Raw genomic sequence first — 60,948 nt, forward strand, 5'->3', positions numbered from 1 at the left:
ATAAGTTCAAGCCCCCGATGGTTGTGGCCCAGTCAAGAAGGGAGGCCTGCGCATTACCTCGGTCCCTGGGAAGAACCAATGAAGAATGGGGGCGCATTCAGGATGAAGACGAAGGGCTGAGACAGATGAAATGGTGGGTAACGCAAAAGCGGAAGCCTGTCAAACAAGAGAGAGATAATCTGGACTCTGAAACGAGGAGTGTGTTGCACCAGTGGGATAGACTGGAGGTGCGAGAGTCAGTACTATATCGTAAGAAGCAACAGCCAAAAGACATGGAAGTAAGGTGGCAAGTGGTCATCCCAGGAAGAATGGCTCAAGAAATAGCTAAAGAAGCCCATGAATTCAGAGCGCACTTTAGCTCCACAAAGACCTACCAATGGTTGCAGCGGCATGTCTATTGTCCTCGGTTGGAGCTTGTGGTGGAAGAGGTTTGCCGGCAGTGTCGAGTATGTGACCTCATTAAGAGTACTGAACAGAGGGCACCCATCCAGACCATACAAACTAAGGAGCCATTGGAAGTCTTGATGATCGACTATCTCCTCGTGGGACACTCGGCCCGGGGGCTGCAATATTGTTTGGTGATGACCGATCATTTTTCTAAGTTCGCAGTAGTAACTCCGACTAGAGACCAGACTGCGGAATCGGCGGCGCGAGCCATCTGCCAAGACTTCATCCGGGTGTATGGGTGCCCAAAGCGCATTCACTCCGACCAAGGTGCGTGTTTCCAAGGCAAGGTGATGGAAGAATTGTATCGCATGTATGGCATCGAGCGGTCCCGGACCACCCCTTATCATCCTCAAGGCAATGGAGCTTGCAAACGCTTTAACAGAACCTTGCTTCAGATGCTGAGAACATTGGAGGAGGATAAGAAGGTGTGTTGGCCAGACTATCTGCCGGAATTGGTCTGGACCTACAACAATCGGGTCCACTCCACCACGGGTTATACCCCCTATCTACTGTTGTTTGGAAGAGCTGGACGAGAGATCATTGAGCTGAATCTGGAACAGCCAGAGGAGCTGATGGAGCGAAATGTCACCTCATGGGTGAAAGAGCATCGGCAAACGATACGGCGGTTGGCGGGTCAGCAACTGCAAGGAAAAGAACATACGGCCCGCAAACCGACTCAAGAGTTACCGCTTCAACCTGGAGACCGGGTATTGGTCAGAGAGAGACGCCCTAAGGGAAAACTAAGTGAGAGATGGGAAGTACAGCCGTACAAGGTTATCGAGCGAGTGTATGCTAACGGCCCTGTCTACGAGGTACAGATTGAAGACCCCTAGAGTACTTCACAGAAATATGCTGTGGCCTTGCCGGTCTGAGGTCTGTTCTGTGCCATTGTTGCCTGGAGGTGCCACTCCACTTCCTGAATCTGTCATGCCTGATGTCCAAATCGATGATGAGTGGTGGACCGTCCTTGACACAGTAGGGAGTCCTCAGCCGCCCCGAGGCGGTAATCTCATGGATGTACCAGTGCCGCCATGTGAGGATGAGACCAGACAAGAGCGCACAATGTCCCCTGCAACAAGTGTTACTCTGGAAGATAGTCAAGCCTTGCCTGACAGCCAAGAGCTTCGGAGATCCCAGAGGTCTAATGCAGGGGTTCCACCAGTCCGATATGTAGAACAGTGTGCTCTGTCTGTTTATCTACCTTTGTTGCCTCCTCCATTACACTTTTACCCTGAAGCTGTGATGGCCGAGGACGACCATCATTAAGAAGGGAGGCATGTAAGAGGGTGGTGCTGGTATGGATAATAAGAAACACGCTGTCACTTTAAGAGGCTGCATCCCCTTGTCTGATGTGATGGTATGTTCTACTGTTCTCCCCTACTCTTGTTTTTGCTATGAACTGGTCGGTGCTGTGGGGAGTGGGTGGAGCTGAGCAGCGAGAGGAAGAAGAAGTGTTTTGAGAGGGAACTGAGAGAACTGTGAGCTGTTCTGCCTGCAAGGAAGAATCGTTGGCTGCAAGAAAGACTACACAGCTTGAGACGAACTGCGATTGTTAAATAGACTTTCCCGGTTACAGCGAAGGGTGGCTGTTCTGCACTGGTTGGTGTAGCCACGAAGATACTGAAAAGGGGACTTACGGTTTCCAGGAGCAAAGAAAGACCACGCTTTACAGAGCCGACAGGAATCCGTGTGCACCACCGTTTAGGACTTCGGGGGCCCCCTGGGACTGGACCTGTGTCCCCAACATCACTGTGAGTCTGTTCCTGTCTGGTGCACCAGTTAGGGCCTAGTACAGGCTTCAGTAGTTAGAGCACGGTAGCCCTGCGGCCTGCGTAGTAAAGGCCAGGGAGATTATATGCAGAGTAGCAACGATATATGTTTTATTGTGTAAAGTTGCTTGGGAGATAGATTCTGAGTTTGCAATTGCTTAAGCACTGTGCTAGTTACAGACAAATTGACTCATGTGCATTATCTTTTGTTATTGTAAACCCCTGTTTGCACCTTCCTTGTCCTTTCCATTTCCTGTTTCCCAATAAATCTGTCCTTTGTTGTTTGCACCTCATCTTGTGCACAGTAGTCTTCCTGCACCGTGGTGGTCCCCCGGCCATCGCTTCACATACTCACATTCCGGTGTCCGTCAGGTCCCTAGCCGTCTGCTTCCCGCACTGACTGAGTGCCGGCCGTAAAGTGAAAGCAGAGCACAGTGGTGACGTCACCGCTGTGCTCTGCTTTTACTTTCCGGCCGGCAGTCAGTCAGTGCGGGAAGCAGACAGCTAGGGACCTGACGGACACCGGAATGTGAGTATGTACGGTTTGTTTTTTTTTACATTTACGATGGTAACCAGGGTAAACATCGGGTTACTAAGCGCGGCCCTGCGCTTAGTAACCCGATGTTTACCCTGGTTCCAAGCGAATGCATCGCTGGATCGGTGTCACACACACCGATCCAGCGATGACAGCGGGAGATCCAGCGACGAAATAAAGTTCCAAACGATCTGCTACGACGTACGATTCTCAGCGGGGTCCCTGATCGCTGCTGCGTGTCAGACACAGTGATATCGTATGGATATCGCTGGAATATCACGGATCGTACCGTCGTAGCGACAAAAGTGCCACTGTGAGACGGTACCCTTAGGCTTTGGAGACTGAAGATTGTGCTGGAGTCAAAGGATGGGCCAGAAAATGATAGAGAGACTTGGGAGGAGGCAGTGAATGGAGCTGTAGTCAGGAAATAGGACAGGGTTCACTGGGTAGTGCTGGGGTCATGGTTAGTCGCATCCCTGAACCGCTGAACCTAACCCATCTTCTAACACTAAATGCATCCTGCATCCACCAAACCCTTAAAAAGAAGTTACTAATGGCACCACTGAATATACATGGAATCATCCAAACACATGCCATAAGCTAGACAATTGTAGAGAATAAAGTAGTATGCATGGACAGTTTGGGATCACCTAATAATGAAACGACAAAGGAACGCTTAGACAGAATTATTATTTAAAAAGCCAAAAGGCTGCATACACTCTAATAAAGGCATTCAAAAGTATAGAAATTGCCTAGCCCCATCTGCCCCTCAAGAAATACCAACAAGACTGCAAGCAACATTAATGAGTCATGTAATATTATTAGTTTGTCATTGCAAATGTAATGTGCCATTAATACCATTTCTCATAACCACATTTTAGAAAAAACATTCCACATCCACCAACCCCATCCGACATCCACCAACCTATCCCACATGTGTACTGCCCAGATTCCCCCTTGAAAAACAAGTGTAATGTCATGTGATATAATGTGAACTGTGATGTATGATGTGAATTTTCATATGTGTTAAAGCAGTGATTTTCAACCAGTGTTCCGACACATGGTCGGGTGTGCCGCGGGGAAAGTTCCCCAAACTATGGTGCCCCTCCTTTCTGCCCCGATCTCCTGTCCGCTCCCCTCCTCCCTCCTGTCCGCTCCCCCGGTCCTCCTGTCCGCTCCCCCGGTCCTCCGATTACCCCCCCGTGTTCCGATCCCACCCCCCCATACTTACCTAGCTCCGATGTCCCTCCCGGTGTCCGGCCGTCTTCTCCATGGGCGCCGCCATCTTGGAAAATGGCGGGCGCATGCGCAGTGCGCCCGCCGAATCTGCCGGCCGGCAGATTCGTTCCTACACATTTTGGTCGCTGTGATAAGTTCTATCACCGCGATCAAAATAAAAAAAATTGTAAATAAACCCCCCCTTTATCACCCCCATAGGTAGGGACAATAATAAAATACAGAAAATATAATTATTTTTGTTTTTCCATTAGGGTTAGGGGTAGGGTTAGGGGTAGGGTTAGGGTTAGGGTTGCACTTAGGGTTAGCGTTGCACTTAGGGTTGCACTTAGGGTTAGGGTTGCACTTAGGGCTAGGGTTGCACTTAGGGTTGCACTTAGGGCTAGGGTTGCACTTAGGGCTAGGGTTGCACTTAGGGTTGCACTTAGGGCTAGGGTTGCACTTAGGGCTAGGGTTGCACTTAGGGCTAGGGTTGCACTTAGGGCTAGGGTTGCACTTAGGGTTGCACTTAGGGCTAGGGTTGCACTTAGGGCTAGGGTTAGAATTAGGGTTAGGGTTAGAATTAGGGTTAGAATTAGGGTTGCAATTAGGGTTAGGGTTGGAATTAGGGTTAGAATTAGGCTATGTGCACACGGTGCGGATTTGGCTGCGGATCAGCAGCGGATTGTTCGCTGCGGATTCGTATCAGTTTTCCATCACGTTTACAGTACCACGTAAATCTATGGAAAACCAAATCCGCTGTGAACATGGTGTGGAAAATACAGCGCGGAAACGCTGTATATTCACACTGAGTGAGTATAAATACATTTAGAATCTATATTATTAACTATACGTAGAATATGTACTGTTTTAGTGTAATTTTGTGCCATTTTGGTTGGTGGTGTGCCCCGGGATTTTTTAAGTATAAAAAGTGTGCCGCGGCTCAAAAAAGGTTGAAAATCACTGTGTTAAAGGAAAGATATATATCTTGGTACCGTGTTAGACAGTAGATGGAAAAATATTTAGAATTGAGAGTCCTCAGTGGTTGATACCTTTTAATGGCTAACTGAAAAGATGGTGACAAATTGCAAGCTTTCGAGACTACTCAGGTCTCTTCATCAGGCATAGACTAAAAGAAAACTGATGATGACCTTTGACAGTCTTAGTGCAGGAATGTATGTGTCGCTTGGATTTATGTCTTTTTACATCAACTAAGTGTAAGAATCATGTCGGTCTGGTAGTCGGGGGCAGGTATATCTCGCCCAGGTATTTGTCCTATGTGAATTAGGCCGCTCAGTATCTTCAGGATAATGATGGGTTAATGAGTGCGGGAATAAAGGATGACCAGCTGAGGGTTTCCGGTGTCAGCCTGGGGCACACAGATTGCCTGTCTGTGTGAGACAAACGTGAGTGAGAGCTGTGCTCAAGCACTGTGTGTTGTTAGCTGGGTGGGAGAAGCCCCCCTGTCATGATTTCCCAATGGCAAGGAAATAAAAAATAACAAAACGGACTAGCTCTCGGGTGATGGAAACTAAAGTTGACCGTGACCTGAACCTCACACAACACTTGAAGCAGCCGGGGAGTGTTCCTACGATGCCCTAGACACCACGCGCCAGCCGGAGATCTAACTACCCCTATCAGAGGAATATACAGGCCTGTCTTACCTCCAGAGATGTACCCCAAAAGGAGATAGCAGCCCCCCACAGATATTGACGGTGAGTTCAGAGGAAATGACATACGTAGGATGAACAGCAGGTTTAGCATAGAGAGGTCCGCTTTCTAGATAGCAGAAGGACAGGAAAGTGTTACTTCACGGTCAACTTAAAACACTACTCAAAAACACCATCCAGAAATTACTTTAAACTCTAGTGACAACTCATGCCACTTGGAGTGGCAATTTCTGTCCACAAGAGCTTCCAGCTGCAGCGAGTCACATTACTGCAATCTGGACAAGAAGTTAGCATAAACTCAAAACAAAATTCAACTTAGCTGAACAGGAACTTGAGGCAGGAGAATGCAACAGAATACTACTGATACATTGTTGGCCGGCATAGGACTAACAGCCAAGCAGCCTTAAATAGGAAACTCCCCTAATGGGTGGCAACAGGTGAGCAGAGATAGCAGAAAGCACACAAGTGGCACTACCATCAAACACCACCGGGGGAGCCCACAAACAGAATTCACAACAGTACCCCCCCTTAAGGAGGGGGCACCGAACCCTCACCAGAACCACCAGGGCGATCTGGATGAGCACTATGAAATGCACGAACCAAATCAGGAGCATGAACATCGGATGCTGTCACTCAGGAATTATCCTCCTGACCATAGCCCTTCCACTTAACCAGATACTGAAGTTTCCGTCTGGAAACACGGGAGTCCAAGATCTTTTCCACCACATACTCCAATTCACCCTCGACCAGCACAGGAGCAGGAGGATCAGCAGAAGGAACAACCGGCACCTCATACCTCCGCAACAATGACCGATGAAAAACATTATGAATAGTAAAAGATGCTGGGAGGTCCAAACGAAAGGACACAGGATTAAGCACTTCCAGAATCTTATAAGGGCCGATAAACCGAGGCTTAAACTTAGGAGACGAGACCTTCATAGGAATAAATCGAGAAGACAGCCACACCAGGTCCCCAACACAAAGACGAGAACCAGCACGCCGATGACGATTAGTGAACTGTTGAGTCTTCTCCTGGGACAACTTCAGATTGTCCACAACCTGTCCCCAAATCCGATGCATCCTATTCACCACGGCATCCACTCCAGGACAATCCGAAGACTCCAATTGACCGGACGAAAAACGAGGGTGAAACCCCGAATTACAAAAAAAAGGAGAAACCAAAGTGGCAGAACTGGCCCGATTGTTAAGGGCAAACTCTGCCAACGGCAAAAAATCAATCCAATCATCCTGATCAGCGGACACAAAACACCTCAAGTAAGTCTCCAAAGTCTGATTAGTACGCTCAGTCTGGCCATTAGTCTGAGGATGGAATGCAGACGAAAAAGACAAATCGATGCCCATCCTGGCACAGAACGCCCGCCAAAATCTAGACACAAACTGAGTACCCCTATCAGACACTATATTCTCAGGAATACCATGCAAACGCACCACATTCTGAAAAAACAGAGGAACCAGCTCAGAGGAGGAGGGCAACTTGGGCAAGGGTACCAAATGAACCATCTTGGAAAAACGGTCACACACCACCCAGATGACAGACATCCTACGAGAAACAGGAAGGTCAGAAATAAAGTCCATAGAGATGTGCGTCCAAGGCCTCTTAGGAATAGGCAAGGGCAACAACAACCCACTAGCCCGAGAACAGCAAGGCTTGGCCCGAGCACAAACATCACAAGACTGCACAAACATACGCACATCTCGAGACAAGGAAGGCCACCAAAAGGACCTAGACACCAAATCCCTGGTGCCAAAAATTCCAGGATGACCTGCCAACGCGGAAGAATGAACCTCCGAGATAACTCTACTGGTCCAGTCATCAGGGACAAACAGTCTACCAGGCGGACAGCGATCAGGCCTATCCACCTGAAACTCCTGCAATGAGCGTCGCAGGTCTGGGGAGACAGCTGACAATATCACCCCATCCTTCAGGATGCCAGTAGGTTCGGAATCACCAGGCGAGTCAGGCTCAAAACTCCTAGAGAGGGCATCCGCCCTCACATTTTTAGAACCAGGCAGATATGAAACCACAAAGTTAAATCGGGAGAAAAATAACGACCAGCGCGCCTGTCTAGGATTCAGACGCCTGGCTGACTCAAGATAAATCAGATTCTTGTGATCAGTCAAGACCACCACCTGGTGTCTAGCACCCTCAAGCCAATGACGCCACTCCTCAAATGCCCACTTCATGGCCAAGAGCTCCCGATTTCCAACATCATAATTTCGCTCAGCGGGTGAAAACTTTCGAGAAAAAAACGCACATGGTCTCATTACTGAGCAGTCAGGACCTTTCTGTGACAAAACTGCCCCTGCTCCGATCTCGGAAGCATCCACTTCAACCTGGAAAGGGAGCGACACATCAGGCTGGCGCAACACAGGAGCAGAAGAAAAGCGGCGCTTAAGCTCCCGAAAGGCCTCCACAGCCGCAGAGGACCAATTAGCAACATCAGCACCCTTTCTAGTCAAATCAGTCAAAGGTTTAGCAATGGCAGAAAAACCAGCTATGAATCGGCGATAGAAATTAGCAAATCCCAAGAATTTCTGAAGACTCTTCAGAGAAGTAGGTTGTATCCAGTCACAAATAGCCTGAACCTTAGCAGGGTCCATTTCCATAGATGAAGGGGAAAAAATATATCCCAAAAAGGAAATTCTCTGAACCCCAAAAATACACTTTGAGCCCTTCACAAAAAGAGAATTAGCCCGCAAAACCTGAAAAACTCTCCTGACCTGTTGAACATGAGATTCCCAGTCCTCCGAAAAAATCAGAATATCATCCAGATACACAATCATAAATTTATCCAGATATTCACGGAAAATATCGTGCATAAAGGACTGAAAAACGGAAGGGGCATTCGCGAGACCGAAAGGCATTACCAAATACTCAAAATGGCCTTCAGGCGTATTAAATGCGGTCTTCCACTCATCCCCCTGCTTAATCCGCACCAAATTATACGCACCACGAAGATCGATCTTAGTGAACCACTTAGCCCCCTTTATGCGAGCAAACAGATCAGTCAGTAAAGGCAAAGGGTACTGGTATTTAACTGTAATCTTATTCAGAAGTCGATAGTCGATACAAGGTCTCAATGAACCATCCTTCTTACCCACAAAGAAAAAACCTGCCCCCAGTGGAGACAAAGAGGGGCGAATATGACCCTTTTCCAAAGATTCTCTGATATACTCCCGCATAGCAGCATGTTCAGGTACAGACAAATTAAACAGACGACCTTTAGGAAATTTACTACCGGGAATCAACTCAATTGCGCAGTCACACTCTCTGTGAGGAGGGAGAGAATCAATTTTAGGCTCCTGGAAGACATCATGAAAATCTGACAGAAATGCTGGGATCTCAGAGGGAGTAGATGAAGAAATGGGAACCAAAGGAGCATTCCCATGAATCCCCCGACATCCCCAGCTCAACACAGACATTGATCTCCAGTCCAAGACTGGATTATGAATTTGTAACCATGGTAATCCAAGCACTAAAACATCATGTAAATTGTATAACACAAGGAAACGAATAATCTCTTGGTGGTCTGGGGTAAGATGCATAGTCACTTGTGTCCAGTATTGTGGTTTATTGCTAGCCAAAGGTGTAGAATCAATCCCCTTTAGGGGTATAGGAACTTCCAGAGGCTCTAAATCAAACCCACAACACTTGGCAAAGGACCAATCCATGAGACTCAGAGCGGCGCCAGAATCCACATAAGCATCCACGGTAACAGATGATAATGTACAAATCAATGTCACGGACAAAATAAATTTAGACTGCAAGGTACCCATAGAAAAAGATTTATCAACCTTTTTATCAACCTTTTTTATGCGTTTAGAGCATGCTGATATAACATGAGCTGGATCCCCACAGTAGAAGCACAACCCATTTTTACGCCTGTAATTCTGTCGTTCGCCTCTAGACAGAACACTATCACATTGCATATGCTCTGGTGCCTTTTCAGAGGTCACCGCCAAATGGTGCACAGGTTTTTGCTCAGAAGATACCGCCAAATGGTGCATAGGTTTTTGCTCAGAAGATACCGCCAAATGGTGCACAGGTTTGCGTTCCCGCAAACGCCGATCAATCTGGATAGCCAATTTCATGGCATCATTCAGACCTGTAGGCACAGGGAACCCCACCATGACATCCTTCACGGCATCAGAGAGACCCTCTCGGAAATTCGCTGCTAGAGCGCACTCATTCCATTTAGTAAGCACCGACCATTTACGAAATTTTTGGCAGTATATCTCAGCTTCGTCTTGCCCTTGGGAAAGGGCTATTAAAGCCTTCTCAGCCAAAATCTCTAAATTAGGTTCTTCATAAAGCAACCCCAAAGCCAGAAAAAACGCATCCACACTTAGCAACGCAGGATCCCCTGGCGACAATGCAAATGCCCAATTTTGTGGGTCACCCCGCAGCAGAGAAATAACAATTTTAACCAGTTGTGCAGGATCACCAGCGGAGTGAGATCTCAGAGACAAAAACAATTTACAATTCTCTTTGAAATTCAAAAAACGGGATCTGTCTCCGGTAAAATATTCAGGCATAGGGATCTTAGGTTCAGACATTGGAGCACGTAAAACAAAATCTTGTAAGTTCTGAACCTTTGTAGCAAGGTTATTCAAACCTGCAACCAGACTCTGTGGATCCATGATTCAAACAGGTGTAACCAAAGCCATTCAGAGATTAAGAGGAGAGGAAAAAAAAAAAAAAGGCTGAAGACTGCAGTTTAAGCAAGAAGTACAAATGAGCAAACTAAGGAGCAGTTTCAAACACAATAGAGGAAAAAACTTTTTTTTATCCTTTCCTGCTTTAGTGCATGGTTTTAACACATCTGGCCGGCCAAACTGTCATGATTTCCCAATGGCAAGGAAATAAAAAATAACAAAACGGACTAGCTCTCGGGTGATGGAAACTAAAGTTGACCGTGACCTGAACCTCACACAACACTTGAAGCAGCCGGGGAGTGTTCCTACGATGCCCTAGACACCACGCGCCAGCCGGAGATCTAACTACCCCTATCAGAGGAATATACAGGCCTGTCTTACCTCCAGAGATGTACCCCAAAAGGAGATAGCAGCCCCCCACAGATATTGACGGTGAGTTCAGAGGAAATGACATACGTAGGATGAACAGCAGGTTTAGCATAGAGAGGTCCGCTTTCTAGATAGCAGAAGGACAGGAAAGTGTTACTTCACAGTCAACTTAAAACACTACTCAAAAACACCATCCAGAAATTACTTTAAACTCTAGTGACAACTCATGCCACTTGGAGTGGCAATTTCTGTCCACAAGAGCTTCCAGCTGCAGCGAGTCACATTACTGCAATCTGGACAAGAAGTTAGCATAAACTCAAAACAAAATTCAACTTAGCTGAACAGGAACTTGAGGCAGGAGAATGCAACAGAATACTACTGATACATTGTTGGCCGGCATAGGACTAACAGCCAAGCAGCCTTAAATAGGAAACTCCCCTAATGGGTGGCAACAGGTGAGCAGAGATAGCAGAAAGCACACAAGTGGCACTACCATCAAACACCACCGGGGGAGCCCACAAACAGAATTCACAACACCCCCCCAGTTGTTAGATAGCAGCGTATTTGTTTAGTTAGTGCCGGACAGGCTAGGATTTATTTTTATGCTTTGTTTTATCTATGTTGCTTTCACCTTAATAAATCTGACCTGAAGTCAGTCTGCTAAGAAACTTACTGTACGCCTCAGATTCAATGCACAAACCACGTGACCTTTGACCCCAGCAAAGGCGATCCCGAAGTGTTTTGTCACATAAGGAACTAAGGAATTTGCCCCGCAGACCATGTGAGGTAATCACAACAGAACTAGCCCCCAATCAGAGGACAATAAAACATTCCTTATCTAAGCACTGGTCCAATATTTATGGACATAACCGTTTATCACTCATGGTAATTCTGCTTCATGTCACCTGTCTTATCCATGTTTTGTTTTTTTTCTGTGATGTGTTGTGTATAAATATATGATTCTCCAGAATTTCTTTTAGTCTATGCCTGATTAAGAGACCTGAGTAGTCTCGAAAGCTTGCAATGTGTTACCATCTTTTCAGTTAGCCATTAAAAAGTATCAACCACTGAGGACTCTCAATTCTAAATATTTTTCATATGTGTTAAAGGCATTAGTAATATTGATAATGTATGTAGTCTGACAATAGGAACATATAGAATTAATGTTTGGGATTAGCCCAGAGTAAGAGGGACTAAGTTGAAGGGAAAGCAACAATTTCCTGGTAGTAAGTCAGAAAGAGCCCAATGTGCATATAGAAAGGACCTAAGGTCCAAAGTGTGCAATGCCGAATACTTGGGTGTCCCTAAGTGAGAGGAGACTGAATGAAAAGGAATAGTGTGATCCAGAACAGAAGTGACTGAGAGACGGAATGATTTTCCAGAGCTGGGTACTGGCTGAGGACATCTAGCTGGTAAGTGGTAGGTTAGTGAGTGGCTGCTTTTATCAGTAGTTTGCTCCTGTGCTGCCACTGCCTTTATAATAGGGGTCTGCTGCATCCTGTCTGTGCATTTGAGATCTGACTGGTTTTGGTAAGGCTGTTTCCTTCTGGTATATTTTTCTGAATTTTTCTATGTTGCTGTGTTTGTGTCACCTAGCCGCAAGGCCCATAGTTTACAATTATAGGAGGTAACGTGCCTACACAGGACTGAGTATGTGAGACAAGTGAAGTGTCCCAGGCAAGTGTTCCAGGGTGTCAGCATTAGAGAAGACTAGCACCCTTAGGGGTAAAGAAACTCTGGACACTGGGAAGAGTATATGACTCTTGCTAAGCAGGACTGTAGTGTCAAGCTGGATTGTGGTGAAGTAGTGAGGAACAACGAATACAGACAACCAATATAGAGAGTATAGAGGAAAATTGAAGACCGTGAACAATGGAGAAGGAAATAAACTGTGTGGAAAATGCTTCAAGTTGTAAAGGAAACGTTTATAAAGGCCCCGTCTCACATAGCGATTTACCAACGATCACGACCAGCGATATGACCTGGCCGTGATCGTTGGTAAGTCGTTGTGTGGTCGCTGGGGAGCTGTCACACAGACAGCTCTCTCCAGCGATCAACGATCAGGGGAACGACTTCGGCATCGTTGAAACTGTCTTCAACGATGCCGAAGTCCCCCTGCAGCACCCGGTAACCAGGGTAAACATCGGGTTACTAAGCGCAGGGCCGCGCTTAGTAACCCGATGTTTACCCTGGTTACCAAAAAAAACAAACAGTACATACTCGCCTTTCGGTGTCCAGGTCCCTTGCCGTCTGCTTCCTGCTCTCTGACTGAGCCGCCGTACAGCGAGAGCAGAGCGCAAGCGGTGACGTCACTGCTGTGCTCTCACTTCTCACTGTACGGCCGGGAGTCAGTGAGAGCAGGAAGCAGACGGCAAGGGACCTGACGGACATCAGAAGGCGAGTATGTACTGTTTGTTTTTTTTTACATTTACGCTGGTAACCATGGTAAACATCGGGTTACTAAGCGCGGCCCTACGCTTAGTAACCCGATGTTTACCCTGGTTACCAGTGAAGACATCGCTGGATCGGTGTCACACACACCGATTCAGCGATGTCAGCGGGGCCTCAACGACCAAAAAAAGGTCCAGGCCATTCCGACACGACCAGCGATCTCGCAGCAGGGGCCTGATCGCTGGTACGTGTCACACATAGCGAGATCGCTATGGAGGTCGCTGTTGCGTCACAAAACTAGTGACTCAGCAGCGATCTCGCTAGCGATCTCGCTATGTGAGACGGGGGCTTAAGACTGTGTACCCGCTATCTCTTCTATATATTCCCTACCAAGTTCCCATTCAGTGAAAAGTTTATTTTTAAGTGGTGATCTTCATTGAACTGTAAAACATCTGGACTTGGCAAATCAGTGTCATCGGTTACATGTTGCCTGCACGGGCGCAGCGCCCTCACAGCAGAAGTACACACCCAGCCAGGACTTCCACCTTCATGTAACGTGCCAAGCATAAGAGATGAGTACCTCTCCCAAAACTGCTGCCCCACATCATGTTACACATCCACCAACACTAAACCCATCCGACATTCATCAATGCCAAACCCATCCAACATCCACCAACTCAAACCTATCCTACTTCCACCAAACCCATCCCACATACACCAAACCCATTCCACATCCACCAATGCTAAACCCTTCCCGAATCTACCGACGGTAAAACCATACACCAACCAAACCCATCCCACATCCACAAACGCTAAACCCATCACACATCCACCAAAGCCATCCCACATCCACCAAACTCATCCCACATTCACCAACCCCAAAAATATCCCACTTCCACCAACCACAAACCCATTCCACATCCACAAACGCTAAACCCATCCCACATCCACCTAACACATCCCACTTCCAAAAAAAACATCCGACATCCTCCAACTCCTAACCCATACTATAGCCAGCAAACCCATCCCACATCCACCAAACTCATCGCACATCCACTAATTCCTAACCCATCCTACATCCACCAAACCCTTCCCACTTCCACCAAACCCATACCACGTTCACCAACCCTAAACCCATCCTACATCCACCAACAGCATCCAACTCCTAACCCATACGCCAGCCCTGAAATTTTCCTACATCCCCAATGTATCCTGACCCTAAGAATTCTGCAAGGTCCCATGGGGCACCATGGTGGCTCAGTGGTTAGCACCTGCAGCCTTGCAGTGCTGGAGTCCTTTGTTCAAATCCCACCAAGCACAACATCTGCAAGGAGTTTGTATGTTCTGCCCATGTTTGCATGGGTTTCCTCCGGGTACCCAGGTTTTTTTCCACATTCCAAAGACATACTGATAGCGAATTTTAATTGTGAGCGATGATAATGTGTGCCAAAATTGTAAATCGCTGCGGAATATGTTGGTTGTATATAAATGAAGAGATTATTATTATGATGGACGGGTCACACATCATCTGTTTTGTGATTTGTATTAACCCTCTGTAATGACACAGATTTTTTATCTTAATTATCCAGATGTCTAATTTCAGTAAGCCAGGAGGCATAGACTGTTATCTATATGTTGAGTTTTGAATTTGTGTTTCTTTCTTTGATTGGTCAAGAGAGTGTAATGTTGACTATTCTTGTAGGTTAAACTGATATTTGTAAATTGTTGAATGGTTGTTATTTATATCTTCTATCAGCTCCTAGTTTGTCGGCTATCTTTGCAAGGCAGTGATGCAGAGTCATTGAAAAATGGATGTTTTCTTAATATGTGACCATTGTGTGGATCCTCTGGCTTGTTGATTTGCAAAACAGAGGAGTAAAAACTATGCAAACTGATTGACCCGCATTGTTTGACAATTCAATCTCATCACATCTTCCTCTTGACATCTAGATGCTGGCTTGAAGGACACAAATTGTGAGCTATATAAAGGCAATATGCCTCTTACAATTTTTCCAAGATATGCAAAGATACAGAGAACCAGAGACTCTTTACAAAATGACAGCCAGGAACACTCTACAGGATACCTGCCAGATCATGGCTCCATCACGAGTGACACAGATTTGACATTCTACAGGATGCCAGCTTAGGGGATCACGTCCCCGGCTGAAAGAATACTGATCTGCTACATTGACCACTACTGAAACCATGGATACGTTTGGGGTAGCAGAATTTGGACAACCCTGTCGGTAACCTGACTCCATGGGAGATGTTAGGAGAAGCCAGATTGTGACCCTCCGGTTACCTGGACTTGTACCTCACTGGACTGTCATCTTCCTAAGCTTGTCATTGCCTCCTCTCTGTGTGTGCCACAGGTGGGATAGTCGGCCATTGAAGCTCTGAAGTAACACCTGCTGTTATCCCGGTGATTCAGCGAAAGGGTGAGACTCCACCATCTTGGGTATTTTGGTTGGACTATTCTATGTATTATTTGCCTGTTTTGTAGTTCAATAACATACTTCCACACTGTTTTACCCTCACCTTTGTTGTCTGAGTAATATTACGCCCATGGTAAAAGGAGAGTTGGCGTTCAGTGGGATGACCCATAATGATGGTTATGGCTATTGGACTAGAGCACCCGCTGACCCCCATGTCTCCACACCCTCCATGTCATCTTACTATTTCTAAATTGAGCTCTTGCTAACCTTCCTGTATATAAGTGCCCCCCTCTGTTTGATTTGCTACCATCCACAAGCTTGCATTGAGTGTCAGCTCTAAGGTCACAACTTCTGTACTTTGCAGTTTATTCCTTAAGTTTGAGGGTGAAGTAATGAGGGGATTACTGCTAAGTCTGTGGGTATTATGTGTACTTGTGATACGGTGGCCTGCTGCCTCACTGTGCCCTCCGACCGTGATGTCTACAGGGCGGCTCTGCATTGTGGTGGATGCCAGGAACTTGCTATTGACACCATTTTAAAGGGTTTTCTCCAGATGGAAGTTTATCACCTGTCCATAGGAACAAATTGTCTAATCACTGGGGGCTCATCTGGAGCGCCCCCACGTGTAGGGCAATGGGGTACTCGGTACCGGGTCTATCTCTCTCGGTTCTGGGGATGTCACGGTGGCCCAACCCAGTCCGTGGCCCTTCTGAGGGGCATCCAATTAAAGGGGTAGTTTGTACGGTGTTCGTGACGCCACCTGTGGTATTCGGTCAGGGTGACCGACGCTGCTAGGGGTCCACTGGGGGAGATGTTATGGCAGCTAGATGGTATACCTTCCCACAGGTGAAGTATATCTCCAGGGCTTCCCAGATGTATAGGTGGTGATGGTGGACGTTGTAAGGCGCAATGAATAACGAGGACACAAAGGTTGCAGTCTCTTTACCTTTTACTGAAGACTTCAGGGTCCACAGTCCAGAGTACCGTCCACAGGGCAGGCAGAGTCCGGCCGGTCCGAAGGCACATCCAGAGTTCCCTTATGCAGGTGGAAATCAGTAGCCTTCCTACTAGCGCCTGTGTGTTGTAGTATCTCCCTGCTGAGCACCACAGGATAGTCCTCACAACTTTCGTGGATGTTTCTGATGTTCTCCCTCTCTGTCCCCCAGATGATATGGATAGGACAACCCGTATGACGGGGTAGGCCTGGAGCTTATTTATAGGGACCCTAGAGACGCCCCTCTCCCACAATTTGCTTCCGTGTCTTCATAGGTATTTAGGTCGGGCAACCAACTTGGAATTGACTGTCCTGCCGGTCTCTGAAGTAATGCGTAGAGCCTATTACTCCCTCGGTGTTCCGGCCACCAGCTACGCGCCTCAGAAGGAGGCTGCCGATCTTGGGGCAGAACTCCTACCGGTATTATCTCCTTGTGCTGTGACTTCGTTTCTCACTCTCCACAATACAATTCTCTTCGTGTCCTTTCTTAGGATGCTGCCGCAATGGGTGCAGGCGCAGCTCCGTAACGTTCTATCTCGTGCTTGTCCTCTGTCAGGATCCCACCCCTGACAGGGACCCTCTGTCTGCAGCTCAGATGTTCCTCCTTTCCCCCTGTCTGCCTGACAGGTCCTCTCTGGGTCAAACCCAGGTAGCTTCTGACTAACTTCCTATCCAACCCACCAGTTTTACCCGTGTGTGAGGAGTGCCCTAATAGATAGAAGCAAGGCTCCCCCTGGTGGACTGGAGTGTGAAGTGTAGTGTGTGACTTGTGATACCTGGCAAGGTGAACTCCTTTAGTATAATCAGACGTAATATCACTCCCCCTGGTGGAAGAGCGACTTTACTGCAACGACCAGGACTCTGGGGCGCTGCACATCCACTGGCCACAAGTCACTTTACTGTGTTTTTGAAAATGTATGGTTGAGATCTGCTCAACCGTAGACCCATATACAGCTAGACCCCAGTGTTTATTGCTCTTCAAGGGCCTGCAGTGAGTGGTGGGCTTACAGACCTTGTACTGGGCCCCTCTTTAGTGTCAGTGGTCAGCAGCTTGTGCCCCTGTGATCCACGAAGAGCTCAGAGATGTTCCGCCATGTGCGGGATCATCCCAAAGTCCATTTGGGCTCTGAGTGACTTGGGTGCACATTTGGGGGCTTTATTGCTGTTTAGTCTGATCATAGAGGGAGTGGTAGAAGCTGAAGGACAAGAGTAAAGGGAACATGTAGGTATGAGTGCTTCTGGGGAAGAAAGAGGGTCTGGGGTATTGAGAGTAAGACCCCATGTCCTCCCCCTGATTATGGTGTCCCCGGGTCCCCTCCCCGCGATGGTGGCATCCCCAGTCTGATCCTCCATTGGGGCAAGCCGTGAAGAGTTGGAGGAGAAAGGTAACGATGCAATGAAGACATTTGCTTTTACAGTAAGTTTGTAACCTGGCTTGGCACAGACCGATGTGGGGGGAGTCAGCTATTACTTATGTCAGGGCCAAAACTCGGAGATGTGGAGATTACTGGTCCAGATGTTTGGTGTAAATTATAATAATAGCGGACTATATCCTCCAGCATTGTGACTGGCAGCCTGTAGTATGTTGCAGGGAGCTACACTCTTTTCCTGAAACACTCAGTTCTGCAAGAGCGGATCCTCCTTCAGGACAATATGAGGATTGGGCAGGGGCATTGTGAATTAGACCCCAATCATGAGCCCAGATCACCTCCACCACATTCTGGGCAAAATATCCTCCAGAGACAGACTGTTTATATGACACCTTGTATGAACCCCACCCCCGAGTCATATACACTGCCCCCCATTGTCCAGAGATGTGGGGAGCACAGGAGACAATGACCGCTGTTTACAGACAATTGTTCTGCTGGAAAACCTCCATCACTTTGTCCACTAAACTGCCATTCTCAGGACAAGGTGTGGTACGCTGAGCTGTGCATCTAATCCTGTCATGTGTGATACTCCCTGTGTATCTGATCATATCATATGTGATAAGGGCTCACAAGCCTGCGAGGGGGGCACGACACAGGCTCTGCCCTCCTGTGGGTGCGCAGCACAGACCTAGCCCCTCGAGGGGTGTGCGACATGGGCTCTGCCCCCTTGTGGGTGCACAACAAAGACCTGTCCCCTTGAGGGGTGAGCGACATGGGCTTTGCCCCCCTGTGGATGCACAACACAGACTTGGCCCCTCTAGGGGTGCACAACATGGACCCTGCCCTCTTGTGGGTGCGCAGCACAGACCTGGCCCCTCAAGGGGTGTGCGGGACCTGGGCTGTGCCCCCCTGTGGGTGTGTAACACAGACTTGATCCCTCAAGGGGTGCGCGACATGGGCTCTGCGACCTGTGAGTGCGCAGCACAGACCTGGCCCCTCAAAGGATGCACAACATGGGCTCTTCCCCCCTCCCCTGTGAGTGCGCAGAACATACCTGGCCCCTCGAGGGGTGTGTGACATGGGCTCCGCACCCCTGTGGGTGCGCAGCACAGACCTAGCCCCTCGAGGGGTGCGTGAAACAGTCTCTGTCCCCCTGTGAATGCGCAACACAGACTTGGCAACTTGAGGGGTGCGCACAAGGGCTCTGCTCCCCTGTGCGTGTGCAGCACAGATCTGGCCCCTCCAAGGGCATGCAACAATGGGCTCTGCCCCCTGTGGGTGTGCAGCACAGACTTGGCCCCTTGAGGTGTGTGTGACATGGGCTCTGCCCCCCTGTGAGTGCGCAGCACAGTCCTGGCCCCTCAAAGGATGTGCGACATGAGATTTTCCCCCCTGTGGGTGCGCAGCACAGCCCTGGCCCCTCGAGGAATGCATGACATGGGCTCTGCTCCTATGTGGGTGCGCAGCACAGACCTGGCCCCTCAAGGGGTGCGTGAAACAGGCTCTGCCCCCTGTTAGTGCACAACACAGACTTTGCCCCTGGAGGGGTGCGCGACATGGGCTCTGCCCTCCTGTGGATGTGCAGCACAGACAAGTCCCCTTGAGGGGTGCGTGACACGGGCTCTGCCCCCCTGTGAGTGCGCAGCACAGACCTGGCCCCTCAAAGGATGCGCGACATGAGCTTTTCCCCCCTGTGGGTGCGCAGCACAGACCTGGCCCCTCGAGGAATGCATGACATGGGCTCTGCTCCTATGTGGGTGCGCAGCATAGACCTGGCCCCTTGAGGAGTGCGTGACACGGGCTCTGTCCAACTGTGAGTGTGCAGCACAGACCTGGCCCCTCAAAGGATGCGCGACATGAGCTCTTCCCCCTGTGGGTGCGCAGCACAGACCTGGCCCCTCGAGGAGTGCATGATATGGGCTCTGCTCCCATGTGGGTGCACAGCACAGACTTGGCCCCTTGAGGGGTGCGCGACATGGGCTCTGCCCCCTGTGGGTGTGCAGCACAGACCAGGCCCCTTGAGGGGTGTGTGACACTGGCTCTGTCCCCCTGTGGATGTGCAGCACAGACCAGGCCCCTCGAGGGGTGCGTAACACGGGCTCTGCCCCCTGTGGGTGTGCAGCACAGACCTGGCCCCTCGAAGGGTGCATGACATGGGCTCTGCCCCCCACAGGTGAGTGACTAGAGGAAGCTCTGGATTAGCAAACAGTTAGAAAGTAAACATTTGCAGAGTTTCTGGATTTGCCCAGATACAGGAAGACCTTTTCAGTTTTGGGCCACGGTCACTCTTTCCGGAGCCCTGGTCCTGGCTCTTCAGTAGGTGTGGTGGCCGCGTGGTTTGGAAGGAGTGAATTGGTGACAGGTATTGAGCTAAGAATAGATCTGGACAAATTTGCTTTGTTACGTCACAGTTGCAATGAGTGACACAGGACGCAGCCTATCATTCCTGGCCTGGGGTGGGGGTGGGGGACATGCACCTGCCTACAGGTGGCTCCAGCATGACAGCCCAAAGCTACAGGCAGCAGCGGCTCAGACTGTTAGCTCCAGCTGAATCACACAGGACCTCAGGATGGCTCCCACTATGATTGCTACTACTCTCCTCATCATCCTCTCCTGTTCTCATCTTCTCCGTAAGTCAAGCTCTATATGTAATGTATCTATGTCAGGCAGCTGCACGGAAAATCCTAGGCTATGTAAGAACTAGGGGAAACTGCAGGAACATATGGATGTGTATGACAGAGAAACTGCAGATGTAGCAGAGCTGAGTGCTCAGTCTTAACTCTACTGTGACTGAATACCAGGTAACATACTGAGCTCTGCGACAGATCCCATCGACCTCCATGAGAGCCCCAGACAGTAAAATGAGCCATTATTAGTCATTGTTGGTATATATCTGGACATGATGATGTAGCAGAGGTGCATACACAGTCTTGAGCAAGATATGATGTCCCCATGTATGAGCAAATAGAACGTATGAGGAGGCATGGTACAGCTGCTAGAGTTACAGAGAGAATACCTCCTTCTTGATTCTACTACTACCATTACTGATCCAAACACCGACCCTTCTAATATCAGAGGCAGAAATGGCGTGCTGTGGGTATAATAGTGAAGGGTTGAACCCTGCTGAATATGTATAGAGTAGATGGATGGATGTGATGATTGCATGGTTGATATAAAGGGCACAGCGATGGGGTGCACATGTAACCCCAACGCAGAGATTATCCCTCTGATGTAATGATCACATTATGGGATTTTAGAAGATCAGTTCTTCCTTATCTAGAAAACCATGTTTACAGTATTATAACATGTGAATCCAGAATGTGATGCGAACTCTAAATTCTCATTAATTCAACAGACTCAAAATGTTCTATCATGTTTTGCAAGGTCAATGATGACCAGGATACATCATAATGAAACTAAGCTAATGATATGCTGTCCAGTAATTGCCTTTTCCAATGAAGAGTATGGAGATAAGTGATCCAGAAAACACACAGTAACAGGATGGACAGGGCGTGGACCCAGCTCAGAATGGCTGGTGTCTTTAAACCTTCAGAATTCTCTATTTCCTTCTCCACACTCCTCTTTCCTATCCAAGCTCCTCTTTCCCCTAAAGACCTGCCTGTCCTGTCAAAACTCCTTGCATATAATTTTACCCTGTAGACTTTTCTGTCTCCATCCAGACTCCTCTATCCCCCTACGGACACTTTTCTCCCCTCCAGGCTTCACTGTTCTTTCTGGACTCACTCCGGACTCCCCTGTGTTTCTCCAGTCTCCCCTCCAAACACCACCTTTTCCCTTCAGATTCCTCTAGATGCCTGTCTATAGAGTCCTTTCCAGACCACTTTGTACTAGCCAAAGTTTTCCAGACATTGGCACCTCCAGACTTCTCACTTCTCTTAACATTTCTTTCTACCTGTCCAGACCTCTCTGTTCTCTCTTACCCCCTTTGCTCTATATGAACACAATGATGTACCAGAAAACAAGCTCTGTGGTATTAGATATGTCTCCTTGAGTTCTGTACATACATGAGCACACAAAACATGAGAAACCATGGTATAGCCACTCACGATGTAAAGAGAAGATATTCTTGTGGAGTGACCCATGGAATATTAGAAACAGATATAGCATGTGGGAGTATCACAAAGCTGGTTGGAGGGATGAATCCTTCTAAATATATATGGAGTTTATGGTAGGATGGGTTCGATGATTATATGGCTGAAAAAATGGCTCCTCAATGGGGTCTACCTGTGCCCCCAACACTGAAATGATTTTACTTGTGTGAAATCTTCATGAATTGGGTACTGCCAACATCGATCTAAATAACAGACCCATCAGTTTTCAGATGCAGGAATGCAATTTAGAGGCTGTGGATACAAAGGTCAACTCTGATGGATACTTGAGCATATGTCTAAATTGAGGTGATTACATGATTGATATAAATGGCACTGCTAAGGGGTCTCCCAGTGGTCTGCCCAAGATCCAGCTGCATTCTTTTCATGACATATAGTGTCATATAATAGGAATGGTGATAAAGATATGTTACAATGGCACAACTAATGATCACTTCTTATTTTCCCTTTTTGTAAGAGGAAGTATAGAGGCAGGTGATCCAGCTAACACTTGTAATGGCCGGGTGGACAGGGTGTGGACATGGTACAGAGCTGCCAACAAATAAGATACTGCTTTGTGGTGAAGACCAAAGAAAGGCTAATAATTATTTTAGAATGAAAATAAACCACTGTTCTCTCCATCTCTCCTGTCCTCTTCAGGCCCCTTTCCCCTCCAAACTCCTCTGTCCTCATTCAGATGCCTTTGTCACCTTCATATTCCTTTTAATCCTCCAGACTTCGCTATTCCTTCCAGACTAAACGGTCCCTGTATAGACTATTTTGTCCCTTCCAAAAACCTCCGTCCTCTCTCACTCTTCCACTTATCTCCAAGCCATTTTGTCGACTCCTCTGACCTCTCAAAATTCTGACTCCCCTAGACTTTGCTGTTTCTTGCGGATTTCTTGCAGAAAATTTCCGGTTTTCTTCAGGAAATTTTTACAAGAAATCCGGACGTGTGCACATACCCTAAAACTGGAAAAAAAACAGGCGCTTCAATAAATAAACACATGTATAGTGTAAACACGACGCATTTCAACTTATTTTTCAGATGAAAAGACAAAGTATACGGATCACGGTGAGTGACAAGATTTAAATGGAACAAAATGGGAGCTGAAAGCCCATAGTAGGCGGCGGAAAATAAAATCTACATATAGTTTAATATAGGATAGGGTGAACACCTCGAAATATGTTATGGATAAAACATTTTTATCAATTACAGAAGACCTCATGACTGGCTTTCCTTTCAGGGTCACCACGTGTACCCCCAAACGTGCTAGATCTACTGAAAGCACGTATAGCTGCATTATGTTATGGATAAAACATTTTTATCAATTACAGAAGACCTCATGACTGGCTTTCCTTTCAGGGTCACCACGTGTACCCCCAAACGTGCTAGATCTACTGAAAGCACGTATAGCTGCATTAAGGCCCCGTCTCACATAGCGAGATCGCTAGCGAGATCGCTGCTGAGTCACAAGTTTTGTGACGCAACAGCGACCTCCATAGCGATCTCGCTATGTGTGACACGTACCAGCGATCAGGCCCCTGCTGCGAGATCGCTGGTCGTGTCAGAATGGCCTGGACCTTTTTTTGGTCGTTGAGGCCCCGCTGACATCGCTGAATCGGTGTGTGTGACACCGATCCAGCGATGTCTTCACTGGTAACCAGGGTAAACATCGGGTTACTAAGCGCAGGGCCGCGCTTAGTAATCCGATGTTTACCCTGGTTACCAAAAAAAACAAACAGTACATACTCGCCTTTCGGTGTCCCTTGCCGTCTGCTTCCTGCTCTCACTGACTGCCGGCCGTACAGTGAGAAGTGAGAGCACAGCAGTGACGTCACCGCTGCGCTCTGCTCTCAGTGTACGGCGGCTCAGTGAGAGCAGGAAGCAGACGGCAAGGGACACCGAAAGGCGAGTATGTACTGTTTGTTTTTTTTGGTAACCAGGGTAAACATCGGGTTACTAAGCGCGGCCCTGCGCTTAGTAACCCGATGTTTACCCTGGTTACCCGGGTGCTGCAGGGGGACTTCGGCATCGTTGAAGACAGTTTCAACGATGCCGAAGTCGTTCCCCTGATCGTTGGTCGCTGGGGAGAGCGGTCTGTGTGACAGCTCCCCAGCGACCACACAGCGACTTACCAACGATCACGGCCAGGTCGTATCGCTGGTCGTGATCGTTGGTAAATCGCTTAGTGAGACGGGGCCTTTATAGATATGGCTGATCTATAGAATCTACAACACAAATAAGTCCCGAGATTCTCTAATTTTCCTAGTTTGCACTAGGACAATGCCTAAGATTACCATGTCACTTGATCTATCACAATGGCACAAGGCTCCTGATCTCCTTTTATGATTTGCCCTTTTTGTAAGAGGAAGTGATCCAGATAGCAGCGATGGACAGGGTGTGTACCTGGGAAACATCAGCTTATATCCCTCATAAACATGCACGCTCAACCAAGGGTACTCGCACCTCTGCAATCCATCATCTTCTGTCCTCTTCAGACCCATTTCAACTCTAGAATCCTCGGTGCTTCTTAGAAAGCTTTGCACTCTTCCAGATACCTTTGTCCCCTTCAGACTCCTTTACTCCTTCCTGGCTCTCCAGAACTTCTGTCTCATCCAGACTCCTGTGCGACCTAGTTTCTTTCGCCCCTTTCAGACGCCTCTGTCCCTTCCAAACTAATTTGCTTTTTTCCATACCCCTTTCTATCCTCCTGATACCGCTGTCCCTTCCAGACTCCTGTGTCTCTTCAAAATCTTGTCTCCCCTCTACTCTTCTGTCTATCTATTGACTTTTCTCTTCTCCTTCTAACTCTTCTGCTCTTTTCCTCTAGATTTATTTGCCTTTTTCTATCCCCTCCAGACTACATGGCCCCCTCCAGACTCTTGTCCCCCTCTATAAAACAATGTCCTTACCAGATCACTCTATCATCCTCCAGACCATTCTGTCCTCTCCAAACCTCTCTGTCCTATCTAGACTCCTCAAACAGGAACATATCTCCTATGAGAACAAATCATACACCATTCCTCAAACCCCAAACATCTGCTGTTGGGGGACAGTCAGGAGACCCCCAAACACATATTGGCCAAACCAAGAAATTTCAGCAGACTTGCCCCTTTTCTTTAGGATTATATTGCAGGGGGTAGCAGTGGGATCTTGGTCCTTGTCTATAACTGACCAGCCCCGGTAAATATCTATTGGGCCTTTTCTCAGTTTGGTCCAGTCCTGGTAAAGCTGGGTGACAGCCGGTTCCTGGGCCTTTATTGGGTTGTGAATTCCTTTCTGTGAAGGGTTTCGAGCTGCTGAGCACCTGATGACGCACAACGCCCGCTGCTAGTTTTGTTTATTACACTTTCCTCTCTTAATTTCCTCCTCTTCGTGACTTTCGTTCTCTTTCCTTTTGTTGACTTTTATTTTCAGTGTAAGTATTTACCCCTCAGGGCGGATTCTGATGATTTTCCAACCTGCAGCTTTCAACTCTATGAATTCTGTCCTTATTATCCACTGGTTCTTTATCTGTACTCTGTATGTGGTTACCAATGAGCGATTGGGTGTATGTGAATTAGGGGGTGTCAATCAATCAATGAGGCTAATTTTCTGCTTTTCCAAAGGGAATCTCCAGAAATTAGTAGAACTCTGTCTAATTTTGCTGCATTTTTTTCCCTAACTGTGCCAAAACCATGTGTACATTTTTGATGGCATGCAAATAGAGTTGCAGAATCCATGCTGATTTCCACGAGAAATGGCTGAGCAGATCAGGTTAATTGTCAGGGTCTTCCTCTGATGGTCATAAAGGCATATTCTGAGTTCTTGATGTTTTACGTGGAGCCCTCATAACTTGTAGATGAGGACGTTCCAGACGAATTTAGGTTTTTCCAATCCCCAGGAAGCATTGGAGACAAGGCCATGGGTATCTCCTTTCCCTTAATACTGTTAAGAATGAGGGGTTGATATGAGTGGGGGCCTCATTCTGCTCCGGCGGTACTTGTGTACAGCCCAGGCTGGAGGAAATGGTAATCTTAGGCATTGTCCTAGTGCAAACTAGGAAAATTAGAGAATCTCGGGACTTATTTGTGTTGTAGATTCTATAGATCAGCCATATCTATAAAGGCCCCGTCTCACTAAGCGATTTACCAACGATCACGACCAGCGATACGACCTGGCCGTGATCGTTGGTAAGTCGCTGTGTGGTCGCTGGGGAGCTGTCACACAGACCGCTCTCCCCAGCGACCAACGATCAGGGGAACGACTTCGGCATCGTTGAAACTGTCTTCAACGATGCCGAAGTCCCCCTGCAGCACCCGGGTAACCAGGGTAAACATCGGGTTACTAAGCGCAGGGCCGCGCTTAGTAACCCGATGTTTACCCTGGTTACCAAAAAAAACAAACAGTACATACTCGCCTTTCGGTGTCCCTTGCCGTCTGCTTCCTGCTCTCACTGAGCCGCCGTACACTGAGAGCAGAGCGCAGCGGTGACGTCACTGCTGTGCTCTCACTTCTCACTGTACGGCCGGCAGTCAGTGAGAGCAGGAAGCAGACGGCAAGGGACACCGAAAGGCGAGTATGTACTGTTTGTTTTTTTTGGTAACCAGGGTAAACATCGGATTACTAAGCGCGGCCCTGCGCTTAGTAACCCGATGTTTACCCTGGTTACCAGTGAAGACATCGCTGGATCGGTGTCACACACACCGATTCAGCGATGTCAGCGGGGCCTCAACGACCAAAAAAAGGTCCAGGCCATTCTGACACGACCAGCGATCTCGCAGCAGGGGCCTGATCGCTGGTACGTGTCACACATAGCGAGATCGCTATGGAGGTCGCTGTTGCGTCACAAAACTTGTGACTCAGCAGCGATCTCGCTAGCGATCTCGCTATGTGAGACGGGGCCTTAATGCAGCTATACGTGCTTTCAGTAGATCTAGCACGTTTGGGGGTACACGTGGTGACCCTGAAAAGAAAGCCAGTCATGAGGTCTTCTGTAATTGATAAAAATGTTTTATCCATAACATATTTCGAGGTGTTCACCCTATCCTATATTAAACTATATGTAGATTTTATTTTCCGCCGCCTACTATGGGCTTTCAGCTCCCATTTGTTCCATTTAAATCTTGTCACTCACCGTGATCCGTATACTTTGTCTTTTCATCTGAAAAATAAGTTGAAATGCGTCGTGTTTACACTATACATGTGTTTATTTATTGAAGCGCCTGTTTTTTTTCCAGTTTTAGGGTATGTGCACACGTCCGGATTTCTTGTAAAAATTTCCTGAAGAAAACCGGAAATTTTCTGCAAGAAATCCGCATTTTTTTTTTCCGTTTTTTTCGCGTTTTTTTTAGCATTCTGCAAGCGTAATTAGCTTGCAGAATGCTAAAGTTTTCCAAGCGATCTGTAGCATCGCTTGGAAAACTGACAAGTTGGTCACACTTGTCAAACATACTGTTTGACAAGTGTGACCAACTTTTTACTATAGATGCTGCTTATGCAGCACCTATAGTAAAAGATAGAATGTTTAAAAATAATAAAAAAAATAAAAAAATGGTTATACTCACCCTCTGCAGACAGCCAATCTCCTCAGCGGCGTCCGTTCCTATAGATGCCGGTGTGGTTCAGGACCTTCGATGACGTCGCGGCTTGTGATTGGTCGCGTGAGTCACATAAGCGGTCACGCGACCAATCACAAGACAGCGACGTCATCACAGGTCCTGAACCACACCATCTATAGGAACGGAAGAGAGAGCATGCACCGGAGAGGCGGGAACACTTCGGGGGCCATCAGAGGGTGAGTATATCACTATTTTTTATTTTAATTCTTTTTTTTTTTACCAATTATATGGTGCCCAGTCCGTGGAGGAGAGTCTCCTCTCCTCCACCCTGGGTACCAACCGCACATAATCTGCTTACTTCCCGCATGGTGGGCATAGCCCAGGATTTTTCGCATTTTTTTCGGGTTTTTTCGCTATAAAAACGTGATAAAAACGCGAAAAAAAAGCATACATATGCCTCCTATTATTTACAGGGTATTCCGCATTTTTTGTGCAAATGTTGCATTTTTTTCGCATCGCGGAAAAAAAGCAACATGTTCATTAAAAATGCAGAATTGCGGGGATTCCGCACACCTAGGAGTGCATTGATCTGCTTACTTCCCGCACGGGGCTATGCCCACCATGCGGGAAGTTAGCAGATTATGTGCGGTTGGTACCCAGGGTGGAGGAGAGGAGACTCTCCTCCACGGACTGGGCACCATATAATTGGTAAAAAAAAAAGAATTAAAATAAAAAATAGTGATATACTCACCCTCTGATGGCCCCCGAAGTGTTCCCGCCTCTCCGGGAACACTCCGGGAAAAAACGGAAAAAAAAACGCAAAAAAAAAAATGCGGATTTCTTGCAGAAAATTTCCGGTTTTCTTCAGGAAATTTCTGCAAGAAATCCGGACGTGTGCACATACCCTTAATGAACATGTTGCTTTTTTTTCCGCGATGCGATTTTTTCGCGGAAAAAAATTCAACATTTGGCCAAAAAATGCAGAATATCCTGTAAATAATAGGAGGCATATGTAAGCGTTTTTTTCGCGTTTTTATCACGTTTTTATAGCGAAACAACGCAAAAAATCCTGAACGTGTGCACATGGCCTTATACTGTTTTTGATTTGGATATCTCGCGCTGGTCAGCATATTTCTAGCTATCTAAAGGCCCCGTCTCACATAGCGATTTACCAACGATCACGACCAGCGATACGACCTGGCCGTGATCGTTGGTAAGTCGTTGTGTGGTCGCTGGGGAGCTGTCACACAGACAGCTCTCTCCAGCGACCAACGATCAGGGGAACGACTTCGGCATCGTTGAAACTGTCTTCAACGATGCCGAAGTCCCCCTGCAGCACCCGGGTAACCAGGGTAAACATCGGGTTACTAAGCGCAGGGCCGCGCTTAGTAACCCGATGTTTACCCTGGTTACCAAAAAAAACAAACAGTACATACTCGCCTTTCGGTGTCCAGGTCCCTTGCCGTCTGCTTCCTGCTCTGACTGAGATCCGGCCGTACAGTGAGAGCAGAGCGCAGCGGTGACGTCACTGCTGTGCTCTCACTTCTCACTGTACGGCGGCACTCAGTGAGAGCAGGAAGCAGACGGCAAGGGACCTGACGGACACCGAAAGGCGAGTATGTAGTGTTTGTTTTTTTTTACATTTACGCTGGTAACCAGGGTAAACATCGGGTTACTAAGCGCGGCCCTGCGCTTAGTAACCCGATGTTTACCCTGGTTACCAGTGAAGACATCGCTGGATCGGTGTCACACACACCGATTCAGCGATGTCAGCGGGGCCTCAACGACCAAAAAAAGGTCCAGGCCATTCCGACACGACCAGCGATCTCACAGCAGGGGCCTGATCGCTGGTACGTGTCACACATAGCGAGATCGCTATGGAGGTCGCTGTTGCGTCACAAAAAAAGTGACTCAGCAGCGATCTCGCTAGCGATCTCGCTATGTGAGACGGGGCCTTAAGACACTCCTAGAGGCATCAGCTGCTGTCAAAGAGACATGCGATTTACATGTTACTACAAGTTGTTGTGCCTTATCATAACAACCGAAGGCAAGAACTCCGTGACACTGTCTGAATTTCACATTCTTGTATCTAAACGGTATCGCACAATATTCTACGCTGGTCTTTTTGTATATGGGGCTGAAGACACGTTTGAGGGAGCTGGGTCCTCTGTATATGGTCAGATCTGTCCTCTCTCAAGTCTACTTTCTTCTCCATGATAAGGAATTTCAGCTTTCCACAGTCTTATCTTCTCTCCATTGTTAGGCCTTATCTCTCTACACAGTCCCATCTGATCTCCCTCAGCAGTCTTTCTCTTCTCCCCCTACAGTCTCATTCTCATGGTCAGGTCAGGCTCATGATCAGGTCTGTTTTCTCTCTGCGTTTTTTTTGCGTTTTTTTTAGCATTTTGCAAGCGAAATTAGCTTGCAGAATGCTAAAGTTTTCCAAGCGATCTGTAGCATCGCTTGGAAAACTGACTGACAGGTTGGTCACACTTGTCAAACATAGTGTTTGACAAGTGTGACCAACTTTTTACTATAGATGCTGCCTATGCAGCATCAATAGTGAACGATAGAATGTTTAAAAATAATAAAAAAAAAAATGGTTATACTCACCTGAAGACAGCCGATCTCCTCAGCGGCGTCCGTTCCTATAGATGGTGTGTGTGTGCGGGACCTTCAATGACGTCGCGGTCACGTGAGCGGTCACATGACCGGTCTCGCGACCAATCACAAGACCGCGACGTCATCGCAGGTCCTTCACCACACCATCTATAGGAACGGAAGCGACAGCATGCACCGCTGAGAGGTGGGAAGACTCCGGGGCCATCGAAGGTGAGTATATCACTATTTTTTATTTTAATTCTTTTTTTTTTTACCAATTATATGGTGCCCAGTCTGTGGAGGAGAGTCTCCTCTCCTCCACCCTGGGTACCAACCGCACATGATCTGCTTACTTCCCGCATGGTGGGCATAGCCCCGTGCGGAAAGTAAGTAGATCAATGCATTCCTAGGTGTGCGGAATCCCCGCAATTCCGCAAATTTAATGAACATGTTGCTTTTTTTTCCGCGATGCGATTTTTTTCGCGGAAAAAAATGCAACATTTGCACAAGAAATGCGGAATACACTGTAAATAATAGGAGGCATATGTAAGCGTTTTTTTCGCGTTTTTTTCACGTTTATAGTGAAAAAACGCGAAAAATACTGAACGTGTGCACATGGCCTTAGTCTCATTCTCACTCCGTGGTCAAATCCATTCTCTCTTCAAAGTCAGTCTTATCCTTTCTATATGGTCAGTTCTGTTTTTCCTCCCTAGCCTCGGTTTCTCTTCATGTTCAGGTCTGTTCTCCCTCCACAGTCTCATCCTCTCCCCAAGGCCAGGTCTTTTCTCTCTTCACAGTCTTGTTCGCTCTCCACACTAAGGTATCTTCTCTCTTCACAGTCTTGTTCTCTCCATTGCCAATGTTCAGGTCTATTCTCTAAGTCTTGTCCTTTCTCCATGTTCAGATCTAATCCACTTTTCGTGTTCAGGTCTGTTCTCCCTCTGCAGTCTTGTCCTCTCTCACTTGCCAGCGCTCTCCTCTCTCCACGTTCAGGTCTCTTCTCTCTCCACGTTCAGGTCTCTTCTCTCTCCACAGTCTCGTCCTCTCTTCATGTTCAGGTGTCTTCTCCTTCCTCAGACTCATCCTCTCTATGTTCAGGTCTCTTCTACCTCAGCAGTCTCATCAATTGTCCATGGTCAGGTCTATTCTCTCTGCTTATAACAAAACACTGACCATCACTTTCAAACAGAAAACAGGTGTGTACCTGGTGTTTTAATCACAGCAGGATCCTATCTACCCAAATAAATGTAGGCTACCAGCCCAGAAGAGAAATCACATTGGGTTGGGTCCCAGCAAAGAGAATTGCAATATCATGGCCGCTTGATACACATGGATTGGTCAATTTATGTTCTAAGTATTTTCGCTTATTCTTATTTTCCAGTGCAGTAATGCAATTCAAATTTCATATATTTCATGTTTGCGCTACTTTATTAGTTATTCTCTCTGTAACGGGGTCTACCGTGCTGGGGTACCTCTTTCAGTACCACCCCGTGTTTCAGGAGGTCCACTCTGCTTTGGCTGGAGTCTGAATGAAGGATGCTGGCTGGAATTGCTTGGTTACATGGGCGCATATAAAAGATCACTGCTTCTCCAGGTATTTCCAGTGTGACAACGCTTTACTCACAGGACACAGAATATATCACACAGACACAGAGGGCAGGCCAATTGAAAAGCAGCAGGCCAGACATACATTACAATAGCCGCAGGTGGCCGGAGCCTGTTGATATTTCCTGTGGGAATTACAAAGGTGGGGGAGGTCAGAAGGGGGATATCTTGTCCCCTCTGCCCAGGGGGGCAGCCTGTGGGCTGATGCATTAGGGACATGCATCTCATATGGAACCTATTATACATACATATAACTGCACAACATATTCTGGGTGCTGGGGGGTTCCGTAACACTCTCTCCTTAGTCTTGTCCTCTCTTCATAGTCAGGTCTGTTCTCCCTCTACAGCCTTATCCTCTCTCCATTGTCAGCTCTCTTCTTTCTCCATGTTCAGGTCTCTCCTCTCTTCATATTCAGGTCTGTTCTCGCTCTGCAGTCTCATCCTCTCCATGTTCAGGTCTGTTCTCTTTTTGGCATCTCATCCTCTCCATGGTCTGGTCTGTTCTCCCTCTGCAGTCTCAAACTCTCCATGTTCAGTTCTCTTCTCCTTCCGCAGTCTCATCCTCTCCATGTTCAGGTGTGTTCTCCCTCTGCAGTCTCATCCTCTCCATGTTCATGTCTGTTCTCACTCTGCCGTCTCATCCTCTCCATGTTGAGATCTGTTCTTGCTCCGCAGTCTGGTAGTTCAACTCGCGTGGCGGTATTCAGAGGTAGAAAAAATGGGAACACTGTCTCTTTAAATCTTCATTGGTTTATTATAAGGCAGCATAAACCAACACAAGGGGAAAATAAACTCAGCCTTTCTGGCTAAAACAGGAAAAAAACAAAGAAAACAAAATGCTGCAACACAGTCCATATGTTGCGGGTGGCACCCTGCTCTGGAGCAATACCCGTTCAGTCTTTCTTCCACACAGGACACCAAATCACTGGAGACTCCTCTCACCAGTCTAGCTGAACCCAGACTGCCTGTAGATGATGGGACTCAACCATCCACTTTTTGACTCCTCAATCACCTCAAGGTCTAACATCCTCTTCACCTCCTTGGCTATTACCTCCCGACGTGCTTCGGGAATTCTATAGGGCCCGAGGTTCACTCTTACATGTGGTTATGTCAAAACGTCATGCTCGATCACCTTCATATGCCCTGGCAACTCTGAGAACAGGTCACAATTCTGCTGCAACAGTTCCTGACACTGTTGTCTCTGGGCTGGGGTGAGAGTCTCTGCAACTGTGACATCGTCCATGGCGGCTTTGCGACTGGCTCCCAGGCAAGGGGTTTCCAGTGATTCTCAATCTTGCCATGGCTTGAGCAAGTTCACATAGTATATTTGGTACCTTGAAATTCATCTCAGTTTCTCTACCACCTCGTATAGACCTTGCCACTTGGCTAGGAACTTGTTCTCCACCGTGGGGACAAGCACTAGCACGCAGTCCCCAGTCTGGGACTGCCTCGCTCTTGCTGAACAGTTATACACCCTTGCCTGTGCCTCCTGTGCCTGCAGAAGATGCTCCTTAACGATTGGCATCACTTTCGCCATCCTCTCCTGTAACTGGGCAACATGCTCTATGACGCTCCGGTGTGGCGTGACCTCAGCTTCCCAGGTTTCCTTGGCAATGTCCAGGAGCCTTCACGGATGTCGACCATACAGGGGGCTCGAACGGTGAGAAGCCAGTAGCCAGTAGAAGCTTGCGGAACTTCTCTGATTGAGAAAAGCAGGAACAGGAGCAGATAGTCCCAGTCTCGACTGTTCTTCTCAATGACCTTCTTGAGCATCGCATCGCCTTCAAGGTCTTATTGAAGCGCTCTACTAGGCCATCTGTCTGTGGATGGTAGACTGAGGTTCGCAGCTTGGCAATCTGAAGGACCTTACACAACTCCCTCATTACTTGCTCATGAAAAGTGTTCCCTGGTCTGTCAAAATCTCCTTCGGCAGACCCGTCCGTGCAAAAATATGAACAAGTTCCTGGGCGATACTCTTGGCCGAGGAGTTTCTTAGTGGTACTGCTTCAAGATACCGGGTCGCATAGTCCATGACAACTAAGATGTATTGGTGCCCTCATGCAGATTTAATAAGAGGACCCACTAGAGGAGTTTCTTAGTGGTACTGCTTCAGGATACCGGGTCACATAGTCCATGACAACTAAGATGTATTGGTGCCCTCCTGCAGATTTAACTAGAGGACCCACTAGATCCATGACAATCCTTTCAAATGGGACCTCTATCACCAGTAACAGAACTAGGGGACTTCAGAAGTTAGTAGAGGGAGCGGTTATCTGGCAAATGGGGCAGGACCTACAATAAATTAGGATCTCCCGGTAACACCCCGGCCAATAGAACCTCTGCATTATTATTTACTATGTTTTCTCTAGCCCCAGATGTCCCCCCAGAACATGTGAATGGGCTATGTCTAAAACCCTCTGCTGGTAGGGACCTGGAACCAAGAGCTGCTCCACTATCTCTCCTCCCCTCAGTGTGGTCACCCGAAACAGTAACTCGCCATTAACCGTGACGTGTAGGAACCTGGTGTCAGCCCCGGCTTTTGAGCAATACCATCTATCACAGACACATTTTCAAAGGCATTTTTTCGGGTAAGATCCCGCTTCTGAGCAGAGCCAAAATTTTCCCCAGAAACCCCCAGATCAGGAACCTCAGCCTCACTGACCACCGTCTCCTCCTCATCACCCGCCAGGACACACAAGGGGAACTCCTCCACCTCTGGCTGTGACGGGGATTGATCAGAGTAAAATTGGCTTCTGTCTGAGTCACTTAGCATCCCAGCCTTTCCCCACAAGTCCTAAAACAGGCTGAAGTCCCACCCGATTATCACAGGGTGTAGCAAGTCTCTCACAACCTTGACCTCATGGGACTCAGTGCCATAGTTTGTTTTTATATACACTCTGGCAACAGGGTAGCCCTTGGCATCAACCTGGGGTCATTTTCTGCATCGCTCGTCTTACTGCCTTCCGGACGTGCGTGTCATCACCTGGACTTGTGCGCTGGGCTTTCGGTCTCTCTCAAACTGCCTCGACAAGCAACTCGATCTGCTGCTGTAGTCTGGTCCTGTTGCTGTTGCAGTTGCTGGATAAGCAACTTACTCGTCTCCTGATGCGCCAGCTGTTGTTGCTGCTGCACGCTCACCAGGACTTGTGGCCTCCTTTACCCAGGACATGCAAGTTGACTATGGCTGCTACTGGTGTTCCCGGAACGTTGCCCGGTTTCAAAACACCACTTGTGGTAATTCAACTCTCGTGGCGTTATTCGGAGGTAGAAAAAATGGGAACACTGTCTCTTTAAATCCTCGTTGGTTTATTATAAGGCAGCATATACCAACACAAGGGGAAAATAAACTCAGCCTTTCTGGCTAAAACAGAAAAACAGCAAAGAAAAAACAAAAATGCTGCAACACAGTCCATACGTTGTGGGCTGCTCCCCGCTCTAGAGCAACACGGGTTCAGTCTATCCTCGACAAGACACAAAGCCACTGGAGACTCCTCTCTCCAGTCTTGCTGACCCCCAGACTGCCTGTGGAGCCCCTTTTCTTAAACCCAAGACCATGTGACTCTTTCCATCATGTGACTGACCACATGATCATGACATCACACAGATCCTGGCAGATCTGCAAGTGGAGATAAAGTGGACCTCCTCCCACCCGCTCTATGGAGGTCCACATGAAACCAACCCTTTATGCAACTTTAACTTAACCCTCACAACACGTAGTGTGCTGAAGAAACATACTCTGATTTCATATCACTGACACCATTAAGCGCAGTGACACATATCTCCCCTCTATTACCTTACAAGCAGGGTCAGACTGGCCATCGGGCACTTCTGGCAAATGCCAGAAGGGCCGGTGCCAGTCGTGGGCCGCTCGATCTGCCTGCCCCCGCCGACTCCCCCCCTCGCCGTCGCATTCAACTATACCGGCGTATAGACGCCGGTACAGTTGAATGCAATGATGGAGGAGAGAGCGTCTCCTGACGCTCCCTCTCCCATCATTCCCCGCTCTGCCTCTGACACTGCGGGTGCGCGATGACGTCATATCATCGCGCACCTGCTGTGTCCCGGGCAGACTGCAGCTGCTGAGACAGGAGCAGGTACCGGGAAGCAACGCGGGGCACGAGGAGAGGTGAGGAGAGTTTTTTTTTTTTTTTTTTTACTGGACAGTGGGGACATTCTCGGGGGGGGGGGGGGTATAGGAGAGATGTGGGCTGTGCTCTGTGCTGTATACTACTGTGTGGGCTGTGCTATATATAATACTCTGTGGGCTGTGCTATATATAGTACTTTGTGGGCTGTGCTGTGTATAGTGCTCTATGGGCTGTGCTGTATATATTGCTCTGTGGGCTGTGCTGTATATAGTGCTCTGTGGGCTGTGCTGTATATAGTACTCTGTGGGCTGTGCTGTATATAGTGCTCTGTGGGCTGTGCTGTATATATTGCTCTGTGGGCTGTGCTATATATAGTACTCTGTGGGCTGTGCTATATATAGTACTCTGTGGGCTGTGCTGTATATATTACTCTGTGGGCTGTGCTATATATAGTGTTATGACCCCAATGGCGAGGGTCTCAGAGGAACGTGGAAGTCTGCAGAGTACAAAAATCCAGCTCATAGGGCAGTGGTAACTGGGTTGACCATATATCTACTCCTAACGCCAACACTAGAAGTAGCCGGGGATCATTCCTACGTTGATTCTAGATGACACGCGCCAGCCGGAGAATCTAGCTACCCCTAGTAGAGGAAAACAAAGACCTTTCTTGCCTCCAGAGAAGGGGACCCCAAAGCTGGATAGAAGCCCCCCACAAATAATGACGGTTAGGTAAGAGGAAATGACAAACACAGAAATGAACCAGGTTTAGCACAGATAAAGATTCTGATAGCAGAATAAAGAAAGGTAACTTATATGGTCAACAAAAACCCTATCAAAATCCACACTGGAAATTCAAGAACCCCCGAACCGTCTAACGGTCCGGGGGGAGAACACCAGCCCCCTAGAGCTTCCAGCAAAGGTCAGGATATAGATTGGAACAAGCTGGACAAAAATACAAAACCAAAACAAATAGCAAAAAGCAAAAGGCAGACTTAGCTGATATAACTGGAACCAGGATCAGTAGACAAGAGCACAGCAGACTAGCTCTGATAACTACGTTGCCAGGCATTGAACTGAAGGTCCAGGGAGCTTATATAGCAACACCCCTAACTAACGACCCAGGTGCGGATAAAAGGAATGACAGAAAAACCAGAGTCAAAAAACTAGTAACCACTAGAGGGAGCAAAAAGCAAATTCACAACAGTACCCCCCCCTTAGTGAGGGGTCACCGAACCCTCACCACGACCACCAGGGCGATCAGGATGAGCGGCATGAAAGGCACGAACTAAATCGGCCGCATGAACATCAGAGGCGACCACCCAGGAATTATCCTCCTGACCATAGCCCTTCCACTTGACCAGGTACTGAAGCCTCCGCCTGGAGAGGCGAGAATCCAAGATCTTCTCCACCACGTACTCCAACTCGCCCTCAACCAACACCGGAGCAGGAGGCTCAACAGAAGGGACTACAGGCACAATGTACCGCCGCAACAAGGACCTATGAAATACATTGTGAATAGCAAACGACACAGGAAGATCCAGACGAAAAGATACAGGATTAAGGATTTCCAATATCTTGTAAGGCCCAATAAAACGAGGTTTAAATTTGGGAGAGGAGACCTTCATAGGAACAAAGCGGGAAGAAAGCCATACCAAATCCCCAACGCGTAGTCGGGGACCCACACCGCGGCGGCGGTTGGCAAAGCGCTGAGCCTTCTCCTGTGACAACTTCAAGTTGTCCACCACATGATTCCAGATCTGCTGCAACCTATCCACCACAGAATCCACCCCAGGACAGTCAGAAGGCTCCACATGACCCGAAGAAAAGCGAGGATGGAAACCAGAGTTGCAGAAAAAAGGCGAAACCAAGGTGGCGGAACTAGCCCGATTATTAAGGGCAAACTCAGCCAACGGCAAGAATGTCACCCAATCGTCCTGATCAGCAGAGACAAAACACCTCAAATAAGCCTCCAAAGTCTGATTGGTTCGCTCCGTCTGTCCATTAGTCTGAGGATGGAAAGCAGACGAAAACGACAAATCAATGCCCATCCTACTACAAAAGGATCGCCAGAACCTGGAAACGAACTGGGATCCTCTGTCTGACACAATATTCTCAGGGATGCCGTGCAAACGAACCACGTTCTGGAAAAACACAGGAACCAGATCGGAAGAGGAAGGCAGCTTAGGCAAAGGAACCAAATGGACCATCTTGGAGAAGCGATCACTTATCACCCAGATAACGGACATGCCCTGAGATAGCGGAAGATCAGAAATGAAATCCATGGAGATATGTGTCCAAGGTCTCTTCGGGACAGGCAAGGGCAAGAGCAAACCGCTGGCACGAGAACAGCAAGGCTTAGCTCGAGCACAAGTCCCACAGGACTGCACAAATGACCGCACATCCCTTGACAAGGAAGGCCACCAAAAGGACCTGGCCACCAGATCTCTGGTGCCAAAAATTCCCGGGTGACCTGCCAACACCGAGGAATGAACCTCGGAAATGACTCTGCTGGTCCACTTATCCGGGACAAACAGTCTGTCAGGTGGACAAGACTCAGGCCTATCAGCCTGAAATCTCTGCAACACACGTCGCAGATCCGGAGAAATAGCTGACAAGATAACTCCATCTTTAAGAATACCAACAGGATCAGCGACTCCAGGAGCATCAGGCACAAAGCTCCTAGAAAGAGCATCGGCCTTCACATTCTTTGAACCTGGTAAATACGAGACAACAAAATCAAAGCGGGAGAAAAACAATGACCAGCGGGCCTGTCTCGGATTAAGGCGTTTAGCAGACTCGAGATACATCAGATTTTTGTGATCAGTCAAGACCACCACACGATGCTTAGCACCCTCGAGCCAATGACGCCACTCCTCAAATGCCCATTTCATGGCCAACAACTCCCGATTGCCCACATGATAATTTCGCTCGGCAGGTGAAAACTTCCTAGAGAAAAAGGCACAAGGTTTCATAACAGAGCAACCAGGGCCTCTCTGCGACAAAACGGCCCCTGCCCCAATCTCCGAAGCATCCACCTCAACCTGAAAGGGAAGTGAGACGTCAGGCTGGCACAAAACAGGCGCCGAAGTAAACCGGCGTTTCAACTCCTGGAAAGCCTCCACGGCAGCAGGAGCCCAGTTAGCTACATCGGAGCCCTTCTTGGTCATATCCGTCAAAGGTTTCACAATGCTAGAAAAATTAGCGATAAAACGACGGTAGAAGTTAGCGAAGCCCAAGAACTTCTGAAGACTCTTAACTGACGAGGGCTGAGTCCAATCAAGAATAGCTCGGACCTTGACTGGGTCCATCTCCACAGCAGAAGGGGAAAAAATGAACCCCAAAAAGGGAACCTTCTGTACACCAAAGAGACACTTTGAGCCCTTGACAAACAAAGAATTTTCACGCAAAATTTTAAAGACCAACCTGACCTGCTCCACATGCGAATCCCAATTATCAGAAAAAAACAAAATATCATCCAGATAAACAATCAAAAATTTATCCAGATACTTCCGGAAAATGTCATGCATAAAGGACTGAAAAACTGAAGGTGCATTGGAGAGCCCAAAAGGCATCACCAAGTACTCAAAATGACCTTCGGGCGTATTGAATGCGGTTTTCCATTCATCACCTTGCTTAATGCGCACAAGGTTGTACGCACCACGAAGGTCTATCTTGGTGAACCACTTGGCACCCTTAATCCGGGCAAACAAGTCAGACAACAGCGGCAAAGGATACTGAAATTTGACAGTGATCTTATTTAAAAGCCGATAGTCAATACAAGGTCTCAAAGATCCGTCCTTTTTTGCCACAAAAAAGAATCCCGCACCAAGAGGGGAAGAAGACGGACGAATATGTCCTTTCTCCAGAGACTCCTTGATATATGAACGCATAGCGGTATGTTCAGGTACCGACAGATTAAACAGTCTTCCCTTAGGAAATTTACTGCCTGGGATCAAATCTATAGCACAGTCACAGTCCCTATGAGGAGGCAGTGCACTGGACTCAGACTCACTGAAGACATCCTGATAATCAGACAAATACTCCGGAACTTCCGAAGGCGTAGAAGAAGCAATAGACACAGGCAGGGAATCCCCATGAATACCACGACAGCCCCAACTTGAGACTGACATAGCCTTCCAGTCCAGGACTGGATTATGGGTCTGTAACCATGGCAGCCCTAAAACAACCAAATCATGCATTTTATGTAAAACCAGGAAACGTATCACCTCGCGGTGTTCAGGAGTCATGCACATGGTAACCTGTGTCCAATACTGCGGTTTATTTGCTGCCAATGGTGTAGCATCAATACCCCTAAGAGGAATAGGATTTTCTAATGGTTCAAGAGTAAAACCACAGCGCTTAGCAAATGAGAGATCCATGAGACTCAGAGCAGCACCTGAATCTACAAACGCCATGACAGGATAAGATGACAGTGAGCAAATCAAAGTTACAGACAGAATAAATTTAGGTTGTAAATTACCAACGGTGACAGGACTAACAACCTTAGCTATACGTTTAGAGCATGCTGAGATAACATGTGTAGAATCACCACAGTAGTAGCACAAGCCATTCCGGCGTCTATGAATTTTCCGCTCATTTCTAGTCAGGATTCTATCACATTGCATTAAATCAGGTGTCTGTTCAGACAACACCATGAGGGAATTTGCGGTTTTTCTATCACATTGCACCGAATTAGGTGTCTGTTCAGACAACACCATGAGGGAATTTGCGGTTTTGCGCTCCCGCAACCGCCGGTCAATTTGAATAGCCAGTGCCATAGTATCATTCAGACCTGTGGGAATGGGAAAACCCACCATAACATTCTTAATGGCTTCAGAAAGGCCATTTCTAAAATTAGCGGCCAGTGCACACTCGTTCCAATGTGTCAGCACGGACCATTTCCGAAATTTTTGGCAATACACTTCAGCCTCGTCCTGCCCCTGAGACATAGCCAGCAAGGCCTTTTCTGCCTGAATCTCAAGATTGGGTTCCTCATAAAGTAAACCGAGCGCCAGAAAAAACGCATCAAGATCAGCCAATGCCGGATCTCCTGGCGCCAGCGAAAAAGCCCAATCCTGAGGGTCGCCCCGTAAGAACGAAATAACAATTTTTACTTGCTGAGCAGAATCTCCAGATGAACAGGGTCTCAGGGACAAAAACAATTTACAATTATTCACGAAATTCCTAAACTTAAACCTGTCTCCGGAAAACAGTTCAGGAATCGGTATTTTAGGTTCTGACCTAGGATTTCTGATAACATAGTCTTGTATGCCCTGCACACGAGTAGCCAGCTGGTCCACACTTGTAATCAAGGTCTGGACATTCATGTCTGCAGCAAGCATAGCCACTCTGAGGTAAAGGGGAAGAAGAAAAAAAAAAACCTCAGAATCTTCTTTCTTATAATCCCTCTTCTGCAATGCATTAAACATTTAATACTGGCCTGGCAAACTGTTATGACCCCAATGGCGAGGGTCTCAGAGGAACGTGGAAGTCTGCAGAGTACAAAAATCCAGCTCATAGGGCAGTGGTAACTGGGTTGACCATATATCTACTCCTAACGCCAACACTAGAAGTAGCCGGGGATCATTCCTACGTTGATTCTAGATGACACGCGCCAGCCGGAGAATCTAGCTACCCCTAGTAGAGGAAAACAAAGACCTTTCTTGCCTCCAGAGAAGGGGACCCCAAAGCTGGATAGAAGCCCCCCACAAATAATGACGGTTAGGTAAGAGGAAATGACAAACACAGAAATGAACCAGGTTTAGCACAGAGAGGCCCGCTTACTGATAGCAGAATAAAGAAAGGTAACTTATATGGTCAACAAAAACCCTATCAAAATCCACACTGGAAATTCAAGAACCCCCGAACCGTCTAACGGTCCGGGGGGAGAACACCAGCCCCCTAGAGCTTCCAGCAAAGGTCAGGATATAGATTGGAACAAGCTGGACAAAAATACAAAACCAAAACAAATAGCAAAAAGCAAAAGGCAGACTTAGCTGATATAACTGGAACCAGGATCAGTAGACAAGAGCACAGCAGACTAGCTCTGATAACTACGTTGCCAGGCATTGAACTGAAGGTCCAGGGAGCTTATATAGCAACACCCCTAACTAACGACCCAGGTGCGGATAAAAGGAATGACAGAAAAACCAGAGTCAAAAAACTAGTAACCACTAGAGGGAGCAAAAAGCAAATTCACAACAATATAGTACTCTGTGGGCTGTGCTGTATTTAGTACTCTGGGCTCTGCTATATATAGTACTCTGTGGGCTGTGCTGTATATAGTGCTCTGTGGGCTGTGCTATATATAGTACTCTGTGGGCTGTGCTGTATATATTGCTCTGTGGGCTGTGCTATATATAATACTCTGTGGGCTGTGCTGTATATATTGCTCTGTGGGCTGTGCTGTATTTAGTGCTCTGTGGGCTGTGCTGTATATATTGCTCTGTGGGCTGTGCTGTATTTAGTACTCTGTGGGCTCTGCTATATATAGTACTCTGTGGGCTGTGCTGTATATAGTGCTCTGTGGGCTGTGCTATATATAGTACTCTGTGGGCTGTGCTGTATATAGTGCTCTGTGGGCTGTGCTATATATAGTACTCTGTGGGCTGTGCTGTATATATTGCTCTGTGGGCTGTGCTGTATTTCGTGCTCTGTGGGCTGTGCTGTATATATTGCTCTGTGGGCTGTGCTGTATATATTACTCTGTGGGCTGTGCTATATATAGTACTCTGTGGGCTGTGCTGTATATATTGCTCTGTGGGCTGTGCTGTATTTCGTGCTCTGTGGGCTGTGCTGTATATAGTACTCTGGGCTGTGCTGTATATATTGCTCTGTGGGCTGTGCTGTATATATTGCTCTGTGGGCTGTGCTGTATTTAGTGCTCTGTGCTGTATATAGTACTCTGGGCTGTGCTATATATAGTACTCTGGGCTGTGCTGTATACACTCACTGGCCACTTTATTAGGTACACCATGCTAGTAACGGGTTGGACCCCCTTTTGCCTTCAGAACTGCCTCAATTCTTCGTGGCATAGATTCAACAAGGTGCTGGAAGCGTTCCTCAGAGATTTTGGTCCATATTGACATGATGGCATCACACAGTTGCCGCAGATTTGTCGGCTGCACATCCCTGATGCGAATCTCCCGTTCCACCACATCCCAAAGATTTCATGTTGTTTACGCCAAATTCTGACCCTACCATCCGAATGTCGCAGCAGAAATCGAGACTCATCAGACCAAGCAACGTTTTTCCAATCTTCTACTGTCCAATTTCGATGAGCTTGTGCAAATTGTAGCCTCAGTTTCCTGTTCTTAGCTGAAAGGAGTGGTACCCGGTGTGGTCTTCTGCTGCTGTAGCCCATCTGCCTCAAAGTTCGACGCACTGTGCGTTCAGAGATGCTCTTAGGCCTACCTTGGTTGTAACGGGTGGCGATTTGAGTCACTGTTGCCTTTCTATCAGCTCGAACCAGTCTGCCCATTCTCCTCTGACCTCTGGCATCAACAAGGCATTTCCGCCCACAGAACTGCCGCTCACTGGATTTTTCTTCTTTTTCGGACCATTCTCTGTAAACCCTAGAGATGGTTGTGCGTGAAAATCCCAGTAGATCAGCAGTTTCTGAAATACTCAGACCAGCCCTTCTGGCACCAACAACCATGCCACGTTCAAAGGCACTCAAATCACCTTTCTTCCCCATACTGATGCTCGGTTTGAACTGCAGGAGATTGTCTTGACCATGTCTACATGCCTAAATGCACTGAGTTGCCGCCATGTGATTGGCTGATTAGAAATTAAGTGTTAACAAGAAGTTGGACAGGTGTACCTAATAAAGTGGCCAGTGAGTGTATATTACTCTGTGGGCTGTGCTGTATATAGTACTCTGTGGGCTGTGCTGTATATATTGCTCTGTGGGCTGTGCTGTATTTAGTGCTCTGTTGGCTGTGCTGTATTTAGTGCTCTGTGGGCTGTGCTGTATATATAGTACTCTGTGGGCTGTGCTGTATATATTGCTCTGTGGGCTGTGCTGTATTTAGTGCTCTGTGGGCTGTGCTGTATTTAGTACTCTGTGGGCTGTGCTGTATATAGTATTCTGGGCTGTGCTATATATAGTACTCTGTGGGCTGTGCTGTATATAGTACTCTGGGCTCTGCTATATATAGTACTCTGTGGGCTGTGCTGTATATATTGCTCTGTGGGCTGTGCTGTATATAGCACTCTGTGGGCTGTGCTGTATATATTACTCTGGGGGCTGTGCTGTATATATTGCTCTGTGGGCTGTGCTGTATTTAGTACTCTGTGGGCTGTGCTGTATATAGTGCTCTGTGGGCTGTGCTGTATATAGTGCTCTGTGGGCTGTGCTGTATATAGTATTCTGGGCTGTGCTGTATATAGTACTCTGTGGGCTGTGCTGTATACTACTGTTTGGTCTGTGCTGTATACTTCTACGTGGGCTGTGCTGTATACTACTGCGTGGTCTGTGCTGTATACTACTGCGTGGGCTGTGCTGTATACTGCTGTGGGCTATGTTATCTACTACACACGCTGTGCTATATTATGCAGGCTGTGCTATATACTATACGGTTTGTGCTATATACTATGCGGGCTTTGCTATATACTATGGGGAGTATATTATATTCTATGGGGGAGGCCATGTTATGTACTATGTGGCTGTGTTATATACTATTGTGGGGGTATATTATATTCTATGGGGGGGCTGTGTTATATACTATGGGGGAGGCTGTGTTATATACTATGGGGGCTGCATTATATTCTATGGGGGGCTACATTATATATTATGGGGAGGTGGGCTGTATTATATTCAATGGGGGGTTACATTATACTCTGTGGGGTGGCTGTGGCTGCATTATACTCTGGGGTGGCTACATTATACTATATGTGGGCTGCATTATACTGTATTGAGGACTATGGGGAATACGTTATACTATATGAAGAACTATGGGGTGCATTATACTATGGGAAGTGAATTGTAGTACATGGATGACTATGGCGGTGCATTATACTATATGGAGCACTATGAGGAGTGTATTATACTATGTGGAGATCTGAGCAGTGTATTTTAATATGGAGGACTATAGGAAGTGTATTATACTATATGGAGGACTGTGGAGCACATTATAATATATGGAGGACTATGGGGTGTACGGTATTTTACTAAACAAGTAAAATGCTGCATATTCAGATTGTTTTTGCTGGAACAAAAATCATTGTTCTCAGCAGCACATCGCGGGTGTAAACTGTAGATGTGCTGCTTATAACATGATACTGTATGGTGATCTGTTAGTGATCTATTAGTGATCGTTCTGTCCCATCATTATTCCTCAGTTGGTGGAAAGAGGCCGGGAAACGAGCGTTGAACAACTTCCGTATTGTCGATCAAACTCATTTAGCGGCCTGAACTCAGCGCACGTAAATACAACAGAAATGCTTTTGTGTGATGTGCAATATGTTAGCATTTGGGGCCCCATTTTAAACTTTACCTAGGGCCCCACTTTGCCTAAAACCGGCCCTGCCTACAAGTGTACAAAGATATTATACAGTCACCATGTGACAAGTGGGCCTGTGTGACTTCAAATGCCAGGGCTGAATTTTAGTCCCAGTCCGGCCCTGCTTACAAGTGACTTTGTCACAAGTCTCATACTTTCTACATGGTCAGGTTTCATTTCTCCACATTCTGCTTGCACAGGAAACTTAACTAAACATGTCTTAGGCTATGTGCACATGTTGCAGATTTGACTGTGGAATTTTCTGAGCAGATTCTGCATGTCTTGGCTGAAAACGCAGGTCAGAATCTGCACCTTTTTAAGAAATGTGAGCAGGAGGCAGGGAGAAAGAACTAAACAGTGTTCTACAGTCTTATTATTGGTCTAATATGTTCATTTCCATTTCAGTGATAAAAGCAGAATCAGATGGAAATACACAATCAACCACCACAGCAACCGCACCTGCCCAAAATACAACACAAATGAAAACAGGTCAACATACTACAGAAACCACAGTAAGTGGTGTCGGTGTGACAGATGCCACTACAACCAGTCATCCCAATCCAGGAATTACAACCGTAGGTGCCAGTGTTACAGAACGCAGTACAACCAATACCACAGAAGCTAGTACTAGAGATGTCAGTGTCACAGAACCTGCCACAACTGCCACTACTCCTTCAAGTACCACAGAATCTATCAATGAAGGTGTCAATAGCACAAAACCCACCACCAATGCTACCACTCCTTCCAATACCATAGAATCTACCACTAAAGGTGTAAATACCACAGAACCCAACACTGCTAATACTCCTTCCAATACCACAGAACCCACCACCACTGCTACTACTCCTTACAATACCACAGAACCGACCACCACTGCTACCACACCTTACAATACCACAGAATCCACCACCACTGCTACTACTCCTTCCAATACCACAGCATCTACCACTAATAATGTCAATAGCACAGAACCCACCACCACTGCTACTACTCCTGTCAATAGCACAGAACTCACCACCACTGCTACCACTCCTTCCAATACCACAGAACCCACCACTGCTACTACTCTTTACAATACCACAGAACCCACAACCAATGCTACCACTCCTTCCAATACCACGGAAACTACCACTAAAGGTGTCAATATCACAGAACCCACCACCACTGCTACCACTCCTTCCAATACCACAGAACCAACAACTAATCCTTCTAATACCACAGCATCAACTTCTAAAGGTGTCAATACCACAGAATCTGCCACAACTGCTGCCACTCCTTCTAATGCCACAGAATCAACCACTAAAGGTGTCAATACCACAGAACCGACCACCACTGCTACCACTCCTTCCAATACCACAGAACCTACGACCACTGCTACCACTCCTTCCAATTCCACAGACTCAACCACTAAAGGTGTCAATACCACAGAATCTGCCACAACTGCTGCCACTCCTTCCAATACCACAGAATCAATCACTAAAGGTGTCAATACCACAGAACTGACCACCACTGCTACCACGCCTTCAAATACCACAGAACCTACAACCACTGCTACCACTCCTTCCAATTCCACAGAATCAACCACTAAAGGTGTCAATACCACAGAATCTGCCACAACTGCTGCCACTCCTTCCAATACCACAGAATCAACCACTAAAGGTGTCAATACCACAGGACCGACCACCACTGCTACCACGCCTTCCAATTCCACAGAACCCACAACCACTGCTACCACTCCTTCCAATACCACAGAATCAACCACTAAAGGTGTCAATACCACAGAACTGACCACCACAGCTACCATTACTTCTAAAATCACTGAAAATACCACTAAAGGTGTCAATAACACAGAATCCACCACAACAATAGTACATACCACGGTATCTACTCAACCAGCAATTACAGATGTGTACATACAAATGCGAATTACCAATATGGTTTACTCCATCCTCCTGAATGACCCCACCTCTGGAGAATTTAAGAATTTGGAGACCAGCATTAAAACAATGGTAAGCAGTCTGCATCCTCCAGGGCGGATACGTGGCAGAGTTGTACACTTTTCTCACTATTATACTGATTTCTATCTGATGCTTTTGCCTTTTGCAGTTTCATGAGGTCTATAACTGCTCCACCTGCTCCACCAGAAACACGTATGCCGGAGTCACCATCCTTCTCTTCAGGTGAGAATATATTGGCTTTGATCTCCACTGTAGGTTATCACCTACATTGTGGTGGACATTATGCTGTCAGTGGCCGCCGCTGCACATTGCTGCTCCTATTTCTGTTTTTTTGCTTTGGTCTCATGTCATTGATCATATCCTCCAATCAGCGCTGGGTCTGTGATCGCCAACACCAGAGTTGAATTTACAGGATCTCAGACTGCAGAAGGAGTTAGAGCCATCCTAGATGAAGCGTTGTCCACCAACTCAAATGAGATTAATGGACTCAGAATCACTGACTTCCAAGGTGAGAATCATAGACAACAGCCGGGCTTGTTACATACCATTCTCGGTGGCAGATAGACCATTATGCTTGTATACTAAGACATTGTGACATGCCCATGATTCTCCTCCTTACAGTCAGTACCAATCCAATATCATCTGATGCCTCTTCAGCCCCTGTCCCCGGATGGGGCATCGCTCTGCTGGTTCTGGCCGCCATAATCCTGCTGCTTGCTATTATTTTCCTGATTATCCTGGTGAGTGCAATCCCCCTATTTTCAACATTTACCTCTAATTGTTAACATGGAAGGGGAACGCAGTGACCTATGAAGAGTATTGGCTTGATTCTATCCATGTAGTGACCTCTGTCCTTGTGTCCTTGCTCTCCAGAGGTTCCTCTGTCACTTGTATCCTTCTAACTCTGATTGTCTTCTCGTCAGACTGTCATGTTGTGCAGAAGAAGGTCTACAGGATACATGGATGTGTTTGCGACACGTGGTTCCTACCACTCCATGAATGACTATACATCCTACCAAACACATGGACGATATGTGGCACCAACCAAACATGACGTAAGTGCTCTTGATACTCATGGCTTGAGATCTTCATTGCACATGACTGGGCTGGTGTAATATGTAGTAGATATTTTTACCAGAGTCTGTAGAGATTGAACTGACGTCTATAATTGTTTAGAACCATAAGGAAGGTTGTGCTGTTGTATGTAGACGTGCAGTTGTTCTGGCTCCTATAAAATAAGTTCTTACTACTTCATTAGATGGATCCACTTAGGGTTTGTAGCTAAACTTCAGGGGTGATGGCTCTCAGGTCAACTTTTCTTAGGGCCTATGACTCCATCAATATAGGTGGCTCCTCCCTGGATTGGTGGCTCCATTTATAGAGATTTTCCTTCAGTGTAACCCGGGACGCCTCCGGCCGGGACGTTCCCTGGCCCTGCACTGAGTAGCTACACCCCATACTGGTCCCGGCGGCACCAGCTGACGTGCACCCACCTGACCGCTACCACCCGCAGGCCATTTTGCCCCCGTACCTGCCGCTCATACCGGTGAGACACCGTACACCATACCCGGTACTCATCAAGTGAAGTTGCGGGAGTTGAAGCACAAACACACGTCATCTTGATGACTATACTTCTACATGGTAAGAGTCTCGGTGCCTAGTATATATATATATATTTTTAGCACATAAGTGTGATAAATCCACCAGGTACCGGCAGTATACATGTTTATGGTTATTCTTGCTGGAATACATTCATACCTGGTTGTACGGCATATATTCCAAGGGGTAAGCAGATTGGCAGCATACACAGCAGTTAACAATTGGGTTTACTGCAACGCGCAGCGTGTTATCTTTATTATCTATTGCTGCACATATTCATGTTGTTGGGTTGTACTCCAGCAGCTAGGGATAGTCTTTTTTAATCACCCAAGCGCGGTATCAGTTGTTATATGTACTGGTTTTTACAGAAGTGGCACTGTTTCTGGGGATACCAGCAGCTGGGGGATTCTATAGTTTATTTGCACTCACCTAGTGGTGAGCGCCAGTGTTATTTGTATATTCATATGTAACTTGGCCTGTTAGGATGTTTTGGAGTTAAATAGCTTTTTTGTTCAGTGAATGTGACCTCCTAATGCTGCAAATTCCACAAATGAGCATTTTCAGTTCTTTAAAACATATCACATGTTTAGAAATTCTACTGTGCCTAATAATTTGGAACAGTGCCTTTTGAGTTTTTATTCATTTTGGAGATTATACTGTTATCATAAACCTCCAATAAAATTTGATGTATACTTTAAGGGGTGATGACTTTTTTTAGACTGACTGTCATTTGCACCGACCATTTAGGAAAATACGAGAAAAATGTCATTTGCTTAATAATTTGGAACATGGTGTATAGAGGTAGCTCCTCTTGGGGTTGGTGGCTTAATCTTTAGAGATATCTCTTGTCAGGGTTGGTGATGTCTATAGAGGTGGCTCCTCTCAGGGATGTTGGTTTCATCTATAGAGGTGGCTCCTCTCAGGGTTGGTGGCTTCAACAATAGAGGAAGCTCATCTCAGGATTGGTGGCTTAATTTATAGAGGTGGTTCCTCACAGAGCGTATGGTTTCATTTATAGAAAATACTTTTCTCAGGGTTTGTAATTGCATTTATAGAGATCTTCTGAGAGTTGGTGGCTTGAGCTTTAGAAGCATCTCTTCTCAAGACTCATGGTTCAGTCAATATAGGTGGCTCATATCAGGGTTGGTGGCTTCATCTATAGAGATGTCTCCTCTCAGGGTTGGTAGCTTCATCTAGAGAAGTGTCACCTCTCAGAATTTGTGGCTCAATTTATAGTGGTGGCTCTTTTTAACCCTTGTGGATCTATTTATAGAAACTGCTCCTCTCAGGATTTGTGGTTGTATTTATAGAGTAATCTTTGGAGGGTTGGTAGCTCCAGCTATAGAATAAGCTCCTCTTGAAACCCATACTTCAGTCAAAAGAGGTGGCTTCACTTGGGGCTTGTGGCTGCTTTCATTTTGTGATGTAGCTTCACACCTTTTTGCTATGAACATTTCTTTGCTTGTTGCACCTGGTTAATAATTGACATTTCTGCTGGTTGCCCGGTAGACATGTGAACAGAGCAGGTGACATTAGGGGAAGCAGCCAGTGCTGTACGGGAGGTTTATGCATTAAGTATCTTATTCACCCCTATATTGGCCATAGTTACTGTATAAACACGGTATTGAGCCGTGACCATTATAGGACAGGGATATTGTGAGTGATGGAGTATTTTTGTTAGAGGAGCCAGCCATTGTGGCAATGGTCCAAGTCTCAGCTGTAAGTGGAACAACCTTGACATGTTTGAAGCTGTCTAAATACAATGCCCCTCCCTCCTCTTCTTTCTCCTTCCTTGTCGTCCTCTTTCATGATTCCTTTCTCCTTCTTCCTCTTTCATCCCTTCACTACGCTTCCTCCTTTACTTGCTCCTCTTTATCCTTTGCTGGCTCTTACTCCTCCCCTCCTACTTTTTCTTCTCCCTCATTTTTTCTCATTCCTCATTCTCTTTCTCATCCTTTTCCATTTTCTTTTACTCTTCAATGTCTCCTCTTCCTCCTTTTATTACTTTTCCAATACCTTGCCTTCATCTTATTCCTCCTCCTTTTCTTTTTACTGTTCCTCCTTCTTCTCTTGTCCCACTTCCCCCTTCTCTTTCTCTGGCTCCAATCCTCTACATCTTGGTCTCATTTCTTCTCCACTTTTTCTTCTTTCTCCTACTCATCTTCCTCTACGATGAATTCCTACCTTAAGCTCTTGTTCTCCTCCCATACATCTTCCTCCTCCATTTTGTCATCCTCCCCATCTTGCCCTTCCTTATCTCCTTTCTCTTATTTTTATTTTTCTGCCACCTTCTATTCTTTAAATTCCTCTTGCTCCTCCTCATCTTTCTTCTTTCTCTTCCACCTATGTAACTCCCTCCTTGTCTCCTCCTCCTTCTTCCTTTTCCTCTTCCTCCTTGTTTTCTCTTCTTATTATTATTTTTCTTCCTCTTCTTGTTCCTCCTCATATTTCTCCTCTTACTCCCTTCCTATCCCTTTTCCTATTCCTCATCTTGCTCTTCTTTCCTCCTTTCCTCTTCTTCTTCCTCTAGTCATATGTAGTGATGTAACATATAATGTACTCTGACATCATGGTGTTCGGAAAAGAGGACTGTAATATTCATCATCTGCTCACTGCTTGGCTTATTGCTTGATATATCCTCGTCCCCTGATCAATCTACTATACATTCATGCCTCTTCCATTATTAGCCACCACTCTACTTGCATTCTGCCTGCAAGTCACATTTCGCTTGTCCTTGACAGCCGTGTGACTGGTGTCAGCAGGATGCCAGAGCCTCTTGCAGACCATTGCACCACCTAGTGCAGTCACATGTTCACATAATAAATCAGAGACATGTGGCGCCATCATCATCCACAGTGCACCCGAAACCTGACCTACTGACCAAGTAGCGCCTCTCCCCTGCAGTGACACCAGCAGCCCCTCTACCACAGTGACAACAGCAGCCCCTCTCTCCTCCAGTAAAACCAGCAGCCCCTCTCCCCTGCAGTGACACCAGAATCCCATCTCCGCCAGTGACACTCCAGCAGCCCCCCTCCCGTGCAGTGACACCAGCAGCCACTATCCCCTGCAGTGACACTAGCAGCCCTCTCTCCTGCAGTAAACATAAGGATGAATGACCTCGGGGAGATCAAAACATCCAACACCGCGGAGACACCATCACGTGTTTCTCAAGGCAGTGATCCAGAACACTGCCCCCATCCCTTATGGGAAATATGCAAATGCATGTAGAAAAGCCGCGGAGACACCATCACGTGTTTCTCAACGCAAGCAATGAATAGCCAGGTCTTTCACCGGGAAGGAACCACGGGAAGGGCAGCATCCAATAAAGGAAAACCACCTATGCCAAAACATGGTATCCATCCACAGACAGCTGTTTCGGGGTATTTGCCCCTCATCAGTGTGGAGTAGGAAACTGGCTATTAGGAGCAGTGCCTAGTGAAAAGGCTATAAACATAAGGATGAATGACCTCGGGGAGATCAAAACATCCAACACCGCGGAGACACCATCACGTGTTTCTCAACGCAGTGATCCAGAACACTGCCCCCATCCCTTATGGGAAATATGCAAATGCATGTAGAAAAGCCGCGGAGACACCATCACGTGTTTCTCAACGCAAGCAATGAATAGCCAGGTCTTTCACCGGGAAGGAACAACCACGGGAAGGGCAGCATCCAATAAAGGAAAACCACCTATGCCAAAACATGGTATCCATCCACAGACAGCTGTTTCGGGGTATTTGCCCCTCATCAGTGTGGAGTAGGAAACTGGCTATTAGAAGCAGTGCCTAGTGAAAAGGCTATGAACATCAGGATGAATGACCTCGGGGAGATCAAAACATCCAACACCGCGGAGACACCATCACGTGTTTCTCAACGCAGTGATCCAGAACACTGCCCCCATCCCTTCTGGGAAATATGCAAATGCATGTAGAAAAGCCGCGGAGACACCATCACGTGTTTCTCAACGCAAGCAATGAATAGCCAGGTCTTTCACCGGGAAGGAACCACGGGAAGGGCAGCATCCAATAAAGGAAAACCACCTATGCCAAAACATGGTATCCATCCACAGACAGCTGTTTCTCTCCTGCAGTGACACCAGCAGCTCCTTTCCCCTGTAGTGACATCAGTAGTCCACCTCCCCTGCAGAGACAGCAGCAGCCCCTCTCCCCTGCAGAGACTCCAGCAGCCCCTCTCCCCTGCAGTGACGCCAGCAGTCCCTCTCCCCTGCTGTGATGCCAGCAGCCCCTCTCCCCTGCAGTGATGCCAGCATCCCCTCTCCCCTGTAGTGATGCCAGCATCCCCTCTCCACTTCAGTGACACAGCCTGCAGCCCCTCTACCCTGCAATGACACTGCCAGCAGCAGCTCTCCTTTGCGGTGACACTGCCAGCAGCCGCTCTCCCCTGTAATGACACTGCCAGCAGCCGCTCTCCCCTGCAGTGATACTGCCAGAATCCCCTCTCCCCTGCAGTGACACTGCCAGCAGCCTCTCTCCCCTTCAGTGACACTGCCAGCAGCCCCTCTCCCCTGCAGTGATTTCAGCAGCCTCTCTCCCTTGAAGCGATGCCAGCAGCCCCATTCCACTGCAGTGACACAGTCTGCAGCCCCTCTTCCCTGCAGTGACACTGCCAGCAGCCACTCTCTTCTGCGGTGACACTGCCAGCAGCCACTTTCTCCTGCAGTGACATTGCCAGCAGCCGCTCTCCCCTGCAGTGACACTGCCAGGAGCCCCTCTCCCCTGCAGTGACACTGCCAGCAGCCCCTCTCAACTTCAGTGACACTGCCAGCAGCCCCTCTACCCTGCGGTGACACTGCCAGCAGCCCCTCTCCCCTGCAGTGATTTCAGCAGCCCCTCTCCCCTGAAGTGATGCCAGCAGCCCCATTCCCCTGCAGTGACACAGTCTGCATCCCCTCTCCCCTGCAGTGACACTGCCAGCAGCCGCTCTCTTCTGCGGTGACACTGCCAGCAGCCACTCTCTTCTGCGGTGACACTGCCAGCAGCCGCTCTCCCCTGCGGTGACACTGCCACCAGTCGTTCTCCCTTGCGGTGACATTGCCAGCAACCCCTCTCCCCTGCGGTGACACTGCCTGCACTGCTCTCCCCTGCGGTGACACTGCCAGCAGCCGCTCTCCCCTGCGGTGACACTGCCACCAGCCGCTCTCCCCTGCGGTGACACTGCCATCAGTCGCTCTCCCTTGCGGTGACACTGCCAGCAGCCGCTCTCCCCTGCAGTGACACTGCCAGGAGCCCCTCTTTCCTGCAGTGACACTGCCAGCAACTCCTCTCCCCTGCAGTGACAATGCCAGCAGCCGCTCTCCCCTGCGGTGACACTGCCAGCAGCCGCTCTCCCCTGTAATGACACTGCCAGCAGCCGCTCTCCCCTGCAGTGATGCCAGCATCCCCTCTCCACTTCAGTGACACAGCCTGCAGCCCCTCTACCCTGCAATGACACTGCCAGCAGCAGCTCTCCTTTGCGGTGACACTGCCAGCAGCCGCTCTCCCCTGTAATGACACTGCCAGCAGCCGCTCTCCCCTGCAGTGATACTGCCAGAATCCCCTCTCCCCTGCAGTGACACTGCCAGCAGCCTCTCTCCCCTTCAGTGACACCGCCAGCAGCCCCTCTCCCCTGCAGTGATTTCAGCAGCCCCTCTCCCTTGAAGCGATGCCAGCAGCCCCATTCCACTGCAGTGACACAGTCTGCAGCCCCTCTTCCCTGCAGTGACACTGCCAGCAGCCACTCTCTTCTGCGGTGACACTGCCAGCAGCCACTTTCTCCTGCAGTGACATTGCCAGCAGCCGCTTTCCCCTGCAGTGACACTGCCAGGAGCCCCTCTTTCCTGCAGTGACACTGCCAGCAACTCCTCTCCCCTGCAGTGACAATGCCAGCAGCCGCTCTCCCCTGCGGTGACACTGCCAGCAACCGCTCTCGTCTACGGTGACACTGCCAGCAGCCACTCTCCTCTGCGGTGACATTGCCAGCAGCCGCTCTCCCCTGCAGTGACACTGCCAGAATCCCCTCTCCCCTGCAGTGACACTGCCAGCAGCCCCTCTCAACTTCAGTGACACTGCCAGCAGCCCCTCTACCCTGCGGTGACACTGCCAGCAGCCCCTCTCCCCTGCAGTGATTTCAGCAGCCCCTCTCCCCTGAAGTGATGCCAGCAGCCCCATTCCCCTGCAGTGACACAGTCTGCATCCCCTCTCCCCTGCAGTGACACTGCCAGCAGCCGCTCTCTTCTGCGGTGACACTGCCAGCAGCCACTCTCTTCTGCGGTGACACTGCCAGCAGCCGCTCTCCCCTGCGGTGACACTGCCACCAGTCGTTCTCCCTTGCGGTGACATTGCCAGCAACCCCTCTCCCCTGCGGTGACACTGCCTGCACTGCTCTCCCCTGCGGTGACACTGCCAGCAGCCGCTCTCCCCTGCGGTGACACTGCCACCAGTCGCTCTCCCCTGCGGTGACACTGCCATCAGTCGCTCTCCCTTGCGGTGACACTGCCAGCAGCCACTCTCCCCTGCGGTGACACTGCCATCAGCCGCTCTTTCCTGCACTGACATGAGCAGCCCCTCTCCCCTGCAGAGACACGAGCAGTCTTCCATGGTTAATCATTAAAACCTTGACTTGCATGAACATCCATATCCAAAGAGTGACGAAGAGCCCCTCTTGTCCACAGCTGGTGGTGCCTGCTACTCCTGGGCACCTGAGACAGGCGGCTGGGAACAGTGCGTACATTTACACCCTATCCACCCCCCACCTTGGTCTCCAGGAGTCACTTTGATTTCCTCGCACACTTGTGTCTTGATTCTTCTTGGCCTCTTAAGTCAATTCCTTCCATTGTTCTGGGGTATTCATCAGATTCTTCCTGTAATCCAACACACTCTGTGGTCACATCCTCATTCTTCTCCTTAAGCCTCCTATTGCTGGAGACTTTCATATCCTGCACCTTGAGGAGCCTATTAACCCTTTTCTCTCTCTCTTCAGCCTTCAGGTAATGGGACTAAGAATCTGTACTCATACTCCAATCAAGGCCTAGAGACCAATGACTTGTGAGCTCCACCACAAAACTATGCGACTGGGCCAGAGCTCCGGGATGGGAGCCACATGGACTCTGCCCACAGACTTGTTATGGACCTGTTGTTTAAATGACAAGTGAAGAACCCATCATTGTATCTATGCATCATCTTTCCATATCGTTGTATCTCTATGTCGTGATATCTTCACATCATGGCATTGTTACCTTGTGAGTCATTGCCATTGTATCCTATGGTATTGGACCATATGCCAAGGTCATCTTATCAGCAGCTTAAAGGAGCTCACAGTTGGAGACCATTGTCTTTCCACCATTATGTACAGCTTACCTGATGACATCACTCCCACCTGTGGTCATCAACCAGATTTTTTTCTTCTGTTAATGAACAATTCATTACAGACTGATGACATTTTCAGGGCTTGAGACGTTACGTGGTATCTGGCCAGATACAGATGTGGATTCAATACTGACATTCGCTGTGAGCGGACAATAACTACAATCCCAGCAATCTGCACCATCACCCCCATATAAAAAAAAAGAAAATCGTTGACACTGGAAAAGCGTCAAGCCTAGTCCTGCACTCCCTATAAGACAGGAGGTTTAATGGAGTCAACCGCCATGTTCATGGTCTTCAAACAGGAGTAAAGGAGGAGGCCATCAAATTTCACATTATTGTATAGAAAGGACTGTACGATTGCTATATAAAGAATTTACACAGAGACGGTTGTTATTGAGTGGACTGAATAATTATTTAGAGGACTTTACGGTTGATATATAAAGAAGTTACATAGAAGACTGTACGGTTGTTATTGAGTGGACTGTATGATGTATATATATATATATATATATATATATATATATAATATGGAGAATGCGTACAGTTATTTAGAGGACTGTACAGTTATCTGGAGGACTGTATGGTTGTAAGATATGAAGAGGGGACTGTACGGTTGTTATTGAGAGGATTACGGTATACGGTGTGTGTGTGTGTGTATATATATATATATATATATATATATATATATATATATATATATAACCTGGAGAGAGCAACTTATGTAGGGGACTCTATAGTTTTTAAATATGGAGAGAGGACTGTGCGGTTGTTAGATATAGAGGGACATACAACTCTGTGGTTGTTAGATATGGTGAGAGTAATGTATGGTTGTTATTTAGGGAGACTGCACGGTTGTGTGCTATGGAGAGAAGACAGTATGGTTGTTAGATATGGACAGAGTACTGTAAGGATTATTAGATATGGAAAGAGCATTGTATATGGATGTTATTTAGGGGACTGTATGGTTGTTAGATTTGGAGAGAAGACTGAATATTGTTATTGAAAGGATTATACGGAGTGTATATATAATATGCAGAAAGCATTGTACAGTACTTATGTAAGAGACTGTACATTTGTTAGATATGGAGAGAGGACTGTGGGTTTTTGATATTTAGAGAGAACTGTAGAGTTGTTAGATATGGAGAGAGGACTGTACGATTGTTAGATATGGTGAGAGGACTGTGCAGTTTTTAGATACAGAAATAGGACTGTGTAGTTCTTAGATCTAGAGAGAGGACTGTGCGTTTGTTAGATGTGGGGTGGGGACTGTATGCTTGTTATTTAGTAGAGGACTGTACATTTGTTAGATATGGTGAGAGGACTGAGCAGTTGTTGGATATGGGGAGAGGACTGTACGGTTGTTATATATGGTGAGAGGGCTGAGCAGTTGTTGGATATGTTGAGAAGACAGGACTGTACTTTTGTTAGATATGGTGAGAGGACAGAGCAGTTGTTGGATATGGGGAGAGGACTGTACGGTTGTTATATATGGTGAGAGGGCTCGACAGTTGGATATGTTGAGATAACCGTACAGTTGTTAAATATGGTGAGAGGACTGTATGGTTGTTAGATATGGAGAGAGGACTGCACAAGTTGTTAGATATGGTGAGAGGACTGTACGGTCGTTAGATATGGTGAGAGGACTGTACGGTTGTTAGATATGGTGAGAGGACTGAGCGGTTGTTAGATATGGTGAGAGGACTGTGCGGTTGTTAGATATGGTGAGAGGACTGTACGGTCGTTAGATATGGTGAGAGGACTGTACGGTTGTTAGATATGGTGAGAGGACTGTGCGGTTGTTAGATATGGTGAGAGGACTGTACGGTTGTTAGATATGGTGAGAGGACTGTACGGTTGTTAGATATGGTGAGAGGACTGTGCGGTTGTTAGATATGGTGAGAGGACTGAACAGTTGTTAGATACGGTGAGAGGACTGTACGGTTGTTAGATATGGTGAGAGGACTGAGCGGTTGTTAGATATGGTGAGAGGACTGTGCGGTTGTTAGATATGGTGAGAAGACTGTACGGTTGTTAGATATGGTGAGAGGACTGTACGGTTGTTAGATATGGTGAGAGGACTGTACGGTTGTTAGATATGGTGAGAGAACTGTACGGTTGTTAGATATGGTGAGAGGACTGAGCAGTTGTTGGATATGTTGAGAAGACAGGACTGTACTTTTGTTAGATATTTTGAGAGGACGGAGTAGTTGTTAAATATGGTGAGAGGACTGTACGGTTGTTACAGTAGATATGGAGCGAGGACTGTACAGTTGTCTGTTTAGAGAAGTGTAGTTATTTTTTATAGAGGAGACCTGTTTGTTACTTCTTTATCCTTGCCGTCTTCTGTCCCAGTGACCAGTAGGAATGTTCTCTCCCTATATTGACACCCTCAGCGACCTGCATAAACTTGCTTGCTCTGGAGCCTCTGGTTTGCTTTGGCAGTGATTCCCCGCTAGGACAAATAACCTACTTCTCACCCAGCATAGAGAAGACCACTCTGGAGCAGCAGAACCAGTGTCTCAATGTGCATGACTGTTCCTACTCCCTTACTGCTCCTAATGCCAAAGTCTGCGCTCATACACTGCTCCCATGCTGCAGTCTGGGAATAAGTGGTTGCCCAACATGTGAACAGTGATCATCACTAAAGTCTGCTCTGCCTGTATACCCAACATACTGCTCTGCCTGTATACAACCGCATTCTGCTTTGTCTATATACCACACGTACTGCTCTGCATGTATACCTCGCATTCTGCTCCACCTGTATACCCCACATTCTGCTGTGCCTGTATACCCCACATTCTACGTGTATAGCCTACATTCTTCTCTGCCTTTACCCTGTATTTTCATCTGCCATTATACCACAGTCTACTTACGTTCTGCTCTGCCATTTTACTCCACAGTTTACCTGTATAGCCTGTTTACTAATCCTCCTGTATACCCAGCAGTCTGCCTGTATACACCACATTTTTCTCTGCCTGTTTACATCACTTTCTTCTTGTATAGCCTGTTTTCTTCTCCACCTGTATACCCCATAGTCTAAGTTAATAGCCTGTATCTTTCTCCCCCTGTATACCCCTGCAGTCTACCTGTATAGCCTTTATTGTTCTCTGCCTGTATACCCCACAGCCTACCTGTATAGCCTGTACACCCTGCAATCTACCTGTATAGCCTGTATTCTACTTCACCTGTATACCCCACAGTCTATCTGAATAGACTTTATACGAATTCTACTGTATACCCCACATTCTGCTCTGTCTGTATACTCCAAGTTCTACGTGTATATCCTGTATACCACACAGTCTACCTGAATAGCCTATATTCTTCTATGTTTGTATACTCTGCAGTCTACCTGTATAGCCTGCATACTAATCCTCCTGTATACCCTGCAGTCTACCTGTATAGCCTGTATACTAATGCTCCTGTATACCCTGCAGTCTACCTGTATAGCCTGTATACTAATCCTCCTGTATACCCTGCAGTCTACCTGTATAGCCTGTATACTAATGCTCCTGTATACCCTGCAGTCTACCTGTATAGCCTGTATACTAATCCTCCTGTATACCCTGCAGTCTACCTGTATAGCCTGTATAGCCTGTATACCCTGCAGTCTACCTGTATAGCCTGTATACTAATCCTCCTGTATACCCAGCAGTCTGCCTGTATACAACGCATCCTCCTCTGCCTGTATACCCCACAGTTTACCTATATAGCCTATATTCTGCTTCACATGTATACACCACAGTCTACCTGAATAAACTGTTTAATAATCCTTCTGTATACCCCACATTCTGCATTGCCTGTATACCCCACTTTCTACATGTATAGCCTGTATTTTTCTCCACCTGTATACCTCAGTCTACCTGAATATCCTGTATCCTACTCCGCCTGTATGCCTCTCCAGTCTGCCTGTATAGCCTTTATTGTACTCCGCCTGTATACTCCACAGTCCACCTGTGCAGTCTGTATTTTTATCCACCCATATACCCCACAGTCTACCTGTATACCCCACATTCTGCTCTGCCATTATACCACAGTCTACCTGTATAGCCTGTATACTAATCCTTCTGTATACTCAGCACTGTGTGTTTACATCGCATTCTGCTTCGCCTGTATACCCTGCAGTTTGCCTGTTAGCCCAAGATATGCTCCGCAGTCTGCTTCGCCTGTATACCCCACAGTTTGCCTGTATAGCCCACGATCTACTCTGCCTGTATACCCTGCAGTCTGCCTGTATATCCCACGTTCTTCTTCACTTGTATACCCCAGTCTGATTCGCCTATATAACCCACAGTTAGCTTCAGCAGAGAGCAGATTGCACTGTATACAGCTGTTGCAGATGGGTGTACTCTGCACCATGTGACTACAGAAATGTCTATTTATATGTAAACTGTTCAGTGATTTGAGATAAATAAAGGAACTTTCCGTCACTGGCCTCCTCCACATCATTATGTGCCTGGACTGCTGTGGGTGCAGCTCTTGCTCACTCTCTTCCTTCATACCTTCCCTCTCTGCTGTGGTGGAATGGTTAACTGAAGGAGGTGCAGGTCTCCTTGTGGATGCAGGCGGGGAGTGATGGACATGCCTCAACCCAACCTCCTGCCTGTGCAAGTCTTTCTGCACTGTGACAGGAGATACAACACTGAACCACCGGGACACCAGGAACACAACATTAAACATTCAGAACACCAGGAACACAGCACTAAATC

At 47.4% G+C, this 60,948-nt stretch overlaps 1 protein-coding gene across 2 annotated transcripts; it reads left to right on the plus strand.

The window, feature by feature from the left end:
* Positions 1-19,907: 19,907 nt before the first annotated feature.
* MUC1 (mucin 1, cell surface associated) lies at positions 19,908-60,669 on the plus strand. 2 transcript variants are annotated; one of them, XM_077255919.1, is made up of 7 exons: positions 19,908-20,045; positions 45,727-47,330; positions 47,428-47,501; positions 47,651-47,787; positions 47,901-48,019; positions 48,203-48,334; positions 55,857-60,669. In XM_077255919.1, exons 1-7 carry the CDS (start codon positions 19,928-19,930, stop codon positions 55,923-55,925), a joined length of 2,253 nt encoding a protein of 750 aa, XP_077112034.1. In that variant the 5' UTR covers positions 19,908-19,927; the 3' UTR covers positions 55,926-60,669. The 2 variants fall into 2 exon arrangements, with proteins under 2 accessions (XP_077112034.1, XP_077112043.1); XM_077255928.1 differs by lacking the exon at positions 19,908-20,045 and adding an exon at positions 20,329-20,502.
* The last annotated feature ends 279 nt before the right edge of the window (positions 60,670-60,948 follow it).

Source organism: Ranitomeya variabilis, chromosome 1 (genome assembly GCF_051348905.1).
Source record: "Ranitomeya variabilis isolate aRanVar5 chromosome 1, aRanVar5.hap1, whole genome shotgun sequence".
NCBI lineage: Eukaryota > Metazoa > Chordata > Amphibia > Anura > Dendrobatidae > Ranitomeya > Ranitomeya variabilis.

What these genes read in the sequence shown, in the direction of transcription:
- MUC1 (XM_077255919.1), top strand. Translation starts at nt 19,928, where the DNA reads ATGTGCAGCACAGACCAGGCCCCTCGAGGGGTGCGTAACACGGGCTCT. An exon ending in ATGGGCTCTGCCCCCCACAG is followed by an intron (nt 20,046 to 45,726) that starts GTGAGTGACTAG and finishes TTTCCATTTCAG; the next exon opens with TGATAAAAGCAGAATCAGAT. An exon ending in CAGAATCACTGACTTCCAAG is followed by an intron (nt 47,788 to 47,900) that starts GTGAGAATCATA and finishes TCCTCCTTACAG; the next exon opens with TCAGTACCAATCCAATATCA.